Here is a 60330-nt window from a genome sequence, read left to right on the forward strand (position 1 = left end):
GTTTCATTTTTAATTTTATGATTTAGAAATATTCCATTTTAGTTTGTGAAGATAATTTGTGTTGACAAATTTGACCAAATTGACAAAGACATACAGTATGTGTGTGTGTGTGTGTGTGTGTGTGCGCGTGCGTTTACGTGCGTGACTTATACTATAATAACCTTACTTCAGATATGGAAAATAAAGAAGTTATGGGGGCTGACAACCAGCAGGCAGTTAAAGCTAGTTCTTTTAAAAAGGTGCTGCCTGTTCCCTGTATTCCACAGGTGACCTCTGTATCATAGGAACCGGCTTTCCCCGGGTGGGACACCCGTACTCACGGGAGCTTGTAACAAGACACCTGCTTTTGTTTTGTCCGTGGCTCCCAGGTATAGATGAAAGAACAGATGGGGGGGGGGGGGGTGAGAGGGGGGAGCAGGTGCGTCACAGCGCTTTGGTTTCAGTTATATGGTGTCATTGTTTCAGCTCTGCATGTGAGAGGGGAGAGAAGAACCTGAGACTAGAGGCAGAGGAAAAAGGGAGCAGGAGGAATTGCGATGAAGAAAGTCGTTTGATGGTGATTGAATAGACTTTATTTCGGCCAGTGCTGCAGTGTGAGAGAGCGAGACACAGAGAGAGAGAGAGAGAGAGAGAGAGAAAGAGAGAAAGGAGTGCTATTAAGGAAAAGGTGGATTTACAGCAGCAGAAGTCAGAGGCATCTTTCTTGTGCTCTCAGCCATCAGGAAATTCAGAATCTGACACACCTATACATTCATCAGAAACGCCGTCTCAGATCATAACACTTTGCATGTAATCACGGGAATACACAGGCTGCACAGCACAAGAGGACATGAAGACCGGCAAGAAATCTTTCATAGGTAGGTGGGGGCTCCTTTCATTATCTTTGTGATGTGTACAATAGCAAGCTGACGTTGACAACCATGGATCTCAGTGGTAAAGCAGTAAAAGGATAACATGAAATTTAGCCCTGCTTCAGTTTTCTGATGCAAGCTCATCATTTAGATTAAATGTACTTTCTTTATCTCCTATCTCACTGTGCCCCTTATTGGATGTAACATACGCATTCCCATTGTGTGACTTTGAATCCTAAATATGTCCGTCTGTTGACTTATTTACATGCATGTCTTCCAATCTGTGAACCTGTGGATTTGCCAGGTTCTGTGTGTGTACAGTATGTCTCTCTCTCTCACTGTTTTATTGATTGTATTATTACATTCCCTCCACCATTTTATATGACCCCTATCTACTCTGTAAGATCCTCAGTTATTTTACAGACCTGAAAGGGTACATTTGGTTCCTAACTATCAATTTAGCTCGGGTCTCCCTGGTACCCCCTCAAGGTCCAGCTCATCGGCCTTGTGGTTATAGAGTGTCCGCCCAGTACCGCCCTGAGATTCGGAGGTTGGGGTTCGATTCCCCCGCTGGGTCATAACAAAGACTGTAAAAATGGGACCCGATGCCTACCTGCTTCGCACTGAGCATTAAGGGTTGGAATGGGGGTAAGCCTCTGTGACATACTAGCGTCATGTCCAGGGGGTGTACTTGTACATTAAGCTGCCTCACGCTACATAAACGCCCTTATATGGGCCTAATGGCTGTCAGCAAGGTTTGCATACTTGCATTAGGTCATGAACCCCCATATTATATGACCCCATGTAATGGTCAATTTGGTTCCTAATTGTCACTCATTTAGCTGGGGACTCCCTGGTACCCCCTGGACCCCTGGAGGTCCCTGGATAGTACTATATTGAGAACAAGTGGTATAATGTATTGTTCAATGTCCATGCCTGGGCCTGGATAGCCCACTCTCCTATTTATTTCATTTCTCAACTGAGCTGAAAGTCCTGACAACCAGGGCCAAGGAGATAGGAGTCGGATCATTCTCAAATACATCCATGCACAGCAAAAAATCAAACCTAGCGTGAGAATGCACGAGTAGGGTACACACGTGTGCCATGCCCATAGGTCCCTATAATACAATATTATAAAGATGTTGTAAGGCATGTCAAGACTTCTATTTTATATACAGTATAATTGTATGCTGTCAGTTGATTGCAAAATGGTAAGAATTAATAGTGAAGACAAATAAGTTCGCCGCTCGTTGATCCAGTGGGACTCATCTGAGGGCGGCCTAGAGAGACGCTCAGTTTAGAATTGTGAATGAATGAGAGGGCTTGTTCTGTCTGCAACCACTTTGCTGCGCGCCACTCACTGAGCCGTGGGTGTTTCTGTAATGGCAGGGAACCTGCTGAGGCATGGATGTCCTTTTACAGTCTTATCTGCTGCAGTGCTGGGGCTGCACCTAGAAGAACACACTCTCCAGATGATATAATTTAGCTATTCACAATCACACCTGTGTGAAGTGAGGGGCACTCTATCATCGTACATCATCATGTATAGTAAAATATGTCTATTTGCTCACAAATGACGTAAAATTCTCATTTCATTGTCAATGGGAATTTAATGTCTAGGACGAAAATAATATACACTAAGCCGATTTGCTCAGACACTGACCTAAAGTTCTCCGTTCATTGTCAATGGGAATTTAATGTTTGTGTAGGACGGAAATAGCCGATTTGCTCAGACACATGACACAAATTCTCCATTCATTGTCAATGGGTTCCTTAATGTTTGTGTAGGACGGAAATGGCAGATTTCAATAATTATTGTCATTTGTGTGTGGCTGGGGGGTGTTCTATATAGCATTTCTAGATTCATTTTACTCATGGCTTTCCTGAATATAATGCCACTGATTTGACATCAGTGTGTGAGTCATCACTCATCACATATTAAGTTGCTTATATCTGACAGTGCCGATTTATGAACAGCAGCAAATGTCCTGTGTTGATATGAAAGGCAGTCATCTTCTGATAGGGAAAGATTCCGGTACTACTTCTACTGTGACTGTTTGTACAGTCACAGTAAATGTACAACCACTTACTGGGGCCAGGGACTGTAAAGCAGAGCAATAGGACCACAACCTCCAGTCCTGTGTGTTTATGGCTCTGTGGCGAGGATGTGAACAAGGCTGGCTCAGAAAAAAGCAGACATCAGTAACGTCACAGCTAAAAAAGAAAGCTTGGATGATGGACAGATTAATTTATTGGGTCAAACATGTGAAAGACTCTTGGGACTTTCCTGCAGATCTATTACCTAACACTGCAACTGCCATGACTGTGTTGGATGGAAATTAAGTCTAACCCATGCAGTCAATATAAGAAAAAGACACATTTTAGCTAGTTCAGATTTGAAATGTAAAAAAACTATGAAAGATTTAGGTGAGGTGCTGGAGTCACAAAAGTATAGCAATGAAAAAAGAAAGGGAGCCTCCTCACACTCAAATCTGTGCACAATCAATGTATTGCTGCAAGCTTTCGGTCTACTGACCTTCTTCAGGCTATAGTTAAGATTTTAGAAATGGTGGTCACCCAGGACCTGCTTGCCTATGTGACTCATCTGTTGACCCTGGATCATAGCCCTGGATCTAGGCACAGCCTCGCCTTGTATGCAAATATCAACTTCCATCTCTCAGTCCCCACACACCAGCTCTACTTGTAGCCAAGGCAACACACTGTAGTAACCGTGATAATAGATGGCATCATGGCTCCCTGTCAAATTTAGAGGCTTGTATTGGCTTTGCTGACACAGTTCCTGGTAACACACATGGGCAGTCTACAAACGGAAGGAGCGCCTCTACCACCTGCCCACTTGGCACCACTCGCACAATTTCACAGTGACAGAAAGTGGGGAATCTATTGAGGAGGTGTTAAATAAAAACTTGCCAAGTCCATGCCATTGTCTTTAAGATAGGAAGGGCATCTGTCACTGTGTTAGTTTCAGTTAGTTTACAAAGTGCGTTTGCTCATTTCAGTTTAGTTTTAATTTAAAATTTCAGAATATATGCAGAAATGAATCTAGAAGCTGGTACTGACTTACAATAACACGACTATGATTATTAGTGAAAAGAAAAGCATTGCAGAGACGGTATCATTTCTAATTTAGGGCGGCTGTGGCTCAGGAGGTAGAGCAGGTCGTCCAATGATCCCTGGGTCGGTGGTTCGAATCCCGGCTCCTCCTGTCTACATGTCGAAGTGTCCTTGGGCAAGACACTGAACCCTACATTGCCTCCAATGACTTGGTCGGTGTGAGCTCGCCACCATTGGTGTGTGAATGTGGGAAGTGAGGACGCTGGCGTCGACTGTTCGCCGCTTCACTTCCCAATGTATGAATGAATGAACCATTGTAAGCGCTTTGAGTAGGCACGTAGTGCATAGAAAAGCGCTATGAAAATGCAATTCATTATTAATCAGACAGGAGGATGCTGGTCAATTTGTATGTAAAAAACACACAGAGGAGTGGACTACCCACAACTCTGACATCCCATTACTCCCGACTACATGGCTTCGTGTGCGGTTAGGGCCAGGGTTAGTAATGTGGCGAGTCGGACCAATGTACACGCCGTCACAGCACCAAACACATGCACGTATGCCAAACCCATTGCACACTGCAATAATGCAATTGCAAAGCTTCTGTCATTCATTACTGCTGGGCAGTGGGCATAGTATGTTATTGATGATACTGACTGAGAAGGAAATCCTCTAAATATATAAGATTACTAATATATTAATAATATTATATCATTGCAAAAACAGTTAGTATTATTAATGTGATAGCATAATAATATTAATATTTTACGGAAGTACCACTGAAGCATATAGCTGTAACTGACTTTCTGTTTCACACTCAAACATACAAGGCATACAAACAAATTGCAACCTATAGGTGGAAGTGAAACATAAATTATATACTGTTCCGTGGAACGTCCCTAATCATGTCCAGGGTATGCGATACATGACTCATGGCCATGCTCATGACACACATGAGACATAAAGGCTTTTCATGCAACTGGGGTTGGAGAATAAGCCATGCCATGTGGAGTCTGTGTCGTTGAACTGGAAGAGGTATGTGTGTAAATAGTTCTGGACCATGGATTCTGGATCAGTGAGCTCACTCTGTTCTTTGGTCATGCAAGCCAACAATAGAATTCCAGTTCCTCTTTGCCAAAACAAGAACTACCGGTCAAAATAAGTCTTGAGTTGCTTCCTTTAAAACATGCATGACTGTCACTTGTCACATGAGAGGCAAACCAGGATGTCCCATCAGGTCGCTTTTCAGGTGTTGCTGGTTAAGCCAATTTTAAACAGAGGAAAAGTGACAGACAGACATACTGTATACTTTAAGGATGAAGCCACCTGCAGTACAAGTATTTACAGTAGGAAAGGTTGATTCCTTGAGTGTTTGTCTCTGTCTTATATAACACTGAACACAGAAAAAAGAGTTTACAAATGAAGGAACCATTTAGTTACATTTGTACAACAGAGTTACATTAACACTGAGGTTTTTTTTCTTTCTGTGCATGCTGTATATGTATAGGCCGTGCTATTATGGCACAGTTATATAACTTATCGGTGTCAGAGGGGCCACATCTGCACAACTGCAGGTCAGATAATTCTGTGGGCTTAAATGAACATGATGTCATATTGATTTCATTGCATTTATATAATTTCACTTTACCATGGTACTTCTATGATCTTGACTTCTTATGGCCATCTCTTAGGCCATGTGAGCAGATAGAACTCCTTGTGAGTTACCACATGCAGTGCAGAGGACAATTTTTTTTTGCATGGGAACATGCACAAACTTCATGGCGCTGAAGTGCTTGTGTGCATCTTTTATTTGAACTATAATCAGTTATTTTTTTAACATGACATGCTCAAAAAGTGGGACACCGTGACCACACCATTAATCATAACACATATATTTGCCCTCATCTTTGTGAAACGGACCTATAGGTTGGGCAAAGATTAAAGATGCAGTCTATTTGCACTGCTCACTGGTCATCTGGGGTATAGCTACCTGCCATATTGTCCCTTTTCATAATTCATAATGTGACTATGCCTACAGTAGTGATTCTGGGAAGATTTTCACAGTAAGGTTGTACATTTCCATGGAGAGAAAGGAAGTTAGGAGGAGGGGGCGTCTATGCGGTGAGCGCTCTTCGTTATCTCCGCCCGCCTCCCATAGAGTTATATGCCGCCGCCTACAGTCAAACCACAGAGCTGCGGAATCCCGTGACATCACTTCTCTGGCAGTTGCCTTGGTTACACGAGTGATGTCAGTAATGTTTCGCCTCCGATACCACGTGTTCCGTATAATAACCGAGTGCCTGTCGCGCACTGGCCAGCATTTAGAACTGTAGTCAGTCTGCCCCACAAGAGCGAAGTGGGCCAATTAGACTGAACATCATATAGGCTATAGTAGCACATTTAATTTTCTAGGAGGACGTTTTTTTTTTGTTTTTTTTTTCAGCTACAGAACTTTGTTTTCCTTTTTGGTGGATTATATTTTTCGCTCATCATGGCAGTTACTGAGGCTGGAAGTGAACTGACTTACTGCAAAATGAGAGGAATGTTAGGCGTTCTCGCCGGTGAGCCTATATTATACCAGCCTACGTTAGTCTTAAAATTATATCTTCGACTTGAGAAATCTATTGCTAGTTGCTGATGGTGGAGTTTGTTTTCGTAGACTTATAGGCTATTCTGTGACTGTGTGGTCCATTATAACTGTATGGTTAAAAATGTATGTTAAAATAATATTAATATTGTCTGTGCAACTTGACTTTATATTAACCAAATGTTAATTTGTATTAGTAGAACGTTGAATATCCCTGTCCGCCTATCGCGGCTATAGGCCTATAGTGGCCAAATCGTGTATCGTTCGTGGTGGTTGCATAACGCAAGCCTTGAAGCCTGCAGCATAACATAACGCATCCCGAAAATATAGGCTAGCCTACAAATTAGTAATTACAATAGCATAGCCTACAGCGGCAGTTAATATAATTTAAAACTAGGCCTACAAAATAGCAGATTAAAAACACAACATAAAATCGTATTGTAGCCTTATTATTTCATCAATCCAATCCGAAGAAGCCTGGCTATTATAATGTCTTGCCTTGAATGGGAGTAGGATATGAGACGCAGTGTGTGACGTTTTGGCCGTTAATGCTCTCCATTGATGTGTCTCCATTCGCAGCTTTCATCAAGGAGAGAAAAATGGGACTGAACGACTTCATTCAGAAGCTGGTATCAACGCCAAACATCTGTCAACAGTGAGTACAGATGAGCTCTTAAAATAACATTGTTATTCTTCATCACGTTGAGAAAAAAAATGAAAGAAAAAAATAATGAATTGAATGTTAACTGAATGGATTTTTTTGTAATATATATTATTAGCACACTGGCAAACCAATCTACCATTAGGTTTTGGCTGCACATTCCATGACAAGTAGAATAATCTCAAGGCAGGTGTAAGAATAGTTCGTGAAGCGCGCTGACCTTTTGCATCGCCTAATCATCTCAGTAAATCCCTTATGTTCCCCGGGGCGAGGATAAACCGCTAATTCAATTATTACATGATATGGGTTGACCCATCATTCTGAACATCCCCGCATTCAGGATGATGTCCGGTACAGCGGAAAACAACAACACAGCCACTATATCTAGAATGTAGAATTGTAGATGCTTAGAAATTATACTGCAGTAGTTGTAGACAAGTCCTATTCTTCTGTCCTTGTTTAGGGTCAGCAGCTTTAGCTGTCTCACTCAGACAGGTTAGGTAACCATCACGTCTGTGACTTGACCTGTCCTGGATCTGTCCATATGTAGGCCTGGCCCTACAGCTTAAGTCTGTAGGCCATTGAAAGTCATGTTGTCATTACACAACAAGGGCAAACCTTGTGTCCACTATCTAGCAATTAGAAAATACCACAGTAGGCTACTTGTGTGTAGACAAGTCCTATTCTACTGTACTTGTTTGGGGACAGCAACTTTATAGCAGTCTCAGGCAGGTTAAGGTCTTATTATACCATCAAGTCTGCCCTGTCCTGAACTGGACTGTCACTGGTCCATATGTAGGCCCACAGCATAAGTCTGTGTAGGCCATTGAACATCATGTTGCCATTATACACAAGGGCAAAACTGTGACCAGACCTATTGCAAACCAAATAAACACATCCATGTCGGATCATTTAATGTTATCTTCCATATAGTGCTAAAAGACATCTTTAATAAGCCACTTAATAAAACATAATAAAATAGCAATAACCTAATCTTCGGATTGATCTCCTTTTTCCCCAGTGCTGACGTCACAAACTTTCTGAAAATTGACGAGAATCTAAAGCTAGATTTGGAGGATTATGAAGGTCCTAGCCACCTGCATGTGAGCATAATGTGCACAGTAACTGAACTTGATACGATAATTGCTATACATTTTGTTTTAGAGCACTGGATTTTTAAAATATGAATCTTTCTTCCTTTCATGTTGTTCAGATGACGCGTCTGGAATCAAGAACGTCACTGGCTGAGGAGACTCAGTAAGTGGTGAAATTGTTTTTTATAGTGTGTGTGTGTGTGTGTGTGGTAGGTTTGGTGTGTGTGTGCGCATGTGTGTGAGAACATCGTTCAAATACAACTCTGTCTCTCTATACCAGTGTAATCCTAATGTTTGTTATTTTCCTGTCCATCTTCAGGATCAAACCATGTGATTTTGACTACCTCAAAATCATTGGCAAAGGCAGCTTTGGAAAGGTGAGCATCTGTCTGATTGTGTAACTCTTCATCTGCTCACCAGCTGTTCATGAAATCTCTATCACAGTTTATGTGGTGCACAAGCTGATGTCATTGTCTGCATGGTTACAGGTTCTGTTGGCTAGACACAAGGAATCAGGCCAGTACTATGCTGTCAAAGTCCTCCAGAAGAAAATCATCATGAAAAAGAAAGAGGTTAGTTGTATATTACATTAGCCCGCTGCCATATGCTGCCACAAACCCATTTTCTTCACACCCTGAACCAATGTTTTGGAGAGAAAAAATTTGTTTAAAGAGACACTGTTGATTTAATTGCAAATTATATTTTCTCATCTTTTTACCCCCCTTGACTTCTCCTTTCAGCAAAAGCATATCATGGCAGAGCGAAGCGTGCTAATGAAGAATATCAAACATCCGTTCCTGGTGGGGCTACACTACTCCTTCCAGACAACAGAGAAGCTCTACTTTGTTCTTGACTATGTCAATGGCGGAGAAGTAAGCCAAATCTCTTCAGTACTGTGTGACACACAGAATTGTGTCTGGTCAGAATAACGTTTCATATAGATTTTAAAACACACTTTTCACTCTCCTTAGCTCTTCTACCATCTTCAGAGGGAGAGGGTCTTCCTTGAGTGTAGAGCAAGATTCTATACTGCTGAAATTGCCTGTGCACTTGGCTACCTCCACGCCCTGCATATTGTTTACAGGTATGGTACTATGTATGAACCAGTCTACAGCACCCCCTAGTGGGCATTTACACACAGAGCAGAAACGAGCGCAGGATGATTTTGGACCAAGAAATGGTGACAATTTGTTCAGATAAGTTGTAGTGATCATTATTCCTTGTACTTTACAGGGATCTCAAGCCTGAGAACATCCTGCTGGACTCACAGGGTCACATCGTTCTGACAGACTTTGGTCTCTGCAAAGAGGGCGTGGAAGCCAACGACACCACATCAACCTTCTGTGGAACCCCTGAGGTACAGAACATACTGTATACTTGTACAGTACACCCTTGAAATGTACAACATTTCAGGAACTACAAGTAATGATTAATGATAAGATTTGGTGTAGAATGGACCATGGTTGACCACGTTTTCCCTTCTTTCTGTTCACAGTACCTGGCTCCTGAGGTTCTCCAGAAGCAGGCATATGACCGCACTGTTGACTGGTGGTGCCTGGGATGTGTGCTCTATGAGATGCTCTATGGACTGGTGAGTGAAAATCACTTATTACAATGCCCTATGAATATGCCAGATCGTCTCTCTATCGAGGAGAAACCTATTTAATTTCTTTGTTTTTTCATAAATTAATGGTAAATGGTGCCCCCTCGAGAGACCCGGAAAAGAAATCCCAGTTCATTTTCCTCATAGACTTTTCAGAAAGTATTTATTTAAAGATGTTTACGCCGCGGACAAAGCAAACTCTTGTCGTGACAAATCATGAAAATAAACACAATGTTTTGGGCCAAACAAAGAATTAGAAAGTAGAAAAAAACGGCAAGTTACAACACTTTTTTTGTTGTTTTTCTTCTTTGAAATTATTTGTTTGGTCCAAAATATTGTGTTTGTTGTCATGATTTGTCACGACTCGAGTTGGCTTCGTACGACGCTTAAACGGTCTTTAAATAAATACTTTTTGAAATGTCTATGGGAAAAATGCATTGGGATTGGCAATATAATTCTAAACTTAATTTTGTTTCTCCCCAAACAGCCCCCATTCTACAGTCGCAATACAGCTGAGATGTACAATAATATCCTGAACAAGGCTCCAGTGCTCAAGCCCAATGTGTCCAACGCAGGCAGGGAAATCTTGGAGGGGCTTTTGCAGAAAGACCGTACCAAGAGGCTGGGAGCAAAAGAGGATTTTGTAAGTCTACTCTGCTGCACCTTGCTACCACTTCCTTGTGACGATGCAGATCTAGGAAGTTTTACTCTACTGCACACATTGTTAGTGCAGTTAATATCAAATGGTCTAAAAATGTGATCTTATAAAAAAGGTTATCCTGATAACCTTTCTAAGTTAAAGCAAGACGTTTTTTCCTGGTCTTATATGATATCGTTCTTTTATCGTCCGACAGCTGGAGCTCAAGTTCCACAGCTTCTTCTCTCCCATTAACTGGGACGACCTGATGGCGAGGAAGATCACACCTCCATTTGCCCCCGCAGTGGTACGTATACATATCAAAATGAAATACTAGCCTACATAAAAGCACTTAATGATGGATTGTTGGCCCAGGCCGTAGCGTAACGGTCTGGGCACCGGACTGGTGATCCAGTCGCGGTGTGCCGCGGGTTCGACTCCCGGACCCGACACGGCCTTTACCGCATGTCATCCCCCCATCTCTCTCCCGTTTCCTGTCAGCCTACTATCTGTCCCTTAAAAAATCAATAAAAGGCGTAAGCCGCAAAAAAAAAAAAAAAAAAAAAAATGATGGATTGTTTTCACTGCATGCATGTCTCTAATGTGTCATCATCATTGTCTTCACAGTCCGGCCCTACCGACCTCAAACACTTCGACACTGAGTTTACCCTCCTCCCCGTGACCTCATCTCTGTGCAACACAGATTCCCTGTGTATTACAAACAGCGTCAGGGAGGCTGCTGGAGCTTTTCCAGGCTTTTCATATGGACCTCCTGCTGAGCTCTACTTCGAGTGAACTTTTTCAGTTGGACCAGGCCTCTGACACGTTCTCTATTTCTGACTGTAACAGCAGAGGATTTCCCTCAACACAGGACTAAACAGACCTGGGGATCTACATGCATTTCTAATATCGGCCAGCAGATGGACAGAATACAAAATACGCACAAGTAAATGGAAAAGGCTCTTGAGCTCAGGACAAACACTGCCTTGGTTTGGTTATGCAGTATGGGGAGCACGATGGAGGGGAAAACGTAGGGGTGACATACATGTACACTGTTACCAGGATCTCAATGACTTGACAGACACAAGTATTTGTGTGGAGTTCTTGAAAGATTGTGAGCATTATGTGTGGAGATTGCACAAGACTGTCATCTCTCAACATCAACGGCTTACTTTTCCACTTCCAACCCCATGACTGATAAAGGGTGTGCCAAGTTTGGAAATGCACTTTTGTACTCAAGGGACATTGCTCTGTGATGGCTATGGACCTCAGACATTATTGATGTGACATTAAGAGATGAAGTGACTGTGAAATTAAGTAAAGTGCCTGAGGTACTAAAGGCAGTGTGGACGCGTCGGTAGCTTGGCAAGAACCAGCTTTATCAAAGTCAAATACGAGACTTTTCAGAACATGGGATGCATATGAAAGATAATTATTTGTGTCAAGATTCACTTTGGATTTATTGTTATTTCCATGTAAACTTTCCATGCCCAATTGCACTTGAGGGAATAAGGGTTCAAATACACTGTTATTCCAACTTGGTTTAGAATTTAGAACAAATGTAAAAGTTCAGTGTTCTATATTAGTGATGATAATTATCGAATGGACCAAACAATTCTCAACCAAACCAAACAATTTTACTGACCAGTTTTCCCTCATACACCGAAAAAGCTGTACAAACTATTTAATTTCAACTAAATGGTTTTCCTTTCTCTAGTAACAGTTATTCAGTTCACTTTGACCTTGTATCTAATCTTATATCTTACAAATTCTTAACTCCAATTCAAATTGTACACCTGTTCAGAAGTATGACCTGTGCATGGGTATGTCTTATTTTTGTATGTTTTAAATATGTGCTCATATTTCATACCAGATAGTCAACATATCTGCCGTTTGCAGACTTGCTGAAATATGTTCATAAATCCAGAGAACGCGATATACAGTCTAACCAGCAATAATAGGTCTGCAGTAATGATAGCACATTCATCAATACTATTTTTTGTTTTTGAGTGAAAGTGATTGCCGTTTTATGGCAAACATGAGAGAATCTGCTATAATAGTTTTATATTATACACGTATGTACATATATATAAATTATGTTCATGTGTTTAAGTGTACAATTCAAAGATGGAAAGTGGTATTAATGAAATTTTCTTTATTTTCTTATGTTGTATCTTTGCGTTATTTATGTCATGAATGTTGACATTCTGCGAAACATGTGACACTGTCCCTTTTGGAGAAGCCTCGATTCGGTATTGGGATCCAAACATTAACCAAATAGCAAACACACACATTTTGCCGTAAAAAACATTAAAGTTTTGAACAAAAACATGGTTGTGCTTTGTCCCATCTTAGGTAGGGGCATCTAAAAAACTAGAATCATAAAACACGGGACGTGATGTTAAGACTGTCCATTGTGCCAATAGATGGTGTGGGCTCACATGAGATTGCCTTGATGTTAAGAGTGGCATTAGGAGGTGTATTTCAACTAGGGTATGATGTCAAGCCTTTATCAGGTTTTGCTAACCCTACGCCAATAGTGGTTCTCAAAGTGGGGTCCTTTCCTGGGATGACCCCAGCAAAATAAGGAAAAGTTTAACCATTTACATTTTATAATTAGGCTATTTTCAAATAGCCGATCTACTAGACCACAATGCGTGGTAATGAAATATCTTGAACCAAAAAAAGATTTTGTCTGAATATAAAATTTACTTTTATAATACTTCCAAAATGAATTTCAAATCAGCCTATAGAAAATGTATTCAAGCTGGCAAGAGATTGAGACTACCAGTTGTCACCACTAGAGGGAAGCGTTGGCCTAAAAGTCCGTGTATTTGGTCCTATCAATATCAGACAAATGTCCAATCTGGCAATAAATTCCTTACCAAGAAACACATCTCAAAGATTGAAATTCAGTTTCCCTAGGGGAAAGCAGCTGAAAGTTGGTGCTAACCTATCTGCAGGCAAAACTTTGTAGCATGCAAGGGGTAAAACTCGTTTTTTTCAGGATTCTGAAGCCATTGCAAACACTTGTTTTGTACAAACACTAAAAATGGCCATAACCATCACCACAAATGTGATGACCTGGAAAAATGGCCACCGGAATATACAGGAATTTACCGTCTAGGCCTCAAATGGGTGGGTACTGGGTACACATGCGCCCACACAAATTATATCGGGTGTCTTTGCAAATGACAGGTGTCACGTCTCGTGAAGTCACAGGGGTCCCGTTGACCACCAACTTAGTAGTAGACGGCTACATAATCCGAGTTCCCAGAAGTTCTCGCCGGCTGTGGCATACAAACGGGAAGGGCGAGAAACAGCTGCTACAACTCACTTCATCCCAACCAACACATTGCCAAATTTAAACTATAATTCAAACGACCATACAACAGTATTAAGCAGTAATACGCACTCAGGCAGCCTACAAGCACAATATTACTGTGTTTAACCCATTCTGGGCGGGAACCCATTTTGGTGTTTTACCCACTCAGATCTGGAACCCATATTTGGGTTCTGTACAGTATTCAAAAATGTAAACATTTTGATTTTGCTATATAAATATTTGAAGTTTTTCAGAAACCTTAGGTCAGGATTTAGAGGCGTTTTTAGAATCGGCCTCAGGCCTAAATGGTTGACACACACACACGTAATATTAACATACACATATCTTCAAATAAGTGAAATAGACAAATCTAGATCAGGCATTAATCTTTATTTAATGCAAATGATAAAAATGTTTCACGAAAGGTGATGCCATATCACAGTATGAAAACAGATCCCACGAGCACATCAACAGAATAGTATGCTTGTATGTGCGATGAACATACTAAGACACTACAGCATCAGCATATTTTTGAACCATTTAAATGTACAAAAATTTAGCTCTCCACCTGTTATGTCCCAAACTAACTGTTTAGTTGTCATTCCGTTATGTCAAACACCTCCATAAGAGAGAACACTACTGGAAAAATATGTTGAATAAAAAATAAAATAAAATGGAGAAGCATTTGCATGAGAGACATCAAGCAACCGAGTGTAGCCTATAGTATTCTACACATATTTAAAAACAAAAAACGACACATGGTTAAGGATTTTTGGGGAATGTAAAAGGAACAGGGAGACAGGATAAGGGCTCATGGCAGGACAGTCCCATCTCAGGACTAGGAACGGGAACGAGACCGTGAGCGGGACTGGGAGCGTGATTTGGAGCGAGACTCTGAGCGGGACGGGGATGGGGATCGGGCTTTAACAGGTGAGGGGGAACGGGACTTTGATTTAGATTTGGACTTTGATCTGGCTCTGGGCTTGGCTTCAACAGGGGAGCGTGAGCGAGAACGAGAGCCTTTCTCAGCAGCGGCTCCCTCCTCATCACTTTTTGCCTGATCGCCCTTGGCGCTGGACTTTTTAGGACGATCCTTGACGCCTGACCTAGATCGAGACCTGGAGCGAGATCGTGATCTGGACCTCGACTCATCTTTTCGGCTCTTCTTTCCATCTTTCTTGTTCTTTTTGCTCTTTGGGCTGCGGCTCCTGCTGCGACTGCGCCCTTCGTCACGGCTGCGACTATCCTTGGTTTTGTGAGCACCATTACTGCGCTCTTCCTCCTCCTTCTTTCCCTTCTTGTTCTTCTTGCTGCGAGAGCGGCTGCGGGAGTGAGAAGCCTTGTCCCTGGGGACAAGACAACTTGGTAAATCAAAACGTCTTAATAGCTAAAGGATTTACTTTCTGCCATTATGCCGCTTAGTTTGTCAAGTTAGAAATTGCTCCATGCATGTAGAAATTCACATACTAACAGGCATTTCCTTTGTACCATTCTCTACTGTGGTCTCTCACCTGGATCGGGAACGACTGCGACTGCTGCTTTCACTGCGACTACGACTCTTGCGAGACCTACGGCTTCTGGAGCGAGACCTGAGTGAGAACCAACCGGGAATAGGTCTTGGTTAGAAATACTGTTGTGGGCCCAGGCCGTGGCGTAACGGTCTGGGCACCTGACTCATAATCCAGTCGCAGTGTGCCGCGGGTTCGACTCCCGAGCCCGACACGGCCTTTACTGCATGTCATCCCCCCATCTCTCTCCCGTTTCCTGTCAGCCTACTGTCTGTCCCTTCAAAAATCAATAAAAGGCGTAAGCCGCAAAAAAAATAAAAATAAAAAATAAAATAAAAAAGAAATACTGTTGTGGTCCCACCAAGAACATTTATTAAAAATGTTCATGACTAATTCCACTGTACACGATCACATTTCCCTTGTTCTCCTATTGTGCACGAAGCAGGTCCATTCTTAACAGGATTGTGAAGGCAACTATGGTATTTGGCAAATCAAGTCAAGGCCATTTATCGATTTCCTCTTTTTTGTGTGCAACACAGCAGTTGAGAACGCAACTATGCATTCCTTTAAGCAACACAACTTCTGCAGCTGCACCCATATGTTTAGAATTTGCATCAAACCCGTAATAAAATATATATGTTTTGTAAACAGGCGACACAAGGCTGTATAAGAAATGACGTTGGACAGGTGGAGAACTTTAAACTTGCAGTGACTCATTACTTTACCTGGGCAAGCTGGGTTACATCTTCTGATAGTTGTACTTGAATGTTGACATGAAATAATCCCGTTTAGTTTCATAAGCGCGAGAGTGAAAAGATACAGCTTGTACTAGCGACGCTGAATGCATGCCGAGAGGCCAGGATAAAGATGGCAAGGATTCGACAGTGATGTCACTATTATGAGACACTGAAGGAGCACGGATGTACGCTGAAGCTGGTTATAAAGATACCAAGGATTAGACAGTGATGTCACTTTTATACGACACTGGAGGAGCAGCAGCCCATTGCTGTTATGCTAACAAACAATAGCTCTCGACAGTTCTCCGCACACGGCCAACTGCTATAAGAATAACTGTCTGAGTAGCGGCTCTCCACCGCTTAAAAAAGAACCAGCACACCCCAACAGATCAATGCAGCCAACCTCGTCAACAGCGGGGCTTTCCTAGAATGGCAGCGGGATCCATAATAACGCGTCAAAGCCACCGCAGTCCAGCCAACCACAGGGAAAACAATTTTTTGATTTCCATTTTGAGTCGAGATGAGCATGAGTCAAAAATAGTTGATTTGACTTTTTTTCAAATCCTTAATGGCAACCATCATTTGTGATTTCTTTACCTGGAGCGGCTGCGACTACGGGAATAGGAGCGACGAGAACGTCTGGCACCAGGACGGTCCTCAATAAGCCGGATCTTCCTGCCATTCACCTCTGTGCCATCCAGCTTATCCAGGGCCCTCTTCATGTCAGCATACAGCCTGAACTCTATGACTCCCTCATTCCTACGGCCCTTGTTGGTGTCAGCATAAGTCACCTCCCCCGCCTGTCTCATATAGTCCTAATGAGTGGATGAAAACAAGAATTACATGAGTACAACTTGTTAAATAAATTCTAGAATTTGGATTAGAGTCCATTTGAATGCAATTATCCATCAGTGGACATATTGTATATTTGTACATTTACTGTCCAAACTACTACTGAACTTAAATTCCATTTAAGACGCTTTAAAAAAGGCTTGACGTAAGACATGATTAGAGAATTGCCCACATACCTTCAAATCTTGCCAGCTGCAGCGACTAGAAAGGTTCTCAACAATGAGGCGATAATCTGTCCGTGTAGGTGGGCCGTATCTGTCCCTTGCTCCACGCCCATATCCACCTTTTAAGTTAAAGAAGGAAGTCCAGAAAAAATGAGGATATGAGACCAACGAAGACATGGTTAACAATACTACACTCCAAGCTACACACTAGAAACAATGTCCATATAAATTTGGGAGAAAGCAAACAAAAAGGGGTAAAATAAAGATAGAGCTACATAAGAATGTGAAATAAAAACAACTCATTACAATTCAAGACTAGCTCATCTATCCTATTAGACGACGAAACCTTTTATTTATGATCATCATTAAGGCCTATGGCTAACAATCTATATTGATTAAAATGTGGTAGCATTGACTAAATAACCCTGCTCTACTTTAAGACAGTGAAATAAGACAAAACATATTTAAACAATGTCTGAAGTACTTACGGTGAACTAAAGCAACTTTCTAAACTACCACATCTACTAAACATTTCACTTTTTCATAAGAACAAGTTCTTTTTTCAGGCACCTATAAGAGCTGAACCCACATCTGTTTTCCTAAACCCATGGTATCCTCACCACCCGGCCTGGGCCTAATGGGAAAAGCGGTCTTCATTCACAATGGCTCCCTTTTTTGGTCTGCCCAGGGGCCCAGAATGGTCAAACCACACTCTTGGAAAGGGACACCATGGCCAGCAATAGGGGCAGGCAGTCAGCAAAGGACTCTTTCAATTAAAACATTGAGGTTCTTTGTTAAATCTTTACCGTTATATTGACATTTTAAATAAAATTAAAAAATCCTGAACAAAAAACAGCAACAGATTACAAGATACTTCATCACAATTAAGTAAATGTACAGTTTTATAGTCAAATCAAGACATTTGTCTACCCATCAGCAAGCATGTACATTTCCACATTCAAAACATTACATGGTCCTATATTAGTGATTTCACTGTGAGACCAAGTATATGGAATCCCATGATCATTTCAAGTCATTGGTGGCCCTTGTGCACACAAAAAAGTCACCATCAACTAACATACTGTATTGGTATGTAACTATATCAACCCAGTTGAACTTGGTACTTCCTCATGGTCAAAGACTATTGTTTGACAGATAAACTACCTGAAGCAGACGGTCATCAATATTGAAATGTCATGCACCATATTGTAATAATTTGGTAAACAAAAGAGCACATCCCTACTTTCAAGTGCTATGAAATTCTGCATGGAGTTGTACACTTGATAAATTTGAAAGAAAATGGTAGAAATTTTTATCTTAACTGAAAGCTTTGCCACACCTGTATGCTAATTCAATCAACAAGCTCAGTGAATGGCTAAATTAGCCCAAAATAGTGCGTCACATATGAAAGACCACCAATTCCTCTTTACTACTAAATTGCACTTAATGTGGAGAGGTTTTTCAAATTGAAAAGTGAATAATGTAGGTTGTACCAATAGTTAAGATCGCTATAGTAATTTTTTTAATAGATTTCATTCATATTAATTGAATGCACATCAGCCACCAAGGACATGTTTAAAATTCATGCAAGTATTTTAATTGATTTAACAATGATTTTCTGAAGTGGATGAAATGCCCTCCACAATCACATTTATTCCCAAAACTTAAACTACAAAAGTAACATTTTAATGAGAACTTACTCCTTCCTCCTCCTCCTCCGCCTCCTCCACCACCACCACCACCCCCCCCTCCTCCTCCTCCTCCGCCTCTGTCTCCTCCTCCTCCACCACCACCACCATAGCCTCCATCTCGACGTGGGCCCTTGGTGTGTTCGACTATAACCCTCTCTCCACACAAGTCTTTCCCATTGAGGTCATCCACAGCATCATCTGCATCACGGGGGTCATCAAATTCGACAAACCCATACCTTCAAGATAGAGGATTTTGCCAAAAGATCAATGTTAATAATTTCATAAACAACAGTGTATGTGCACACTACACACCAGTGCAAACACATGCAATTCAAAATAAAATATAAGGGGTCTCCAAATTTAACTTTTGCAACCTAGTATGCGCAAAATAAAATCTAACTATATTTGGTATTCTAGCGCATTCCAACGACCAAGATCGAACCAGTGCATCACAGAGCATAATATACAGACATGCAAAAGAAAATTGAGGAAAACAAGTAAACACACGAAAATAAAAACGTATCAATATATGCAGCAGGTTAAAGGTAGGCCGTGAGGGGGGGGGGGTCACCCAAGTTCTATGTTCCCCACTTACCTTAGGGTTAGCGTTATAGGTTTCTGGTTTAAGGATTTCAGTGTTTTGTACTATACAATTGGTTACAATTACAAAGTACAGAACAAAGAATGTTTGTTTTTGAAATCTTTGTTGAAGAGTCTGAGCAATTATGTTTTAGTTTATTTTATGCCCATGTTAATTTTTAGTTGGCTAAGACTAGATAGTTTAAAATAGCTTAGGCAGGCCTAAATTTCAATGGATTGTTCAAAGACTGATCTTAAATCTGAATTTGCTACTAAAAGTAACACAAAGTTGCTAAAATACTTTGTCTTTTAGTCTTAAAATGACTAGGTTAGGTTTATTCTAAGTGGGGAACAAAGAACCTTTTTTGCATGGTGGGGAACATAGAACCTGGGGCTACATATGTACGCTTACGTTGTAAGCGAGACCAGAGACCACGATTGAAAATGTTATTCAGTATGCAGAATGGGTACATTTCAAACAAAAGCACAAGTCAGTAACTAATAACTATCATAATTCTGTGAACTCTAAAACATCAGTCTTAACTAGGCCAGATGTCCATTTTGTAATTAAATCGCGAAAAACTTCAGAGGAAAACCGCAGGCCAACGAAATACAAATAACAAAAATGTAAATAATGTTGTTCTTCAACAATGTCACCCTCACGCCCCCCCCCCTCCTTTTTGTGCCAATTAAATTGATCCAACCTCGTAGGTCCGTTTTTTTTTTTTAATAATTAATAGGTGGTTAAGCAGATATCTCCGATACCATATGGTGAATTGGCCAAAAGGAGGTTTCATTCAATTACATTATGCATGTTAAAATGTAATAACGCACGCTTGTCTTTGTATCCTGACTGGCTGTACAACAACATGGCCACGTATCATTCACAGCAGCAGGCTATAGCAGCAAGTAGCTACAACGTTAGCATGCCCACACAGGCTCAATAGCATTAGCGCTACTACTAGTATACTACCACAGGTCAAGAAGAGCTGTAGGAACTCATTATGCAGTGTGTGTACCGTGTGGCCCTTTCTACAATTTACAGTAAACGCAAAAGTTATGTTATTTGCCTCAATCGCTTTGTGGAAACAACATTTCCCCCCTCCCACACACACGGGTTAGCAAGCCAGGCTTGTTGGTTAATGTATGCATAGTCGCGCGAGCGTTTCGCGCAACAACAAAAACGGCATTTGTGGGCACATATAGCCCTATTTTGAACTGCAGATCGTCAAAAATGTGCAGCTTTTGTCGAGGCAAAAGGTGGTGCGTGAGCCCGTGCTCCGTGTGTGTGGTGCTGACGAGGCCTGCAGTGAAACAAGGCCCACATGCCGCGGCCTAAACGTTAACGCTACCGACTATAATGAACTTTCCCCCCCCTTTCTTTCTCCAATAACACGTCATTTCAACCTTACCCGTTTTTTAGATCGACTTCCAGTATCTTCCCGTAGCCTTTGAAGAACTTCTCGACGTCCTTTTCTCTGGCTCGGTAGCTCAATCTTCCAATGTATACTCTCGACATGTCCCTGCTTTGTGTGTGAAGTCGAGTCCGTCAAACACACACCGGAGGAAGAGGCAGTGAGTGAGTGAGCGGCACACAGACAAGACACGTGAGTTATATGGATGGGCGTGGCTTTGTGTCTCCCTCTTTCTTTGGTGTCGCCAAGGTGGCGCCAAGTTCACAAAAACTATGCCTAAAATAAAAACCCTATTAAACCTCACAAACGCACCCGACCGACCCTAGAAATTTCACAGAAATTATGCCTAAAGTAAACATGAGCAAACATTACACCTTCCCCCTTTTCTACTTATGTACACATGTCGTTTTATATTTGTTGATGATATTGACATTTTGGTGTTATTTTTATGCTATGTTGATGAAACAATTCTCCATGACTTTTTGTGTTATCCCTTTTTATCCCTACGTGACATGTACATAAAGTATTCAATCAATCAATCAATCAATCAACAACCTATATTATATATACCCGATATTTTAATGTTTATTGCCTAATGTTAGGCATTAGGCAACTTTTTTTGTTTTTGTAAAACATGTTTTTCATTGATTGAATACTTTATTATATTGGCTTGTTTGTTGTTTCCATTGGGAATATTCAATTCACGTCAAGTTGCATTGTTATGGAATTGTCTCACCTGTGACCTGTGTATTGTGCAATAATGACAATTTGTTATTCGAAGTCAGTCCAGGTGAGACAGACAGACAGACAGACGGACGGACGTTACATTATTATAGGTGTATACATCGAACCATCAAGACAAGATTCATCCATGCATGGAGTGGACAGCACTTTTGGTGGGAGCATACATGTAGATGGTGGGAGGGACTATAGCCATAGCCAGCTACTAACTTTTGATGCAGGCCAGTCGTGTCACTGCGGGGTCGGGTCAGTCGTCGTTCATTGTTGTTCAACCGACCGCCGGAATACAAACATAGCAGCCTGTTCACGTCGAACTCCGTGTACTAGTGTTGTAGTAACATTCTAATACATTTATCGCAGTTAAATGAGCAGAATACTCGACACATCGCTATGTATTTTAACGAGTAGATATACGTGGTCTGTCAAACATGTCGAAATGTAAGTTATACACCCCCCCTAACGGACTGAAGAAAGTCGCATGGAGAAGATAGCGGTACACACGAGCGAGCGCGGGGGGGATTAGCTAGTCATGTTAGCTCATGTTAACAGGTAGCTCGTCATTCATCACTCAGTGACTCAGTCCACTCTAAACTTTTTTATGAAACAACAGAATGGTGTATCCAGCTTTTTCCAAATACTCGTGGCTCGATTTCGCCTTCTCCGTGATCGGGGTGTGCACCTTCCTCTTCGACTGGGGCGCAGACGTGTGGGTCGCCGTGGAGTTCTACTGCCGCGGGGACGTGCTGTGGTTCGGGGTGCTGGTCGGCCTCATGGTGCTGTCCTCCGTCGTGGTCCAGATGTTCAGCTGGTTCTGGCTGAAGTACGACCGCGAGTTGGAGGGCTTCGATGGCGCGCAGACACCGGGGACCGTGCTGCTCTTTGGAAACCGACTGAAACTCTCGTGCTTTCTACATGTGTTCCAGCTCGGCTTCTTTTGCAGGTAACGTTAGGGATACATTATGTTACTTACGAAATGCAATGTATGTGTCATACATACATTACATTGCATTTCGTAAGTAACTTTGTAAACAAGGCAGCCAGTGAGTACCTACCATTAGTGACGAAGTAATCAGGGATTTTGTGTTCCCGTAACAGACTGACACTGACAGACTCAGACAGTCTGAGAACCAACCAACCACTCATCTAATTGGATTTGAAAAGCTAAAAGTTAACGGTACTAAACTAGGTCCAGAGTTTCATGATTGACTTTGGACCTACGCAAATTAATGTTATTATTATGTCATATTCAAGCTATGGATGTGATTGTTGTAGTAACCACCTTGTGATTAACTTGGAAATCATTGGAACTGGAACTGGTTAGGTTACTGACGTCACAAGCAAATAGCAGTTCCTCCATATCAACTTTAACATTATTTACACTACAGACTTGTTTGGTCTAGCTGTCTAATGTTAGTCGTGTTAAACTTACACTTGACACACAGTCAGCTTAAACCTGCATCTATGGTATTTGACAGGTGCAGCGTTTCAGTGACAAGAAAATGTAGTGCCATGTACAAAGCATATAGCCTATATTGTAATATGATGAAGGAAAGCTGACAGGTTTGATTAAATTGAAGCACTTTGCACAGGAAATGTGTGCTGTTTAAGAGCATGTTTATGTATAGCCTGGCCCTATACCCTTCATTTATTACTTGAGTCTTTAATACACCTTTTCTTACACTATCCATGCAGGCACATCTCTGCCATATGGCAAGGCTTCCGGGTTTGGTGGCGGAAGGAGCAGGGCTCAGAGTATGCTGTGTACCTCATACATGACCTGAGCATGCTCCGGCTCATCGAGACCTTCTGTGAGAGCGCTCCTCAACTTACCCTCATGATCTATATTATGCTTCACACCAACAAGGCCTGGACTGTACAGTGTAAGCATATATATGTTCCGCTCCCCCCCCCCCCCTTTCACTCAAAAGCAGAAATATAGGTTGTGAAAACTGCTGCTTGCTTCCTGTTCCTGATAACAAACACAGCAAAGACATATAGTCATAACTCATATCCACTTCCTCATGTGTGTAAAGCAGGGGTACTGGTTAAAAACATGAAATAATTCTCTTCTGCTGCATGGACATTGTATGTCTTGTTTCTTTTCTCTCATCGTGGCGTCTTTTCCTAAACCTATTCTCATTACCCACTCTTAAGTTGGTATAGCTTTGGTTGAAAAGTAGTTACCTAGTACTATAAACAGGTAATAGACCTGTTAATACACCTGGTAATACCACCCTGCTGCCAGGGTTTTCCTGTGTTAATTAGTGCTGTGTATACATGCTTAGTTGCTAGACAATCTTTTTTTTTTAATGCTCTTTGATCAAAATCAAAATGCCCCTTGGGACCTCTGGTGTGAAACTTATGGCTCAACTGTCATTTTGTAGGTGTGAGTGTTGCTGCATCAACCACTTCCATAGCCTGGATGGTAGTGGACTATCACCGCTCCCTGCGCTCCTTCCTCCCAGACAAGGCTAAGCAAGGCTGGGGCTCCTCCATGGTCTATTTTCTGTGGAACCTGCTGCTGATTGCCCCACGCGTGGCAATAATTGCCCTCTTCGCCTCTGTCCTGCCCAACTACATCGCTGCCCACTTCCTCCTGCTGTGGCCTGTCTTTGTGTTCTGGGCCTGGCGTCAGGAGACATACTTCATGGACAGCGCTGCAGGGGAGTGGCTCTACCGAGCTACCATAGGTCTCATCTGGTACTTCAGCTGGTTTAACGTGGCAGAGGGGAGTACCAGGGGCAGGAGCATCATTTACCATGCATTTATGACTATGGACGGAGGGATCCTGCTTGCCACTTGGTGGTGCTACAGGGACCCAGTCCTGACACAATGCTATGCCACCGTCCTGTTCATTGCTCTGCCAGTCACCTACCTCCTCGGACTCGTCTTCAAAGCTGTCTACTACTGCTGCTTTCACCCAAAGCTGTGGCGGCCTCCGGTGAGAGAACCTGGACTTGGCAAAGAGATACCCGATGGAAATATTGTCTTCAGAGACTTCCCACTCCAGGATGAGTCCCTGGCTTCTCAGCTGTTCAACAAGAGGATGGCCCATCATGCCACTCATTTTTACTCTGAGGAGTCGGGTGATGTTACAAGGCCTCTTAAGACGCAGAGACACAAGGCCAGCAGTGTTGTATAACCACAATGTGTCAAACCAAACCATGCACTACTACTTCAAGGCTGTGGACACGCCGGACAGTTTTCCTAACCGTCTTGTGTAACTCGGCTTGTCTTTTATGCTGTATTTTCATGATATTTAGAGGTTAAATGTGTTCTGTTCTATACCAATTTGCAGACACAGAAGCTGTTGTTATTTGATAAGCTTATTCTAAAATATGTATATATTTTGTATAAAATTAATAATTTGTTTGTACACAAATGTTTTTATTTTTACATTATGTAAATGTTCCTCTTTTGTAGTGCACATGACCTTATTTTGATAGATCCTACTGCATAAAAACTATGCATTTGTGTATTTTTGGATGATTCTGTATACTTTACTATCACTTAACTTTGTTTACGTTTTCAGAGAGCATTGAATGTACAGTCTACCTGGTAGACTCTACCATCAGACTTGACTATTTAATTTTGTCCTATTTGCTTGCTGTGCCACTCAGTTGTTTGGGTACACAAATATGTTCAGTATTTCTTTCTTTATGACACTTGGATGTATTATATTCAGTTCAAAGGAAGGATTCAAAGTCTTTCCATGTCTTTCAAGCAGCCATTTTTAAACTATGCCATAAAGTGGTTTATCCTTATATCCGGTAAGGAAAGGCACTCTTTTCCTGTCCTGATATCTTCTTCCTGATATCATAATTAGCTTTATTAATTTGTGTCCGGTGAACGTATGTATGACAGTGTCTGGTGGATTCCAAAAGTTATATGCCAAATACATTTTTCAAACTGAAAATATTTCCCAAATGATGATGTCTTATTGTACATACTCTGTCTGTTTGTATAACTTGTTCAAATACCACTGATTGCAAAACAGTATTTACTCGAGTATCAGTTGGAAGTAAAAGGTTGAAGGTTCACAGTTTATTTACTTGAGTATCAGTTGGAAGTTAAAGGTCTACACTCCTAGAAATATTCTTTCTGTGTTTAGAGTAAAACTTACGGTATTATAAGAATTGACTATATTCTTACTATATTGACTATATTACATTTACCAATACAAATGGATGTAGTATACTGTAAGTAAACCTGGTTAGTTTCCCTAAACTCTCCTGAACACAGGGTCACGGTCAGTACAGATGTTTTGCCTTTCCTCATTTGCTATGCAGGAAACTTCAAGTCTTCAAGAGACCGTTCTAAAACGCCAAGTTCATAAACACAGGCTATCAACATACAAAATATAGCCCTTTGTTTGTTTGACTTGTGTATATTTAGTATAAAGATGGAACATTACGCAGGTACATTTCACACCAGACATCAACTCAATAGATCAACTTGAACTTCAGCCAAGTGCCTTTAAGAACTCCTATTACAGTGGGCGGGTTCATGGGAATGGAGGGGTGTGTTTGGACTTTGGCTGTTTGCTTACTTTCGGTTTGCACTTGCCCGGGTATGATTGAGAGAAACGGAAGACCCACACACACAGCTGCTAGCAGAAGATAGCTTAAAGTGAGAGGTCTGAAAGTTTTGATCTGTGGACACCATGGAGGATGATACCTTTAGGTACTCTTCAGTGGATATTGTCTTTACATTTGTGAGTCTGCTGTTCTTTGTCTTGGATATAGTACTAGATATATGCGCAGTTGTGTCTTTCTACCATGAAGGGGACTATATTGTCCTGGGACTCCTGCTGCTGTTTTTGCTCGGCTCCTCAGCCCTTACACAGATGTTCAGCTGGCTGTGGTATCATTATGACGACAAAACAGACTCTTGTGCAGTAGAGCGCTGCCTCAACCGTTCATCTCTCATGGCTCTACACGTGTTTCAGATGGGAGTCTACCTCAGGTTGTGCAAACTTTGTTTACTAAAGAATTTAGCATGTTGAAATTGCCATGAGCTGTATTTCCATTTATGGTGCTTAGTTTTCACAATGTATGCAGGAAATTGGGTTTGCTATGATGGATATACTGCTGATGTAGTGGACAAAAATGATTAAAATGTACAACCAAGTCTTTTTTCCCACTGGGTTCCTGACATTCCTCCTATTTACAGGAAATAGGGTTGGGTCACATAATTACTTTTTTAATGTAGTCTGAGACTGTTACTGAATATAAATGGCACGGTAGAGTTCCACAAACACAAACATTCTATAAACACATTTGGCATATTCAGTATTTACAGTTGGTAAAGAACTAGAACTACCCGTACAAAAACATTACTGGCACAAACTACAGATGTGCTGTGTATTCTACAATCTGCTTACTTAATCCTGATTGCCCAACTCAAAAAGTAAATAACAATTGTGTTGCCTGCTACTTTGTTTAATATTCACAGAAAACATCTTGGGAAGATTATACTCTCTTATGCCATGTGCCATCAGTTTAATATATACATTTCCTTCTTTAGGTATGCTTGTGTAATGGAAGTGTCCATACTCAGTTTTATAACAAAGAAGCGTGACCCTGTGGGTACTGCAGCGTTTCTCACCCATGACCTCAGCATGCTGCGACTCATAGAGACATTTTCTGAGAGCGCTCCACAGTTCGTCCTCATGCTCACTATCATTGTCCAGAGAGGTCATTTGGACCCTTTAACAAGTAGGTACATGCCTATGTTAGGAATAAAAAATAATGATAGCCTACAAACACATACAAACTTACATAATATCACTGAAAGATAGTTTTATTCTAGTGGTCAGACTTTATGATACAATGATAAATCTGCTATATTCACTGTTGGTTCAAGTTTGTAATGCCAGAAGACAGAAGGTTGCGGTTGTCATGTGTTTAAACAAAACGGCATGGTTAATAAGTCACAGATACGAATTTTGATTAATTTCATGAATAAATCTTTTCCCCAGGGAATATATTCTGCAACCATAATGTCACTTTGATAAACTAATTACAGAGCAGTATAAGACCTCAAGCAAGTTTCTAGTCTCCTTTAAGTTGATTTTCATACATACTCAAACGAAGGGCAAATATTAGCTTCCTCCAAGACCAAACAAACCACACTGTTGTGGTATGTCAAGTATACAGTGAGAGGTAGTCAGCAGCTCAGTCCCAATTCACCTCCTGGGCATTGTCAATGTGCACTTCAGCAATGCACCGCACCCCTCGTATGATGTGAGGTATTTTTTGTGAGTGACCTAACCGCTTATAACCAGTTATCTGTCATAATGTATTAAGGCAAATTGTTGGCTTCTCTATGACCTGACCTCTCTCTTTCTCAGTGTTAAAGGCAGCCGGTTCAGCATCAGCTATCGCCTGTGGTTTAGTAGCGTACCATCGCTCCCTGCGCTCCTTCCTCCCAGACAAGGCTAAGCAAGGCTGGGGCTCCTCCATGGTCTATTTTCTGTGGAACCTGCTGCTGATTGCCCCACGCGTGACAATAATTGCCCTCTTCGCCTCTGTCCTGCCCAACTACATCGCTGCCCACTTCCTCCTGCTGTGGCCTGTCTTTGTGTTCTGGGCCTGGCATCAGGAGACAGCCTTCATGAACAGCGCTGCAGGGGAGTGGCTCTACCGAGCTACCATAGGTCTCATCTGGTACTTCAGCTGGTTCAACGTGGCAGAGGGGAGTACCAGGGGCAGAAGCATCATTTACCATGCATTTATGACTATGGACGGAGGGATCCTGCTTGCCACTTGGTGGTGCTACAGGGACCCAGTCCTGACACAATGCTATGCCACCATCCTGTTCATTGCTCTGCCAGTCACCTACCTCCTCGGACTCGTCTTCAAAGCTGTCTACTACTGCTGCTTTCACCCAAAGCTGTGGCGGCCTCCGGTGAGAGAACCTGGACTTGGCAAAGAGATACCCGATGGAAATATTGTCTTCAGAGACTTCCCACTCCAGGATGAGTCCCTGGCTTCTCAGCTGTTCAACAAGAGGATGGCCCATCATGCCACTCATTTTTACTCTGAGGAGTCGGGTGATGTTACAAGGCCTCTTAAGACGCAGAGACACAAGGCCAGCAGTGTTGTATAACCACAATGTGTCAAACCAAACCACGCACTACTACTTCAAGGCTGTGGACACGCCAGACAGTTTTCCTAACCGTCTTGTGTAACTCGGCTTGTCTTTTATGCTGTATTTTCATGATATTTAGAGGTTAAATGTGTTCTGTTCTATACCAATTTGCAGACACAGAAGCTGTTGTTATTTGATAAGCTTATTCTAAAATATGTATATATTTTGTATAAAATTAATAATTTGTTTGTACACAAATGTTTTAATTTTTACATTATGTAAATGTTCCTCTTTTGTAGTGCACATGACCTTATTTTGATAGATCCTACTGCATAAAAACTATGCATTTGTGTATTTTTGGATGATTCTGTATACTTTACTATCACTTAACTTTGTTTATGTTTTCAGAGAGCATTGAATGTACAGTCTACCTGGTAGACTCTACCATCAGACTTGACTATTTAATTTTGTCCTATTTGCTTGCTGTGCCACTCAGTTGTTTGGGTACACAAATATGTTCAGTATTTCTTTCTTTATGACACTTGGATGTATTATATTCAGTTCAAAGGAAGGATTCAAAGTCTTTCCATGTCTTTCAAGCAGCCATTTTTAAACTATGCCATAAAGTGGTTTATCCTTATATCCGGTAAGGAAAGGCACTCTTTTCCTGTCCTGATATCTTCTTCCTGATATCATAATTAGCTTTATTAATTTGTCTCCGGTGAACGTATGTATGACAGTGTCTGGTGGATTCCAAAAGTTATATGCCAAATACATTTTTCAAATTGAAAATATTTCCCAAATGATGATGTCTTATTGTACATACTCTGTCTGTTTGTATAACTTGTTCAAATACCACTGATTGCAAAACAGTATTTACTCGAGTATCAGTTGGAAGTAAAAGGTTGAAGGTTCACAGTTTATTTACTTGAGTATCAGTTGGAAGTTAAAGGTCTACACTCCTAGAAATATTCTTTCTGTGTTTAGAGTAAAACTTACGGTATTATAAGAATTTACTATATTCTTTATCTATTACATTTACCAATACAAATGGATGTAGTATACTGTAAGTAAACCTGGTTAGTTTCCCTAAACTCTCCTGAACACAGGGTCACGGTCAGTACAGATGTTTTGCCTTTCCTCATTTGCTATGCAGGAAACTTCAAGTCTTCAAGAGACCGTTCTAAGTTCATAAACACTGGCTATCAACATACAAAATATAGCCCTTTGTTTGTTTGACTTGTGTATATTTAGTATAAAGATGGAACATTACGCAGGTACATTTCACACCAGACATCAACTCAATAGATCAACTTGAACTTCAGCCAAGTGCCTTTAAGAACTCCTATTACAGTGGGCGGGTTCATGGGAATGGAGGGGTGTGTTTGGACTTTGGCTGTTTGCTTACTTTCGGTTTGCACTTGCCCGGGTATGAGTGAGAGAAACGGAAGACCCACACACACAGCTGCTAGCAGAAGATAGCTTAAAGTGAGAGATCTGAAAGTTTTGATCTGTGGACACCATGGAGGATGATACCTTTAGGTACTCTTCAGTGGATTTTGTCTTTACATTTGTGAGTCTGCTGTTCTTTGTCTTGGATATAGTACTAGATATATGCGCAGTTGTGTCTTTCTACCATGAAGGGGACTATATTGTCCTGGGACTCCTGCTGCTGTTTTTGCTCGGCTCCTCAGCCCTTACACAGATGTTCAGCTGGCTGTGGTATCATTATGACGACAAAACAGACTCTTGTGCAGTAGAGCGCTGCCTCAACCGTTCATCTCTCATGGCTCTACACGTGTTTCAGATGGGAGTCTACCTCAGGTTGTGCAAACTTTGTTTACTAAAGAATTTAGCATGTTGAAATTGCCATGAGCTGTATTTCCATTTATGGTGCTTAGTTTTCACAATGTATGCAGGAAATTGGGTTTGCTATGATGGATATACTGCTGATGTAGTGGACAAAAATGATTAAAATGTACAACCAAGTCTTTTTTCCCACTGGGTTCCTGACATTCCTCCTATTTACAGGAAATAGGGTTGGGTCACATAATTACTTTTTTAATGTAGTCTGAGACTGTTATACAAATAGTGAATACTGAATACAAATGGCACGGTAGAGTTCCACAAACACAAACATTCTATAAACATATTTGGCATATTCAGTATTTACAGTTGGTAAAGAACTAGAACTACCTGTACAAAAACATTACTGGCACAAACTACAGATGTGCTGTGTATTCTACAATCTGATTACTTAATCCTGATTGCCCAACTCAAAAAGTAAAAGTAAAAGTAAAAAAAAATCAGTTTAAAAGAATCGTTGCTATTCTGGTGGTGCTGAAGCAAAGTTAAACATCATATTAATTCATATACATTTCCTTCTTTAGGTATGCTTGTGTAATGGAAGTGTCCATACTCAGTTTTATAACAAAGAAGCGTGACCCTGAGGGTACTGCAGCGTTTCTCACCCATTACCTCAGCATGCTGCGACTCATAGAGACATTTTCTGAGAGCGCTCCACAGTTCGTCCTCATGCTCACTATCATTATCCAGAGAGGTCATTTGGACCCTTTAACAAGTAGGTACATGCCTATGTTAGGAATAAAAAATAATGATAGCCTACAAACACATACAAATTTACATAATATCACTGAAAGATAGTTTTATTCTAGTGGTCAGACTTTATGATACAATGATAAATCTGCTATATTCACTGTTGGTTCAAGTTTGTAATGCCAGAAGACAGAAGGTTGCGGTTGTCATGCGTTTAAACAAAACGGCATGGTTAATAAGTCACAGATACGAATTTTGATTAATTTCATGAATAAATCTTTTCCCCAGGGAATATATTCTGCAACCATAATGTCACTTTGATAAACTAATTACAGAGCAGTATAAGACCTCAAGCAAGTTTCTAGTCTCCTTTAAGTTGATTTTCATACATACTCAAACGAAGGGCAAATATTAGCTTCCTCCAAGACCAAACAAACCACACTGTTGTGGTATGTCAAGTATACAGTGAGAGGAAGTCAGCAGCTCAGTCCCAATTCACCTCCTGGGCATTGTCAATGTGCACTTCAGCAATGATGTATGATGTGAGGTATTTTTTGAGAGTGACCTAACCGCTTATAACCAGTTATCTGTCATAATGTATTAAGGCAAATTGTTGGCTTCTCTATGACCTGACCTCTCTCTTTCTCAGTGTTAAAGGCAGCCGGTTCAGCATCAGCCATCGCCTGTGGTTTAACAGTGTACCATCGTTCTCTGCGCTCCATCTTGCGTGACACGGATAAGCAAAACCTTTGCTCCTTTTTTATCAACTTTGTCTGGAACCTGCTACTCATCGTTGCCCGTCTTGTCGCAATTGCCCTTTTTGCCTCTGTACTGCCCTGTTACATCTTCACCCACTTTCTATGTTCTTGGATTATTTTTTTATTTTTCTCATGGCGATCAAAGACCAGCTTCATGGACAGTCCTGGTGGAGAGTGGCTCTTCCGGGCCACAGTGTGCCTAATTTGGTATTTCAGTTGGTTCAATTTGCTCGAAGGTCAAACAAGGTTCACGTCTATGCTCTACCACATCTACATGATACTTGATCTCGTACTGCTTTGTGGTCTGTGGTGCTTGCAGATTTACAGGGAACAATTGTATTTTGAACTGCCAGCCTATTATACTATCATAATAAGTTCGATCATAATTGCATTATACATCATTGGTCTCTCTCTAAAAGGAATATATTATAAGTTCTGTCATCCCAGGCTTGCTAAGCTTGCTGAGCATGAAGTGAGTGAAAGGTCAGAAACTGTGGAGCATCCTCGAATGCTATGCTCAGATGGAGGAGATACCGTAGATGGTTGGATGGTAACAGACCTTGAGGACAGCAAATCACACGCCACGGATGGCATGAGGCGGCCACCGACAATGACTCAAAAACGAGAAAATAAAAGAATGAGGAAATTGGCTGAGAATTTCTACAGCTGATCTGCACCAGCTGACCGATTGGTTTTGTCACACTGGCACAGACACATTCACATGGGAAGTCATGCATTGTGGCCTCGTCAGTCAGCTTTCGAAGAGGCAGATGTAATAAGCAGGCAATTAGTTTTGAATATGGGCTTAAATGTGACATACTGTAACTGACATTGCCTTTCTTATTACATGTCAGAACGTATTTAAATTGTATGAACCCTAGTTATTTACCGACCTAGAACTTTTATAAAATGAAAACTAGTGTTATGGCACATGGGACGGTTTAATTTATGGTTTTCTTTAATATATTAAATATTTATATTTATATTATAAGTAAATTATGCGTTGGTCAAGCCTTTTTCAAATGATTTATTTACATTGTCTTGTGTACACAGGAAAATCATGTTGGACCAAGTGTTCTGGTTCCGAACAGCAAGTGTGAGACATGATATCTAGTATTCCATAATCACTAAATATTTTGACAGCATTGAGAGGTTCATGTTGAGTCAAATACGACAATACTATATGCTCTCACAGCTCAGTGAAACGTGAGGAGAAAAACATTTAAAAGAAAATGAAATGGAAAAAATAAAACAGACATGACATTTTAAAAAATAAAGTTTTTGGCATTGAAAAAAAAGAAGAAGTTTAAAATCTAAAGCATAACCCCATAAATATTGCATGGTCAAATGTCCATTGCCATGGCATAGTTTACACTAAAGACTGACATGCAGACACAAAAGTATAACTAGTAAACATCAAATGCTAATAGAGGAAAAACAGGGAGGCAAAGCCCCATGATTATTTGAAAACGATGTAAAGATTGCATATAGTCTCTGAACTTTATAAAACGTAGGACAGCATCGACTTCGTCAAAGGACACAAATGATTCATTCAGAATTTCCCTTTGACTCATTTAGGTAGTACAACATTGAACTAAACAAAAATCAAACTTAGCATTAGATTGCCTGTGTATACACGGCATCATGAGGATATTGTGGACTTAATTTAACATACCACATTCAACAGACTGATTGTCTAAGCGAAACAAGCATTTCACAGCAAAAAAAAAGCCATTTCCTTTTCAAAAGGCAACAGGGGGTTCCATTTCAAAGCAGACAACTATGATTGCTGAGCAATGATTAACGTAATTAACATACTATAGCTGACAATAAGATTTGGCAGCACAAAGCATGAAGTAAAAAAAGAAAATGAAGTAAAATAACACTTCAGATAATAACATGATACTGACATAACGTTGATAATGTTAATGTATTTAACACATTTTTAAGTAGTTCCCTTAAAGATTATGTGTACAGATGAAGGTTAAAGGCACAATATAAATGTACAGTCACGCAAGAGAAAGGAGAACAAAAAATACACATTCTTAATGGTCAAGCTGCATGTTTGTACTGTAAATGCAAAATCCTCAGGCTCAGTATTGTTCAGTCAGTCTCACACAAACCAGGGATAGTTGACCCCCATCCAGCTTTCTTGACCAGTTACATCAGGTGAATCTAACCTCTTGAAATACAGTCACTGACCATTTGCACCAGCTAGAAATGTATTGCACAGTCATCCCTTGTGTTTACCAATGACATTTAATGACAAGGGCATAGGGTTTTTAAAAGTGACCGATGATGCCAGAATCTGTGTAAAATCCAGAGCTGTACGAGTTCCAGGTTACTTTGGGGTAGTAGCTGTCAAAGAACAACGAAGAGAATATCCCCAAGTGCCACTCTATTGCAAATTATAATTAACCAACTACTGCCTAATCCATAATTGATTGTGCAACAGGTCACACCGTGGAAAATAGCACATCTATGAGATTGTAGATCTGCCATTTTCAATGTGCGACACCGGTTCACAGCAAAGTATAAATAACTAAGGCATAATGGACCCTGCCATTATAAAGTTGTTCATGCGAGAGTGAGGTCTAGTAACTGACCGAATGGTGTTTTAAAAATGATTTGGATACAAGAACATTGGAAGGGGTTGGGTTAAAAAGAACATCATGCTGGGAAAAAAAAAGAATACATTTAACAGTATTTGAAATATCAGATCTAAATGTACCTACAAGTGGACTACAGGTATTTGTTTCATCCCAATGAATCACAAGATCATTGGTGGTGTTACAACAACATACCCAAATAGTATAAAACTAATGCGCTTTTGTGAATACTGTGATTATTTGTGATGCGAGAGATTTACGTAACATTTTGTTATCGTGGTCTATTCATATCTTCCTTATTCTAATGCTATTATCCAACAACTGTAACCCAACCCCAAGAAATAATCATTTTTTTATTAATACAATTTGTGTGCAATTGTGTGATTAATTTGCATCCTAACCCTTTGCTTAAGCCTTATTCAATAGAAGAAATGAAAGACACTTTCTCCATCATCCATACATAATACTCCTAGATTACCTTCAAAAAATTGTACCGTACCAGCTTTCAAAGTAACACCAGAGGATTTATACAGTTCAATGCTTTGGCTTGTCTAGTTATGTAGTTCGTAGACATATTTGACAACAGCCACTGATCCTCAACATCCATGCACTTCACAGCTGGTTCCTTCCAGTCCTCTGATCTAAAGCAGTGTTTCGCAAACGTTTTCATGGATCCCCAAATCCACCAAAAATGTTGTGTGACTCCCATAAGCAAAGATTTGTGTTCTTAAAACTATTTTCATAATTCATTGAGTGTGTGCAGATGAGCTATTTTTTAATAGCCAAAGCTATTCCCCCCCCCGCATTAAGGCCACAGCAGACTGTCGTTGCAACACAGTGGAGAGGTCAGGACAGCTGACTGGCTGATGGTCTGGTTTGGTCAGATCATGGGGTTGGGAGTCTCATGGTTAATAAGGAGAACATTATCAGTACCTTTAGTCAAGGAGTTGAACTAAACAAAAAAATATTGTTATGTGACTATGCTTAAAACAAGGAGAATCACTGATCTCAGCTCAGTAACTTAAAGGCAACATTGTACATCACTGCTTTCAAGCTTGGGAATGAGTGCAAACGAAACTAGGGGAAAAAAGGATTTTCGAGTTGTGACATTTCCTTCACTAAGGACTGTGAAGAAGAAAAGCGAAATAAAAAATAATAACGACAAAAACCAAAGAGTACAGAATGATCACCAGTCAGTTCCTTTGGTTGATTCTATTCTGACATCAACAGAGAGAAACCAGATGGACAATGACAGCTTCTGGGACCTTGAGCTACACACATGTACTTATTAAAAATAAAAAAGGGCACACAGAAAGATGAGGGAGAATGCAGACATAAAGGTGGGTTGTCTTTCCTTCCATGCCCCAGTCAGTGCCAGTTTTCAGCCTTAAAGAGGTTAGCTGCCGTAGAGGTGGGAGATTTCTGGGCATGAAAAGCTAATATAAACTGTACATCCAGTCTGCTTCCCACAATCACTACCGACCCAAAATGTCCCCATCAGTACATTACCATCACGTCACTGGGTATTCTTAAGAGGTCACCAGAGAGAGCAGGGATACGCTTGTGATGCGTGTGTGTGTGACTGTGATTGCAGGGCTTTGTAGGGGATTCTGAAGACCTACTGTTACTCCACAAGCCAGTAGAGATAACTAAAATGTTATTTTCCCTTTTAGTGTGTTGGTGTCCAGCCACCCCAATCTCCCTACTCCTTTACAAGAAATCCAGTTCCAGGGCTTGGTGTAGGGAAACCAGATCCCCATGGGTGGAGATCCGCCAGAAAGGCATATTGTGCTGTTAAGAAAAACCCAATATATTCAGCATGGAGTATTTTCCCAAAACAGACAAATTATTGTGAGCTAATACAGAGACAAATGAGGCAAGCCATCTATGCGTCTGGGTCCCAAATGGTGAAAATGACACACAGATATGTCCCTGTTTTTCCATGTACAGTCCCAGTTCCCGCCATTATTGGGAATTACGTAAGTATTTTAGATATATGTATATTTTAACAAATGTGAAAGTATTATTACAGAAATTGAAGTTAGAGACACCTATTACTCTGATCATGATTTAGTATTAATATCACTATAGTCCAAGCTTAAATACATTTAAAGCAATTGACAATTTAATAACATATTTTTTCAGTTTATATACGTTTTTTCGGACATCGATGATTGATTTGTCTTTGAGAAACTAAAAAGGGATCCAGAATAATTCTAAATCGATAAAACTGTATTTCTTTTATAGATAGAAACTTGAACCATACTTCATAATACTACTTTTTTACATGCATAAAGTAGGTAGGTAGCAAATAGCTAAACCTAATAATTAAACATTTCAAACGTTCCTTCACAGAGAAGCTGAGATTTGACAGTTTGTAGCGGTCGACAGTACTTGCTCGCTCTGCTTGCGCACTGGCCTACTAGTGTGCAACAAGCAAGTAGGCACTCGACAGAGTGCAGTTGTAGTTAAGACTTGTTTTTTGTTTTCTTACCTGTTTTGCTGCAAATTCCTCATCTCGTCCGTCTCCTATCACCACATAGGTCACTTTCTTCCCAAAGCGAGAGACGATCCGCTCAAAGCAGCTTTCTTTCCCTATTTGAATGAGATCAACAGGCAGAAATTGGACCTTCTCTGAAACAGCCAATTCCAAACGGATGTGTAGATTAAAAAACAATCGTTGTCATGTCTTACAGTCGAGGCACGGTAAAGCCACATTTACACGATAACGATCAGAACAGAAAACAACATTGTGCTGTTACGTTCTCACTTTTTATTCTGCGTTTACACAGAATTTCCAAAGTGATTGGATTTGAAACGCTGTAGTGTGCATGCCAGGTGGCTAGGTGAGACGCGCTGCCACACAGACCAGTCACACATGCCTAGAACCTACTTCCTTATCATAAGCTGTTAATTTACACCAATGTAATAGCCTAGGTTTGCCGTTTCCCCTGTATTGCATTTTACAGGAGATTCAAGGCGGAGAGTTTTCAAAGATTTCCACTCTGGAAGAGGGTTTCACTTTGTTGTGGTTTCAACACCTGAAAATGCAGTTGCCGTCTAAACAGCTCCTAAGACATGACAAGGATTCATATTTTGATCCATTTGTTTTGTTTGTGTGTCAAATCTACCTATCTTGGTGGCGCTGTATATGTTCTCGATGGGGAAGACTTCTCCCAGGCCATAGAGTAGCACCTTGGCCAGGGCTGGAACCAGCTGAGTGGTAGTCACCAGGACATTCATACACTTGCCCCTGTCAGCAGTCAGAAAATAAAAGGAATTTAGTTGGTGTTGTGACTGACAACCACACACACACACACACACACACACAAACACACTGAGTCGGTCGGTGTGACATTGGTGTGTGAATGCGGGAAGTGAGGATGCTGGCGTCGACTGTGCCACTTCACCACCCAATGTATGAATGAATGGACCAATGTAAAGCACTTGGAAAAGTGCTATCAAAATGCAATCCATTATTATTAAAGTAATATGTATATTATTCAGTGGTGCTGGATTGATAAACAACATGGGGGGGATGAAGATGACTTAACCCATTTAGGCCTGACTTCAAAATAAATAAATAAATATTCTAAATGCTCCAGTTTTCTGAAATAAATATTTTAACGATTTTTCAAAAATAGCAGACCTACAAGCTTGTAGTGCGCCACTCGGTGGCGTGCTATGAGCTTGTAGATCTGCTATTTTTCAATAGCTAAAGCATAACATAATGCTAACACCAAAGTGGGGTTCCCGCCCCAAAATGGGTTAAAGGAAAATGAAGATGACTACATAGAAGACATGAAATATTTGTTTATGAAATAGAGCGACATGAAATATTTGTTTATAAAATAGAGCTCGAGAGAGAAGCTACTTCAGTAGTGCAGAGTTAAAATGAGATAGAGCTTTTGCAACCGCTAGGAGTGTGGAGTTGTAAAGTTACCTTGAATTATTTGCTCAGCTGAAGCATTCGTTTCTAATTCTAAACATTAATTGCGTAATGTTGTCACTTTGCAATGGCGTGTGTAAATGTCCTACATGGGTGAGATCGCTGCTTAACTTAAACGCTTAAAATGATTTGGAAAAATTACTTGCTTTGGCTCATTCATTTTCAACTACTATCGGTCCTCTCCGTTTATACGTAGCTGCTGCACGATGGAGTCGTTTCTATGCAAAGTGGGTACTTCTCTTCTATTGTTCTGTAGAAGACAGCTCTGTTTCATCTGGTGGTGTTGTGGCATTCAGTGTGAAATTCACAGTCAGGGACAGAGCAGACAGCACGTGTTCAAAGGGGCCAATAAACAAATTGTGTGTCGTTACAATGGGGGTAGCTAGACTGATTCATGTGTGTCAATAAATTAAATAATGACACATGTGCTAATAACCCACCCCTGTGCTGACCTGGACTGGATGAGCAGCAGGGATTTGAGTGCTGTGCTGAGCCAGGTGTCTGTCACGTTCTCTATTTCTGACTGTAGCCGCAGGAGAAGTTCCCTCTTCATAGGACTCAACAGACCTGGGGATCAGCGAGCATTTAGAATATCAGCCAGCAGATGGCACAGGAGGACAGCCTAAATACATCAACAACTGAAGCATTAATTAACATCAGAGATGGTGGGTAATTAAGAATAAAAGTTGCTGCATTTAGGGATTATACTACTGTTTGGCAAATTAGTCAACATTTCAGAGTCCAGCCTAAGGTGTTTCCAGAAAGCATCACTCAACTCAAGTGAAAATTAGTCAACATTTCAGAGTCCAGCCTAAGGTGTTTCCAGAAAGCATCACTCAACTCAAGTGATCCAAATGATGAAGCAATCTCACCTCCGACATTCCCTTTGTATCCATTGTAGATCTCTTTTAGCCGCCGGTAGCGAAAGGCCAATTTGCGCATCCACTCCACACCTCCCTGTACTCCTGTTGTGGCAGTTTGCCCTCCACCGCTGGGGCCATTGAAGCCATCCGCCAAGAAGTTATAATTACTAAGGAGGGTTAACAATGTGGAAACAGGTTTGTGTGTAAAATTTGAAAAATAAATCATGATAAAGCATAAGTTTGTTTAATCACTTAAGCCCTAGCTGACAGTTTTTACATCAACACCAAATGTCTTGGCCAAAAATAACAGCTCACAATGCGAACATAGGACATCTACAAGCACAGTGCTTGTAGATCTGATCTTTTCACAGAATGTTTGCCAAATAGAGACGATATGGTTTATGTGATTAGCCTGGCAGAGTAATGACAAAAGAGGCCCTTACCTCAGGTCCTGTCCATTGTCATCAGAGGCCACATCCTCCACATGGACCTGATCGCACTCCTTGGGAGGAAAAAACATTTTTTATATAATGTTTATGTAATATATTTACACACATCGGTTTGTTCATTAACAGGGGTTTCCCCGTCTCTCAAGGACTTTGTCAGGTGGCTTGGCAATTTCATCCAATCAAGAGAGAGTACCCTTTTATCAGCTACAATTTTATAGCGTTACTTCCAGTTTAAATATTGTTTGCTTATTTATTCGTGTCATCATCAGTTATTCCTTTTTTGCAGTATTCTGAAGCAGGGTACAACTCACTGTACCTCTAAGTCATTGAAGAACAAGTGGGTGTCTGCAAGCTCAAAGATCAATTCTTCCATTTGCAAGCCCAAATTCAGTACAGTGGCTGGATCCTGGGCAAATAAAAAACAACATACATTAACAACTTCACATAAATGGCACCCACGTTTGACATTTTATGGCGTTATGATGGAGATAAAGAATTAGTCATGGTAGGTACAAACCTTGCCAAACTTTTGAGCAAAGGAACCAGTAAGCAGTGAGTGGAAAATAATGATGGTCTCATCCAGATCCCATAGAAATATCCGCTACAAAATGGAAGTAAATAAAAACTTAATTTCATGTGCAATGATTTGTTTGTTGCATTTTCCTTCCATACTATTATTTGATTCCATCGATTATTATAGACAAAAGTAAAACACAGCTAAAAATCATATTAAGCTACCAATCAGTCCTGATAATAGATATAAACACACATTTGCACTTGGCCAACATTGACCCACTTATCCAGGTAAGTTTGGGAACGTACTATGTAGTAATGCTAAAACAAAGTCTAAGAAATAAAGCTATTAATGAGAAAATGGTACAGTTTTATGTACAATATGTAGCCAAAGGCAGTGATGTCTTTGCCATTACAGATAACACAATTACCTCCAGGTCACTGTCTGTAGCTGGGGAACTATCCGACTTCTTGACCTTGCCCTTGGCTTTTCCAACAGAGTTCCTGCCTGTAGCCTCATCCTGGTCTCTGGCACCAGTGGGAAGGGCTACACCCGTGGGCAGGGCGACGCCTGTTGGGAGGTTCTCATGCGGAGGCACATCTACGGTTGAAATTAACATGTTGGCTATTAATCCTGGACTTTTTTTTTTTTTTTTAAGATACGCACTTGAAAAAACAAACCTGATACTAAATAAAGTAAATAAAGTCAATACAAGGCTTTAAGATGGGGTGCCGTGATCACCACCATCAGGTACTATGATTATACTAGGAAGGTTTCTTTCAAAAAGTGTACAGGAAGTGTTAAAATTATGTTTTTATGTGGCCACACCCACCAGTTCATTAAGTATATGGTTTTCACCGTAGCACCACCCACGTGAACTTAAGCCTCGTCCACTGCCGTGTGTTGTTGCAACCGTAGGTCGCAGTTTACGCTGAAAACCTGCATTTACGCCTCGTGATATCACGCCTCCATATATGGCCGCCCCTCGTGACATCACGCCTCCATATATGGTCACGCCTCATGACATCACGCCTCCATCTCCATATATGGAGCTGACCTGTCCCTCCCCACCCGTACTTCAGCTTCGATGTCTCCCTTTTGACTGATACCTGTCCATTCAAACTCTAGACAACCTGCCCCAAAGTTATTAGGGCAGCTGCGCCCGGAAGCCGCTGCCACCCTTAGATCTCCATATATGGAGCAGACCTGTTCTGACATTCCATATGTTGATCTGACCTCATCAAACCCTGTACACTTAAGACATGCTCCATATATGGCCAGACCTCATCAAACCCTATACACTCAAGAGGCGCTAAAAGAAATCATGCCACTCCATCTTTTAGAATATGTCGACCAACATGTCACATGCCATCATAAACGAGGAAGATGTCTTGCATGCGAGAAATAAGCACAATGCCAAGTACCTGTAGTGTTAGGGAGACTGGCTGAGGCTGTGTTCTCTGATTTGACTGCTGGATACCCAGCCACTCCCACACTGGCACCATGGCCATCACTATTGGGCAGACCAGCGGGTGCATAGCTGGGAGGAGGCGCATAGTACTGAGGGAACTGATTCTGTCCTAGAGAGTTATAGTTGCTAAATTCCTACAAATGGAAAGAAAGAAAAACATATATGGGGAGGGGGGGGGGGTAAAACGATGAGCAGAGGGACAAAGAATGATTTATTTATTTCACTGAATAAAATCCAGCCGTCTCTGATTTTGAGGACACTTGCCTGGTGTGCCACAGTGGCTGAGCCAGTGGTGGCAGCCGTAGCCGACGGGATGTTGGTGTATACACTGGACGTTGTGAAACTAGAACCTGGAGACAGAAAACAAAACATTAAAGCGACAGATGCTTCCGGATGAAAACAATTATATACGCCAATTACGCATGCAGCTTGACACCAGGACATTTGAAGTGGCTTAACGAAAGAGGAAGAGAGCTGTGCCCCTGCAGAACCAGCAGTCCATTTGGGTCACTGTCCGGTTAAAGTATGTGGAAAGCACACAGCTAGATATTGTGAGACAGGGTGAGGATGCCGCTTGCCTTGGCTGGGGTATGAGTAGTGGAGTTGGCCTGTCTGGGTTGAGGTATATGCGGAGCTGAAGCTGAGAAACCCAGGCTGGCCAACAGAGGGCGCCTCAGGCAACCCTGTCTCTGTCTTTATGCCAGGCCACATAGCACCTGAAGATGAACAGAGCAACAGAAGCAGAAAAAGAAAAAGAAAATGGGAACAAAGGGAAGGAGCAGAGAGTGAAAGTAAGTTAGATGTAGGCAACAGGTTGTCTTTGTGTGCATGTGTGTTTGTCAGAAAAAAATTAAAGCCTTTCGATTAACAGCGCCAAAGCATGTTGAAGCCTAATAAAGCAAAGTCAGAGGCGCAGTGCTGGTTTTAGTGAGCATACAATGTTAAGCAGGACTGTGAGGGAAGAAAGGGGGGAACAAACCAAACGGTGGAAGGCCATAGGTCTGGCCCGTTTGAGGGAAGGCAGAGTACACGGTGGATTGGACCAGAGGAGGGAAAGCCACCTGGCTGGTATAGGCTGTCACAGCTGGGCTGAAATAACGAGAGAGAGAATAAAGGACCTGTCAGGTTAACTGCAGCTAAGTTTATGTCATCAATGCAGGAGTACAGGTAATTCCGTTCAGAGGTGCACAGTGCACACGCACGCGGTGCACACAGTTCTAACAGCTGTGTAAAATTGGGATAGCAACCAAAATTAAATACATTTATATCACATTTGTGCAAAATACTCACTTGCTTCCTTGGTACATCTGTGAGGTATATTCAGAGGCAGCCGTTGCATCTGGCTCTTTGCAGGTCACAACTTCAATGAAATAACAACACATGATAGTTCAAAGAAGAGGTTCATTTTATCACAGTATTGTTTTGTAAACGAATGCCCAGTTCTCTTCATACCAGAATGTGTGTAGGAGTTCATGGTGTCACCACATGCTTGAGGCACTGCCTCTCTCTCTGGCCCGGCTTGCTGTTGCTGCTCTGTAAATCATGAGCAAACTGTCAACATCCTCATGAAGGGAAGGGCTCTATTAAAGTCAAGTCAAAGTCATACGACGAAGGAGACTTCCCACATTTGTCCACTTACCTCCATCCAGGGGGCCAGAAGACAAGGCAGAGTAAGAACTGTCCTGCTCTGCTGAGCCAAGGAGGACAGGTGGACTCCCATCTTCACCTAAACCACTTTAAACAAGAACAAATTACAAATGTCATGTGTGTGATTGGGATACCAGATTGTAATTTTATGCATGAAACCTTTCCAACGCACTTTTATTTGTAAATCTGTGTATATAAAATATGTATCCTCTATCGAATCTCTAATTAATTACACCAACAAAGCAGGCACAGCCTTGCGGATGTAATAGCTGGTGAGTCAATGAGACAGCGAGCAAATGTACAGTACATTCACAATCAGCACAAACACAGTTAAGGTCCTTACAGACGGATGCAATTTTATGCGGTCTTTCCACCATTTCCCCCAAAAAACACATCAGTCTGTAAGGACCTTGTGTGTGACCCAGCAGAGTGGACACAGCAAAAACAAAGATGCTGTAAGAAATTGAATATTAATCAATACTGAACAACTACATGATTTATTTATCGGCTACAACTAGACGCACAATATTGAAATTATGACCGATATCCAATCCCTGATTATTTGCAGCTGAGGGTCATATCGTCCGATACCGATTCCAATATATGACATTATTAAATTATATTAATATTGAACTCACTGCTGAATCATTTTCATTATTAATTTTACTGGTAAAAGTAGATGGTAAGACCCCCTTCCCCTCACTAACAGCTGACGCTCTTAAAGAGACTGGCTGCTGTGCAAGTACAAAGCCACTGCATTATTATTGTGTTATCAATATCAGTAGTCCTGATCGGTAGTCCTGATTATACCGATGTCATTTTTTCATGGCCAATTTTGATAAGCTACCAATTATATTGTGCATCTCTAGCTACAAGTTTGAAAAGTTTGTTTATAAACAAGCTGTGGCAGACGGGCAGTCTGTTCCTACTAGGCCTGTTCCCAGCAGCGGCCAGCGATAGCCACCTAGTGTGTCCGCTCTGAGGAGCGATGATTATACACCCGCACAGAGCAGGGGGACATTTGCAAGCATATCATTGGCTGTGAATCGGCCCAATCATCACGAGAATCCAGTGACATCTGAATGTCGGACCCAGTCAAAAACAAGATCAAGACATTGAAAAATAAAAATCACACCTGTGTAAAATGAGGGGCACTCTTGTCATCATCGTACATCAATTTATGTTATTATTATAAAAATAATTGCGGGGATTCCCCCCTAGACATTCCCCCCCTGGGGTCATGTTCAAGCTATGCCCATGGGCTAGCGCTAGCGCCCTTTAAAAATACATACTTGTGTGAAGTGAGCGGCGCTCTTATCATCATACATCATCACATTGCGGGCCGGTCAATCACTTTTCTGTTTCACTTTTTAAGCCCTCAGCCAATCAAATCATCACTATCGGGTACACACAAACACACTATTGTGTATATAAATGTCCATGGTGTAATGCAGGAGAACTTTAATCCCTGGATAAAGTAATTACAAGGGTCTGGATAATCATTAAAGGACTAAGACGTAAAAACACAATCCAGATATGACTATCCATCTATTGCCTAGCTCAGATAAACCAGAAAGATGATGAAACAATACATGTAGACACTTTCAAACTGACGACAATAACAGTTACAGTAATCCACCAACTCACATGTACTTTGGGTCTGTTACTCTACTCTACTAAATGAGAAAGCTTTGTTTGTTTAGCCTGTTTAGTCAAGTACTTACCATTGTGATGAGATCAATTATACTGTGAGAAATAATCTCTTGAGCTTGTCTTTCCATGAACCTTTCCATTGTTGACTAGCATACTAAATTGGTTGATTATAGCTAACTCAGTTAGTCTATTACAAGATAAAATTAACAAACTAACAGCCGGACGGATGTGTACAAGGGTTTTGTCCAACTTGAGAGCATTTGGATGAAAAGGTAAGGATGCGGGCAATAAAAAAGGGGTAGAACTGACAAATACAACATTGTTGTGCCTGAGGGCTTGTTTCATGCACAGAAGACTGACCTTGGCTCTTTCTTCTGTGAAACAGTCAACTCAAGCCTGGCCTTCTTTACCTGCAAAAAATAAAGACATTCACATACTTAAAAAAGGAATCATAGTGTAGGATAATATTGACAATGCTCAGTCACTTGTTGTTGTGTTAAATGTTCTTAACTAAAAACTTTCAAGATTTTAGCATTTTATAAAATATTATAAACATCAATATATCAACATCAGTCATCGTTGGTCTCACTCTCCAAAATCAGGATCAGATCCATCAGGCAGGCTCTAATGACAGGAATTGAACTGAGTGCACTCACCGGCATCTCGGTCAGCTCTTGCGAGTCCTCCATCTCTGCAGCAGAGCGACCTGACACGTCTGCACGTTTAGCCTACTCTTTGTATCTGGGAAGGTTTTCTGGACCCTGATCCACACAAATCAAAAACACATACGAGTTGGACAGTGACTCACTGCTTTATGTAGTCTTTGTGACCTGCTAGTACACCACACCCCTCCCCTTCATCCTCAATTCCCCATACACTAGCATCAATAAGTGTATCCGCTTGGGCACTTCCTGTTATCACATGCCGGTGGGTGATCAGTGGCGAGACAGCAAATGGGGCACGTGTGGCACTGACATTGCGCCCCCTACCAGTACGAACCACCACTAGTGTGATTACTGTTGGATTAAGGCAGCGTAGCCTCCTTACATGACCTAACCTAAATGCAGAGAATTATATTCTCCTGCATTAGGTGTTCCAAGTACAAGCTCTTGTATCAATAAGTACTCTGGGGGATAAGATCTAACGTCATTCATGCCTCTGCTGGCCTTTTACTGACAACGGAAAAGATAGGTATAACATTTATATAACTGCCATAATGCGAGAAAACCCTGAAAATAGGTCAGACACGACATTCAAAAGCATCCTAATGTCAAGCACTTGTTAATGGTTCGTTCACACGTGCCATCAACAGCATCCCACATTTTCAAAGCAGATGTCAGCTTATGCAAGTTCTATATTAATGATCCCAAAAGCACGTTGACATTCAGAGGAAAATAAGGCCACCTTGTCCTTTCCAATTAGCCTCTATAATTACTATAGTTAGATCTTATATAAAGCAATTATTCTCCAAAACAGTAAGCACTCTCAGACAATACATTTAATAATCCTACTATTTCAAATGAACACAATTAACGCATTTTAATGGCATGATAATTGGGACATTTGAGACGCTTGTTGTGAGAATCTCACAAAATAAACGCTCCTGGTGTGTAAGGACCTTATTACAACTATTGCCCAGTGGCATAGCAGGATCTGTGCAGTCATTACACTGGGGCCTGTGCCCCCTGCCTGCAGACTGCAGTATGATGGGTGAAGAACGGGTCCTTTGCGAGTGAATACGTTCCGAAGTTTAAAGAAGTTAACAACTAATATTGAACTACATTCTCCTGCTGCAATTTGCTATAATAACCTAAAAAACACAAAGCCAACACACTGTTTTTTGGTAAAATAGTCAGATAACAAAAAGTATGTTTATTCTACATAAGCTATACAATCTATACAGACTTAAAAATGACTACCGTAAATTAATTAAAAAAACGTTATATGCATACATTGATGATTGCTAATGTTGTCTAATGTCAAGTCTCTAATTCATCATGCGACGACCGCCGACGGTGTCTGTCAGTGCGCATTTATAAACGGTATACTTTACTGCGCATGTACCTACTACCTACTGTGTTTTCGTTTGAAGGTAACGGCCAACAATGTAGTGTTTTAAACGTCTATGGTTTTAAAATCGTTTTTAATCATATGCGTGATATTTGTGAGGTCCACATGTGCAATCTGTGTGTGATTCAAAATAGTGTACACTCTGGGGTGGGGTGGCTGGGGGACCATCACAATCCCAAATACTAAATAAATGGAGCCCGCTGTTAACCATGCTATGCCACAGGCTTTACACACTCTACCAAGCAAAGCCCCAGAACCAATGATAACTGATTTAGCATAGGTTTGGTGAGTATTTTGGCGGTCTAGAAAATCATATGTACATATGAGGTAGCCTTTTCTGCAAAGAAAAGATAACCCGACTATATTGCACCACTTTGTTATAATGCTTGGTGCCATGGCTGCCTGGTTGAATTCCTTAACTTTTTTTATTTACCTTATTACAACATTTTAAAGGCTGAATTTAGAGTGCAAGGCTAGCAGTCGGACTCTGTCTTGGTTATTCATAGTGGGACAGCTATTAATCCAGTTCTAAAATTACCCTGGAAGAGGCAGGATCGCAATTTATATGTCCAAACTGGCACGGGAGATAGTGGTGTACAAAAATGAATTAGGCCTGGCTAAACCACTAAAGCAGGAGCCTCAAGCATTCATTACATTTAACATCACTGGCATTGTTTTTGTTTTCCACTATTTTTTTTATCCCACATTTTTGCAACCCTTTTTCACCCAGTGTCAATTATCTAATATAATCCTGGGAGCTACACTTCCTCTTCCAACCTGACGGGGCTGACCTCATGCTTCCTTCTATGCATGATGAGTCCAAGCCGCTTCTTTTCACCTGACAGGGGGGAGTTTCCCCGGCCGGACGTAGCACGTGGAAGGAACACGTTATTCCGACCAGTTCCTTTCCCCTCCATCAGGTGCCCCGGCTGGCCAGGGGGAGGTAGTTTAGACTAGAGACCAGGATTACACTGCATGTTTTTTGTGAGGGTACCTGCCCTAGGGGACACGGGGAGAACATGCAAACTCCACACATCACTGACATTGTTATCATGTGCATAGACATGTCATCATATTACTGCAATTGTTGCACAACTTTGCCTGCTGTATATGTAGTGCAGTTACTGCATGCACAATATTGCATTAATCACATTTTTACGAAACCTCCTCATTGAGTGGTTAGCTTGTATGTTGTCTCTAGTCTACTCTTAGACCTAGCTAGTCGGGAATGTATTGCTAGACAATGTTGCTACTGCCTAGGCCCTATAGAGAAGAAGGGGGGCACATGAAAATACAGTACAATGCAAGCCTACAAGGTCTGCTAAGAGGATTTAAAACCCAAGAAAGCCAATTGGCTTGTTTCCATTGGGGTCCTTCATAATAAATCCATCAGAACAATTCATCCAGAGTCCAGACCAGTACAGTATTGTGTTGGTGACAGACACTAGTAGATAAACTTAAAACTTCTTCACTCAACCTCACACTAATAAGGCCTCGCTTATGATTCTGTAGGTGTAGGTAAAGCATACTTCTGAGACTCTTGTAAACAAGTGTAGTGCTTTGTTGGCAGTTGCCTTTTTAATTTAATAAAGGCGTTCCTCATTTTTTTACTTTGTGTGCAACAGTTTTTGTAGAGTTGTGCTTTAAATATACTGTAATTCTGCAAACTGTTAATACATACTTCAATCAATCAAACCGAAGAACAGAAATTACACTAGTGCATTGCAGTCGGAGTCCGTGTTTGTATTCATATATTAATATACCGACAACACGTGCGGGCTGCATTTGAACACACTGCATTGAGCTACCCCGACCACCTTGTGTGTGTGTGTGTAACTGTAAACAACTGCAATGCTTCTACCTGGCCCACCTCGTTTGTAAATCATGCTGAAGCTGAACGCAGCCAAGGACGGTATACCGTATCGTCTGAAGGTGAGCTACAACAACTCTATAGACAGACTACTTCCTGGAATGCTATGTGCACATTGTGCAGCTAGCCATGATATTGCAAGCCTGGGTATTCTCCTGAATCTGAGACGGGACCACATCACTAGCCAACATACATACATAAGTCAAGACAGAGACCAAACGGAGTATAATAATAGGATTAATAGGCTCGAGGACGGGAAATTATTAATGTGTTCCAGAAAACACAGCAAGCTAACGTTAGCCTAATAGCCAGGGACGGTAACGTTACCTATCTCGCGTTTCAAATGATATAAAAGAAAGCCCTTATATTTATTATCCTGGCATGTACAGGGCTTTTACACGGCAAACTTCCACGCGTTTACTGTCTGCAGCCAACGCATCACTGTAAATGATCAAATGATGAACGAACAATTGAACCATATAGACTGTTTTTTTTAGGCTCCAGATAATAGTCGGGACCGGTTTAAGCAGGGATCGAGTGAAATGGCCCCACATTCACTGCAGCACTAACTAACTACAGCCTACACTCTATCGTAAATGCATGCATTTATGAATTGCAAAAGCTTACCATTGAGGAGGTGAATGTGCTATATTTAAACGTTTAAATTAAACGTCTTCACTTGAATATTCCACACTGTTAAGCTTTGTCTGTTGTTAGGGACCACTATTTTGCAGGAAGTTTTGATGCTCACGCAACTGCGCAAACGCAAAACGTCCATTCATGCGAATCCCTCCTTTCCTTTCGTTAGTCACTCAGTAGCATAACAAAAAATCTATTATATTAATTTATAATAAATTAAGACATGGATGTCGACTAGGATTATTGTATTAAATTATTATTGGCCTATTATGCGATTATAATTCTCTAAATCAGTCAGGTCAAAAATATGATCATGTATTAAGCTATTGTTTTAATGTTCTTACGAATTTAAATATAAGTTCAACTAATGCATGTCATTTTAATTTAATTTTTTCTTAATTATTCATTTCTTGGTAAGGAATTTATTCCCAGATTGAAACATTTTCTGATAATTAACTCTCAGGATAGGAACAAATACTCACTTTTAGGCCAATGCTTCCCTCTAGTGGTGACTCGGAGAACTGACACCCTCAATCTCTTGATAGCTTGTATTGATGTCAGGCTGATTAATAGGGCTGCCTACACATACATACATTTAGGAAGTATGACAAAACTATTATAAAAGTCAAATTTAAATTCCTCAAACATATCCAGTTTCAATTTAGATTGTAGGAAATGTTGCAGATTTATTATGGGATCTAAACTAAATATGACACTGTAGTGTGCACTTTATGGTATTATCTTGCAGAGGTGCAACAAGACAGTCGACAAAAGGCATTTAAAACATACATTGTGATACTGACCATGACACATCACTGACATGTTTTCTTACGTACGCCACTACCTCGGTATGATGACAATAAATTCGGATTATTAGGGATGCACCGAATATCCGGCCACCGAAACTATTCGGCAGAAGAGTGGCAAAAGAACATATTCAGTATTCAGTTCGGTTTATTTTAGAACTGAAACCAAATAGTCAAAGAACTGGGGTTACCTTAACCTACCATTTTGTTGTGACGTGATCAAAACGCAGCTTCAAGCACGCCGCACACACATGCCTGTACGTAGCAACAAAGGTACGGCGATGACAGCAATGGTACAAAAACGGGTACGGTAATTGTAATCATATTCGGCCAACTGTTTCCTATATTCAGTATTTGGTTTCCCATTCGGTGCATCCCTTCCCTACTGACCATGATAGGGAAGCACCATAGAATGGTAAATGGTGCATTACATTTACCCATTCAGTTGTTAATGAATAATGTTGTAATCTTGTTCCCGGTGGGTGAATCTTTATTTTTAGGCTTTGTAAGGCGAGGAGCATGGAGGCAGCCTGCCTCCCTCCCCACGCTCTCATGGAGCATCTGAATGAGTGAGTCCTGACTACTCTTCCAACAAACCTTTAAAAAAAAAAAGTTTCAAATTGCATGGCATCAGATCTTCTATAAATTGTCAGCACATCCCATCTCTCAGATTGGTTGTCACAAGCCCTGAAAACTGCAGTCATCAAGCCACACAAATATAATCTATTCTATACATATGTACCTGATGAACAACACAACCTACAACCTCCTGTTGGAAGATAATTCAGTAAAATAATTGGAAAAAGATGTCTTTCAACAAACTTCTTGGCACTAAACAACAGCTTTGATGTTTTCCAGTCAGGATTTCCACCACATCACTGCACTGAGACTCCTAATAAAGATATTGTAATGATAATAATGTAATGATGATACGTATAAAACACATTTAATTACACATTAAGAAACATAACAGTTCCTTGTGCACTGTAAAATAAAAGTACTGAAAACTAAAGTATTAAGTTACTGTAAAGTAAGTACTGTAAGTAATTGAACTAGAGTGTAAAAATGGAAATGACATTTTCACACTGTGGGGGGAAAAAAGGATAACAGGATTTACTGTGTGCTAATGTTTTTTCTTTTTTTTTTCCATTTTACATCTTAACAAGACAGGCTTCTTTCTTCTGGTTAATGTGCTACAATCTATGAACCGTTTCAAATCATTCAATAGCTGTGTGTAATGTAGTCCTTGTCCTCATTCAAACCAGAAGTACAGCTCTTTCTTCTCACTATGCATGCAAGGTGCGTGTGTTGATCGGCAGGGTGAATACACAGCTGTTGGGCTGACATATATATAGCAGTCAGTGGACATCAGTCTATCCACATGACTATGTACGATTGTACGTAGTGCATGGAACTCTTCTAAACGCACTAACGCAGACTCTCACAATGTCATTTTCAGTCATCATCCTCAGAAGAAGACGAGCATGCCACTCCACCACTGTCGTCCCGGTAACATCGGGCCAGGAGACGCAGCTCCTCCAGAGCCTCCATGTAGTCAGCCATTTCTGGTCCATGTGAGAAGAAGCTGGGGGACCTACGGCCAATGTCAAGAGCGCTGACATCGCGATGCATATCTGACAGCCATTGGCCGATCGCGGGGCTTGACTGGAGGGAGGTCAGGATAGGCATGGAAGAGACTACTGGTGCTGAAGCTGCACACAATGAAGAAAGAAACAGAAGTTCAAGAAAGGAGGGCAAAATCACAGAGGCTCCATTTGAAAGAAATTAACCAGAATCAGTTTTTATATATATAAAAAAGCCATAATGATTGAAATGACTGTATACTCACAGCCAGGGGGAGGGGACTGACTCTGTAATAAGCCCTGCACACCAAGCCCTTTCCCACAGCATATGTGTGGGAAAGGAGGTGTCAGTTTGCTGGGGGCTGAAACCAGTTGCAATGCCCTGTACAGCAAAGGATGGAGACAAAAACCGTCACTCAGTAGTTACATATAAACAATAGTTATTATCTATAGTTACAGTATATTTAATATACATCTGGGTGTGTGTGTGTGAGTGTGAGAGACTCACAGATCTGTGGTAGGATAGAAGGATCTGATGTAGTCTTCAAGGACATCGTCCCCACGGGTTCCTGGTTCCAGAGACCTATAGTATGGATCGTAGTTTTAGTTGTTTTTTCATCAAGTATTACAATAGCAGTGATGCAAATAGCCTGCATCCTGCACCCTTAGACTCACTAAATTGAGAAAGGACGCAATTATTCATGTCATGTCACCCTCCGGGGGTCCTGGGATGCAATACTGTACTGTAGGCTACTTGAATGTCATTGAAGTAGGACTCATAAAATGTCCCTGGGACCCATCTAAAAGACAACCCCTGGGTTTCAGGACCAAACATTGAAAACCTATTTACATCACTGCAATAGTCACATGGAAGATGCAGACCTGACCAGGCTCTGTCCCTCCAAGCCCTTGAGTGTCACCATCTGGCTGTAACATCGGCCATCACCAAGTTCCGGGCAAGCTGATAAGGGTTTCCATGGCAGTGCATCAGCACATGATGACAAGGCATCAAAGAGACAGCTGTCTTGCATCATGGGAAAGGGAACGGCACCATACGCAGCCACCACCTGAAATTAACCACAAGCTAAAAGCCTCTTGCATGGTATGTAGGAAATATTGTTGCTTTTGCTGTTGTGTTTATATGACCATATAGGATTGTCCTTTCATAGAGGAAAATCACATATGATGACCCTAAAACCTTAAGTTCAGTGGTGCTTGGACAGGTAAGCCACATTATAAAACAACATAGAAAAACTATTGTGTTCATATGAGAGCATGAAGTTACCTTTCTCCCGGACAAGGTCAGCGCCTCTGCCACTTGCCACATGGGGACACTGTTGTTCCTCAGCCTGTAGGATGCAGTAAGGGCATCCAGACCTAGAGCCAGGATAGAGCTGCTGTGGTACCACAGTGAGGGCTGGCACAAAGGAAATATAAATCTCTATTACTAGACATAGATCAATTGTCTTGGGATTGAGAATGCATTGTAGGCCCAGGCCGTAGCGTAACGGTCTGGGCACCGGACTGGTGATCCAGTCGCGGTGTGCCGCGGGTTCGACTCCCGGACCCGACACGGCCTTTACCGCATGTCATCCCCCCATCTCTCTCCCGTTTCCTGTCAGCCTACTTTCTATCCCTTAAAAAATCAATAAAGGCGTAAGCCGCAAAACAAATATCTAAAAAAAAAAAAAAAGAGAATGCATTGTATTCCTGCCTGGGGCCGAGTAGGTTCTGTTGGCCAGAAATACCTGGTGCCGACCCCTCCGAAGTCACTGATTTGACTTGGGCCGAGTAGGTTTTTGTGCAGAGTGCCGACCATTCTTGTATTCCTAGGGGAGATAGCATGAAAACTCATAGTCGCTCATTACTCTTCCCTGGTGAAACTCCTCATTGTCAGGTGAAAAGAAGCAGTTGGTAATTCCATGTGAGGAAAGTATTAATACACATCCTCCTCAGACCCAACACTGAGGGGGCTGGCCATGTCAGTGCAGTACACACAGGGAATTGGCAGGGACTAAATTGAGGCAAAAATCTGATTAATAAATAAATAAAAGCGATAAGTGAGACTCACATCGTAGTTTAGATGAGGAAAGGCCACGGGATAGGTGGGTCGTCTGCCCAGCCCACCCCTCAAAGTCATAGGGCAGAAGAAAGAACTGTTCCTGGCAAGATGCACTGTCCCCAATGCACAGTTTACCATGTGGTAGAGGTCCTTCATGGGAGTCTGAACCAGAGAAGCAATAGCATTACAAAACAAGCTTTGTGTATGTTGTAATAGTATAAAAAATAGTGGTGCTTTTAGGAAGAAAAAAAGAGATAAAGGAACTATAAACTATCTCAGAGTTAAAGGACCACTTCACCACTTTTCAACCCATCTTCATATAATAGGTCCTCACTAATAATCATGAAAAAAATTGCTACTCTGTCTGTGTCTCATAGGAGGGCTGTGGGCAGTTCAGAAACCGTCTTCCAGTGACATCATCGATGGAGAATACAAGCTAATATAAACTGCAGGCTTTCTATTTCTGAAAAGTTGCAATGCGAAAATGGAAGCCATCGTTCTCACGATAATGAAAATCTAAACATTTTTGTAAAAACAATCTGCCTAATGATGATGTCACTGGAAGACGGTTTCTGAACTGCCCACAGCCCTCCTATAATACACAGACTGAGTAGGAAAATAATCGTGCCATTTTATCATGATTATTAGTGAGGACCTATTATATGAAGATAGGTTGAAAAGTGGTCCTTTAAATGACAGGGTTAGACAATGAACAAAACTTGTAATCTTAGAGTTTTGCAGATAGCTAGCTACCATAGAACATTTCTCATTACTCACCGAGTCTGGGTGGCTGACAGGTGCCAACCCCCATGTTAGGATGCCTCTCCCACCATAGGAGTCCTGCAGCATTTCTGTGACCTTTGACCCCAGGCCGGAAAAACCATCGGCCAAGTCACACAGCACCTGGAACCCCTGAGAGAAACAAGGGATGCAGGAAGAAAGAAGGAAGAATATAATATGAGAACTTTCACGATATGTTCTTGTCTTTGTTCAACATCACTGGATGCACTTGAAATAAACAAGATAAAGTAGTAATTGGATGTATCAAGTTCCTCTATAATCTTCAGTGCAATAATGCGAATAATAATAAATTAGAACATGCATATGATCAAATCTGATATTAATGCACTACTAGAGTAGCTTTATTTTGAAAGGGGTTTATTTAATTTTTTAGGGTTAGGAGGATTAGGGATTTTTCAAAAGTTGGTGGAAAAACGTAATATATTTTTATTACATTTATCTTGTTTCCATGAGTTAAGAACCGAGTTCCTAACTTGTGGGAGGCCAGGTAGGTGGAGGGACATTGTAAGTTGAGAGTGTGTACAATGACATTATTTAAAATTAGTATAATAACACTGCTGCTACGGATCTTAAAACATTATTAAACAAGACTCTTAAGATTCCTGAACTTTTCCAGACTGTTCTTGAGTCGAGTGAGCCTTTCCCTTGAAGTGAGTACTATTTAAAATAGTACTCACTTCAGACTCACTAAAACAGTTAGTAGAGTTTAACTGTGTATTGTAGCTACCTGTAGATGATCACATTCCTCTACAAAGAAGTGCAGTCTGTCATCCAGCTCTTCCAACACCGATCCCTGGAGCAGTGCCTCTCCCTGGCCAAACGCTTCCAGACGTTGACTCTCCCTGGACATCCACACACATACATCCACACTTTGAGCTGTTGTTGAGACTCTGACATGCATTTTAGACATGCATATACTGTATGATCAAGGGTTGGATTGGGGTTAAATCCCTGCAACATTCTAGCGTCATGTCCAGGGGCCGGGGGTGTACTTGTACATCAAGATGCCTCACACTACAGAAACAGGAGATAGGCTCCTACCCTATAGGCATTGTGGCTCTGCAACTTCGGCAAGGATTACTTATTTATATTATGGAACTGAATATAATGAACTATGGTGCACCAGATAACTCCATAACATAATCTGGACATCCCAAATAGTCCCACAATCCCTTCTCCAAGAACTGTATAAGCGCTGCCGCTCACCCATCGTGGTTGTACTGGTGGATGACAGAGATGGTGCGAGGGTGCAGGTGGATCCTAAGGAAGTCAGACCATACCCTCACACTGCCCTCCAGCCTATAGGTGTTCTGCAACCGCTCCAGATGGTCGTTCACAGTGGCCACGCTCACTGCGGTTGACAACAGTAGTTTCATGAATTATCTCAGGTTACTTTTAATTACACACAAGGAGGGAACCTTAAACTATATATATTTGAGAGAAAATAGATTATTTGGGGTTCTGAGATTGGAGTGTTCCAATACCTGAGCACTGAGGGTGAGACTGGGAGGCAAAATCTGCAAATATCTCCCCCTTCTGAAAACATAGAGGGATGTTAGAATAAGATAACTGCATGAGAATGTTTTCATGATTCAAGTTCTAGACACATGAAAGATACAAGTGGATGGAAAAACAAAGCCCTGCCCTTTAATCTCAGGACTTTTCAGTGATGGAATGATCAATAAACAAACTAAATATAATTATTTATGTCGATGTCACAGAACCACTTTTCTTCATTTTCAAAAGACATTTTACAAGCATTGTGTCATAAGATCAAATAAAAAAAAAGTGTAATGCACAGGATTTCCATCTCATTAGAAATACTCACATCTAGTTTGTCCAGGTCTTGGAGGAAGGGGTTCTTTGTTGGGGGGGTCTCTTTGTGCGTCGTAATGTTTCCCTCCCTGACAAGAGGAGCACATATTCACATTGAATACAAATAATACAACTAATAACTTGTTATGCAAAGATTGTTAGACCAAAATTAGAAGAAAAAAAATGTAATGGGAGAATATTCAATATATTTGAAATTGTCAAAGGGTTTAAGATTTAACATTTGTGAAATGTGGTTTACAAATGATATCACATGGGACAGGAGAACATCTTATCAAATGTATTGTCATTTATACTATATTTAGTTATTGGTACCCTCTAAGCAGCCAAATAATACCAATAACACATACCATGTGAAAGCAATATTGCCATCTTTGTCAGTTTCATACAGACTTCCCTGTTGCCTTAGAGTCGAAAGACTACCTGTTACAGAGGAACAGAGTGAGAGAGGTATGAAGAAGAGGGATTTTATCTTAACAAGTGTAACGAGCCAGGACCAGAAATCATGATGCAAAGAACTTGCCACCTGCACATTTTTTGACCATGCTAAAACATTTTACACTGTGCCTGAGTGTGATGAAACTACAACCTGTCAGCTGACATAATGTTGGGGCAATATTTACCTTGAATAAAACAAAACAAAATAAATAATTAAAGGAGGAACATTTAGACTCTGACTTGGCTTAAAGATTCTCCAAATGGCAGTGGTAATATCTCCAGTCATGTTTACACATAGACTAGCAGAAGTGTTGATTCCTGTGCTTGAACACATGAAACATAAAATATTTGTTGCAGTAGTTTGTCTGGTAAAGGATAGAAACACACTTAACAACCATGGCATATCATTTCGGCATGTGACACATTGGATGTTACAATAGACTAACAACAATGCAACAAAGTAACAGAGAGATAATTATATACAATCATTATCATAGCAAATAGCACAAAGGACTGACGCAGACCCTCCAGCCTCAGGCTGGTAGAAGAACACAATACGTCCTTCCCATCACTCACTCGCTCTTCAATGTGGAGGGTGTGGGAGTGGTATCTCTGTACAAACACCATCACCAAATCCTCCCGTAACCCCAACAACAGAACCCCACAAACCTGTTTAGGCTTATTGTGTCCGCAGCCTTCATGTGACACCCCCACCCCACAGTAGGCTATCGCAAAGAAGAGGACACTGGCCATTACAGACTGATAGAACATCTGCAGTGCAGCATCCTGTAACACACACCTAAGGATCAAGCCTGCTTTGGCCCTTATTACTGTAGAACTTTGGTCTGGGCCAACATATCATACATACAGTGCATGCGTGGCATTGCGTGCATGGTCAACTTACCTTTGAGATCCATGGCAATTAGACGAGGGGTGTAAGTGACATGACCCCCCGGAGTCTGTCCCTCACGAAACACAACGTCATTGTGGACCTCGTCGGGGCTATTTGACGAAGAAGCATCCTGAAGACAACAAGAAGGGAGAGAGGCTGAGGTGAGTGGAAGACTCGACACATTCAATATTACCAGAGGTGATAGTGTAATCATGGAAAATTTGAAATGTTAGCTAGGTTTTGTTCTAAAAAACAATGGATCATACTTAATGAAACGTTGAACACCAAGGCAAGTTAAAGGTTTTGTGATAAATGACCAGTAGCTTACCAAGAAAATGCATAATCATAAGCTAACTCAAGGGGATCAAAAGGAATGTTTAAATATCTTGCTTTAATATGGGACATAACTCAGACACTCAGAGGCACTAGCCTAGTAGGCAGGTATTCATTGGAATACCAAATCAGTGATTAAATTAATAATGCAATTCAACACAGGATCACCACATAGCTGCAACTGCAAGCTAGGCTATCCATATGGGTATGGTATGGATACCATCTGATTCGCTGGTATGGTACGAACTATGAACTATGACATAAATAAATGTCAAGGTCTCGACTTGATATACTGCTTTGTCAATTGATTTGTCAGTGTATGAAAAACTGACTTTGAATCCCATACACATTACACACTGAATGCATCCTTCACATACATCTCTTCCAGAGAGAACAAACAATAGTTAGTTTACTACAAATCCTACGAGTTGAAATAAAGTTTCTGTACTTATGTAATATGTATGCATTGCATATCTACGGTATGCATGTATGCAGAAACATTAGACAGTATGGTCATTGTCTGTCTAGCAGCTAACTAAAGCTAAGGCTATACTGTCCTTCCTGTTAGCTTCTGTTCATAATATAGTGTATACTATACATTAATTTTCAATACTAGCTATTATCAGACATGAACACAAGTTTTGAACTTGGTTAAATTATACATAGATGACTTACCGTTATAGTTCAGTTAGCTAACGCTAACAAGCATAAACACTAACCTGTAAATTCCACCAGTGTGTTCCCACAAAGTTTGAATAGTGTCCCAATTGAAGGGTAACGACTTCTCTGCAAGGGCTACTCATCGTGACGGTTATTAGCGATCAAAAACAATTTGTAAATTTCTGGAACATTTTGGAAATAATGTCGACAACACTGTTTTCACTCTGTCTACCTAATATTAAAGTGCGTACCTACTACCTAACATCATAGCTTACAACAATCACGACCATTGGTTGGGTTGACGTGCCTACAGAAATGCCATTGGCTGATCCTAAATCGCTGTGTGGTAGTTCGGTTTCACTGCGCCATTGGCCTCACATGTGGCGCACGCGGATCCGATTGGCTAGAGTTTATATCCCATAGCCAAGAGAGGCACGACAAGGGCTGTGGTAGGCCTAGTTGGTTGTTAGGCAACTGCTAAATCACGTATATAATTAATTAATGGAATGGACACTTAACTTACACACTGCAGTTAAACACTGGTTATGGGTGCGAGACTGCGATATGATTTTACGCACAGATTGTCGAACATTATTTCCCAGCGCGGTTATTATTGTTGTTAATGTTATTGCCCGTAACAGACAAACATCAACAACAACAACCCAGGCTATGGGATGGCGCAAGTGCACTCGCAAAAGCGATCCTTAGTTCTACGAAACGTTTCATTTAATTACAAAATAAATGCGATGGATTAGTGTAGCGTATATAGGTCTAGAATGATCGAACTATTTACTGCCTTGAACGAATACATGCAAAACATTTTGTTTAACACATCCAGTCCCTGAGTCCCCAACTGAACCGAAGTATTATTACTGTCTGTGACATAATGTGTCACATTATATAGGCCTATTAACTATTTGTTCTTATGCAGCTCATTCGAAATGTATAGGTATATGTTACTAATACTGTCTTAACTTAACTCTTAATATTGGGGCCTACAATATCAAAAGATATATAACATGCCATGTTGGGGGTGGGCTAGCCGTAAGGCTCTGGTCCATATAATTCCATATGCAGGACCAGAGCTAGGCAAGCCGGTGAGACAGGTTTGCATTGTGGAGAGAATCTCAGATTCTCAGTCATGGACAAATACAATGGTGTCTCTCAGGAACAGTATGAGATGTTGTAAGTGACACAGTCAGTGAGTCACTCTCAATATAATAGGACAAATGGCCTGCCAGAGGCCTGGCCTGGGTAAAGTT

At 41.1% G+C, this 60330-nt stretch overlaps 6 protein-coding genes and 1 pseudogene across 11 annotated transcripts; 4 read left to right on the forward strand and 3 right to left on the reverse strand.

Annotated features, from left to right (window-relative positions):
* The first annotated feature begins 6263 nt into the window (after nucleotides 1-6263).
* LOC310857008 (serine/threonine-protein kinase Sgk1) lies at nucleotides 6264-12671 on the forward strand. The gene is made up of 13 exons (XM_083762601.1): nucleotides 6264-6487; nucleotides 7093-7168; nucleotides 8196-8277; nucleotides 8388-8431; nucleotides 8588-8645; nucleotides 8757-8840; nucleotides 9009-9140; nucleotides 9240-9352; nucleotides 9502-9625; nucleotides 9764-9859; nucleotides 10359-10514; nucleotides 10726-10815; nucleotides 11136-12671. Exons 1-13 carry the CDS (start codon nucleotides 6418-6420, stop codon nucleotides 11301-11303), a joined length of 1293 nt encoding a protein of 430 aa, XP_083618727.1. The 5' UTR covers nucleotides 6264-6417; the 3' UTR covers nucleotides 11304-12671.
* A 1535-nt stretch (nucleotides 12672-14206) lies between these two features.
* LOC310867354 lies at nucleotides 14207-20932 on the reverse strand (annotated as a pseudogene). The gene is made up of 7 exons (XR_014571058.1): nucleotides 20777-20932; nucleotides 18882-19021; nucleotides 17665-17728; nucleotides 17107-17213; nucleotides 16676-16893; nucleotides 15345-15422; nucleotides 14207-15179 (listed from the first exon to the last, which is right to left on the reverse strand). The product of XR_014571058.1 is annotated as an uncharacterized misc_RNA (transcript).
* An 830-nt stretch (nucleotides 20933-21762) lies between these two features.
* On the forward strand, nucleotides 21763-25386 carry LOC310875419 (XK-related protein 8-like). The gene is made up of 3 exons (XM_083788646.1): nucleotides 21763-22460; nucleotides 23213-23400; nucleotides 23905-25386. The coding sequence occupies exons 1-3, from the start codon at nucleotides 22132-22134 to the stop codon at nucleotides 24660-24662; spliced, it is 1275 nt and encodes a 424-aa protein (XP_083644772.1). The 5' UTR covers nucleotides 21763-22131; the 3' UTR covers nucleotides 24663-25386.
* A 722-nt stretch (nucleotides 25387-26108) lies between these two features.
* LOC310868086 (XK-related protein 8-like) lies at nucleotides 26109-28630 on the forward strand (the record flags this gene model as incomplete). The annotated part of the gene is made up of 3 exons (XM_083778344.1): nucleotides 26109-26485; nucleotides 27047-27237; nucleotides 27873-28630. The coding sequence occupies exons 1-3, from the start codon at nucleotides 26184-26186 to the stop codon at nucleotides 28628-28630; spliced, it is 1251 nt and encodes a 416-aa protein (XP_083634470.1). The 5' UTR covers nucleotides 26109-26183.
* A 1429-nt stretch (nucleotides 28631-30059) lies between these two features.
* LOC310871706 (XK-related protein 8-like) lies at nucleotides 30060-32827 on the forward strand. The gene is made up of 3 exons (XM_083783346.1): nucleotides 30060-30436; nucleotides 31003-31193; nucleotides 31818-32827. The coding sequence occupies exons 1-3, from the start codon at nucleotides 30135-30137 to the stop codon at nucleotides 32594-32596; spliced, it is 1272 nt and encodes a 423-aa protein (XP_083639472.1). The 5' UTR covers nucleotides 30060-30134; the 3' UTR covers nucleotides 32597-32827.
* Nucleotides 32828-32939: 112 nt separating this feature from the next.
* On the reverse strand, nucleotides 32940-49779 carry eya3 (EYA transcriptional coactivator and phosphatase 3). Of its 5 annotated transcripts, none has more exons than XM_083783306.1 (19): nucleotides 49649-49779; nucleotides 45738-45842; nucleotides 45442-45491; nucleotides 43421-43515; nucleotides 43234-43314; nucleotides 43072-43141; nucleotides 42761-42870; nucleotides 42360-42497; nucleotides 42046-42131; nucleotides 41735-41915; nucleotides 40741-40910; nucleotides 40314-40397; nucleotides 40113-40202; nucleotides 39791-39849; nucleotides 39357-39475; nucleotides 38925-39051; nucleotides 37667-37788; nucleotides 37030-37130; nucleotides 32940-36326 (listed from the first exon to the last, which is right to left on the reverse strand). In XM_083783306.1, exons 2-19 carry the CDS (start codon nucleotides 45768-45770, stop codon nucleotides 36246-36248), a joined length of 1797 nt encoding a protein of 598 aa, XP_083639432.1. In that variant the 5' UTR covers nucleotides 45771-45842; nucleotides 49649-49779; the 3' UTR covers nucleotides 32940-36245. The 5 variants fall into 5 exon arrangements, with proteins under 5 accessions (XP_083639432.1, XP_083639431.1, XP_083639430.1 ...); XM_083783305.1 differs by having other exon boundaries at nucleotides 38937-39051; nucleotides 39357-39514; XM_083783304.1 differs by having other exon boundaries at nucleotides 39357-39514.
* Nucleotides 49780-50890: 1111 nt separating this feature from the next.
* On the reverse strand, nucleotides 50891-59314 carry msto1 (misato mitochondrial distribution and morphology regulator 1). The gene is made up of 14 exons (XM_083769032.1): nucleotides 59128-59314; nucleotides 58088-58205; nucleotides 57096-57168; nucleotides 56741-56816; nucleotides 56397-56448; nucleotides 56119-56263; nucleotides 55640-55754; nucleotides 54889-55023; nucleotides 54121-54273; nucleotides 53335-53466; nucleotides 52932-53116; nucleotides 52558-52632; nucleotides 52316-52431; nucleotides 50891-52178 (listed from the first exon to the last, which is right to left on the reverse strand). Exons 1-14 carry the CDS (start codon nucleotides 59209-59211, stop codon nucleotides 51922-51924), a joined length of 1716 nt encoding a protein of 571 aa, XP_083625158.1. The 5' UTR covers nucleotides 59212-59314; the 3' UTR covers nucleotides 50891-51921.
* Nucleotides 59315-60330: the final 1016 nt, after the last annotated feature.

Source organism: Protomyctophum parallelum, assembly GCF_964188405.1.
Source record: "Protomyctophum parallelum genome assembly, chromosome: 1".
NCBI classification, from domain to species: Eukaryota; Metazoa; Chordata; class Actinopteri; order Myctophiformes; family Myctophidae; genus Protomyctophum; species Protomyctophum parallelum.

What these genes read in the sequence shown, in the direction of transcription:
- LOC310857008 (XM_083762601.1), top strand. Translation starts at nt 6,418, where the DNA reads ATGGCAGTTACTGAGGCTGGAAGTGAACTGACTTACTGCAAAATGAGA. An exon ending in GCCCTGCATATTGTTTACAG is followed by an intron (nt 9,353 to 9,501) that starts GTATGGTACTAT and finishes TGTACTTTACAG; the next exon opens with GGATCTCAAGCCTGAGAACA. An exon ending in TGGGAGCAAAAGAGGATTTT is followed by an intron (nt 10,515 to 10,725) that starts GTAAGTCTACTC and finishes ATCGTCCGACAG; the next exon opens with CTGGAGCTCAAGTTCCACAG.
- LOC310875419 (XM_083788646.1), top strand. Translation starts at nt 22,132, where the DNA reads ATGGTGTATCCAGCTTTTTCCAAATACTCGTGGCTCGATTTCGCCTTC. An exon ending in CAGCTCGGCTTCTTTTGCAG is followed by an intron (nt 22,461 to 23,212) that starts GTAACGTTAGGG and finishes CTATCCATGCAG; the next exon opens with GCACATCTCTGCCATATGGC. An exon ending in CAAGGCCTGGACTGTACAGT is followed by an intron (nt 23,401 to 23,904) that starts GTAAGCATATAT and finishes GTCATTTTGTAG; the next exon opens with GTGTGAGTGTTGCTGCATCA.
- LOC310871706 (XM_083783346.1), top strand. Translation starts at nt 30,135, where the DNA reads ATGGAGGATGATACCTTTAGGTACTCTTCAGTGGATTTTGTCTTTACA. An exon ending in CAGATGGGAGTCTACCTCAG is followed by an intron (nt 30,437 to 31,002) that starts GTTGTGCAAACT and finishes TTCCTTCTTTAG; the next exon opens with GTATGCTTGTGTAATGGAAG. An exon ending in TCATTTGGACCCTTTAACAA is followed by an intron (nt 31,194 to 31,817) that starts GTAGGTACATGC and finishes TCTCTTTCTCAG; the next exon opens with TGTTAAAGGCAGCCGGTTCA.
- eya3 (XM_083783304.1), bottom strand. Translation starts at nt 45,770, where the DNA reads ATGGAGGACTCGCAAGAGCTGACCGAGATGCCG. An exon ending in GAACTCCTACACACATTCTG is followed by an intron (nt 43,142 to 43,233) that starts GTATGAAGAGAA and finishes ATTTCATTGAAG; the next exon opens with TTGTGACCTGCAAAGAGCCA. An exon ending in TTGCTCAAAAGTTTGGCAAG is followed by an intron (nt 40,203 to 40,313) that starts GTTTGTACCTAC and finishes TTATTTGCCCAG; the next exon opens with GATCCAGCCACTGTACTGAA.
- msto1 (XM_083769032.1), bottom strand. Translation starts at nt 59,211, where the DNA reads ATGAGTAGCCCTTGCAGAGAAGTCGTTACCCTTCAATTGGGACACTAT. An exon ending in CTGTCAGCCACCCAGACTCG is followed by an intron (nt 54,274 to 54,888) that starts GTGAGTAATGAG and finishes TCTCTGGTTCAG; the next exon opens with ACTCCCATGAAGGACCTCTA. An exon ending in GAGGGACAGAGCCTGGTCAG is followed by an intron (nt 52,633 to 52,931) that starts GTCTGCATCTTC and finishes TCCATACTATAG; the next exon opens with GTCTCTGGAACCAGGAACCC.